This window comes from Cucumis melo, chromosome 11 (genome assembly GCF_025177605.1).
Source record: "Cucumis melo cultivar AY chromosome 11, USDA_Cmelo_AY_1.0, whole genome shotgun sequence".
Classification (NCBI taxonomy): Eukaryota; Viridiplantae; Streptophyta; class Magnoliopsida; order Cucurbitales; family Cucurbitaceae; genus Cucumis; species Cucumis melo.
The window spans coordinates 16541581-16613669 of NC_066867.1; the positions used below are offsets into that span (position 1 = coordinate 16541581).

General features: G+C 33.4%; 1 protein-coding gene and 1 long non-coding RNA gene across 2 annotated transcripts; both read right to left on the reverse strand.

Annotated features, from left to right (window-relative positions):
- Positions 1 to 36115: 36115 nt before the first annotated feature.
- On the reverse strand, positions 36116 to 36840 carry LOC127143861 (uncharacterized). Its single transcript, XR_007815421.1, has 2 exons — positions 36650 to 36840; positions 36116 to 36545 (listed from the first exon to the last, which is right to left on the reverse strand). It is a non-coding gene; the product is annotated as an uncharacterized LOC127143861 (long non-coding RNA).
- A 17166-nt stretch (positions 36841 to 54006) lies between these two features.
- Positions 54007 to 56994, reverse strand: LOC103490476 (vesicle-associated protein 4-2-like). The gene is made up of 7 exons (XM_008449999.3): positions 56294 to 56994; positions 55550 to 55620; positions 55342 to 55423; positions 55109 to 55227; positions 54669 to 54746; positions 54454 to 54573; positions 54007 to 54341 (listed from the first exon to the last, which is right to left on the reverse strand). The coding sequence occupies exons 1-7, from the start codon at positions 56559 to 56561 to the stop codon at positions 54282 to 54284; spliced, it is 798 nt and encodes a 265-aa protein (XP_008448221.2). The 5' UTR covers positions 56562 to 56994; the 3' UTR covers positions 54007 to 54281.
- Between the last annotated feature and the right edge of the window lie 15095 nt (positions 56995 to 72089).

The following is a 72089-nucleotide window of genomic DNA, read 5'->3' on the forward strand; positions in this document are numbered from 1 at the left end:
TTCTTCACACAATTTTCTTGAAATAATTTTCACGTCGTTAATTAATGACATAATTTTTGTGTCATTAAAAATTTTCACAAATAAAAAAAAAACCTAATTCCAAAATTAAAAAAAAAAAAATCCCTTTTCTTCGTACACACGCTCATCCCTCGAAAAACCATTGGTAAGCTCGCATCAGTCATCTCCAAGGCTCTCGAAAAAACCCTCGCATCATCTCGCACTGCCGTCATCTTCGTTCGCCATCTTCCGACGTTCAAATTGTGATAGTTCCGTTCGCGTCAGTCATCTCCACCATCATCTCCACCATCATCTCCATTTGCGTCAGTCATCTCGCACCACCATCCGAATTGTGATAGCTCCTCTATATGGTTCTTCAACTATGCTTCTCTCTTCTTTTTTTTTTCAGATTTGTCTCCTCTCTTTCTTTTTACCTATTTTCTTTGTTCTGGGGTTTACTGATTTCTGTTGAAATCAGATTCTCGTTTTACTGTTCAGATGGATCGGTACGACATAATGGATTGGCCAAGAGCTGAGACTTTTTGTGTGAGTGGTGGAAAAACTCAGACTTTTTATCTTCTTATTCTTTCTTGTTCTTTTCGTCTTAGATTTGATCTTGGTTTTCGACCAACCTATTATATTTTTAACTTCTTCCACTACTATACTCTTGTTGCTATTTACATCGTGCTGTGGATTGTGTTTTCAATTTCTTATGTTGAATGTTAAGTGGGTTTTCATGTGGGTGTCTTACCCATTTGTATTTTACTCTGAACCTTGCTAAATTGGTTTGTTAATGTGAGATTGACATTCGTGTTTTGATGTAATTTTGAGGTGAATTTCATTTCCTACTATTGATTTGAAATATGATCTATATTGTTGATAGCTAATTGCTTCTTTGCGTGAGGTGCTTTGATGAGAGCTATGAATACCGTTTTTCTTTTTTCAGATTTTTTTTTCCAATTGGATGGTTTCCTTTATATTTGTTGGCAGCATTGGCTTGGTAGATTATTGAATTACACTATGGTTCTTTATACATCTGGTACTTCTTTTTAAGGATTTTCTTTTTCCTATATTATACAGTATCATAGTGAGCTTCATCTCTGTATAACATACAGAATAACTACCTAAGCTAAGATAAACATTCTTTAATTTTTTTTCATGATCTCAATTTTTTCTTTATCTCAAAGTTCATGGTCTCAAACATTATGAGACTTACAATACAATTAACTTTGAAGTTCCTTTCTTTTCCCTTAAGGTTCTGTGTACAAAAGATGGTTCCTAACAATTATTGCTTTCTTTCTTAATTAAAAAAAAAAAACTCGTTAAGGCTTATGTCCATATATCTACATTTTGATAGTCTTGAAGTGCTAGATATTTTGTTGTTCAAAATTGCTTTATGATTCATTTATAAATTTAGGTAGAGAAGTTCATCACTTGTCAAAATATTTCATTTCATTATGAAAATATAGGAAGGGTACAAAGAAGCCTAAGGAACAATACTTCACTCTTGCAAGATAAAAGAATAAAAGAATAATTCGCATGTATAATCTCAGGATTTTTGTTATTCTCATAACTTATGTGAATAATGTGGTTCTTTTTATAGGACAAGGTATTATGGGAGGAGACATTTTAATGTAGTAATGCAAAAGTTCAATGGGGCAAGTTAATTTTATGGTGCTATGTTATGTGACACGACATGAATTTCAAGTATTTCTATCTGCTAACTTGAATCGAAATCAACAATAAGTGCAGAAGCCAAAGAACAGGACTCAATTTGTTGATAACAAACTATAGTTATTGTTGTTTTTTATCTTCAAAGTTGATATTTATTAGTTTTATTTTCTCTTTTTTGTGTTTTTCTAGGTATCGATACTAGTCTTTATTGAGTTCTTTTGTTTTTTGGGACAGGTAATAGTTTTTCAATTTATAAATTTGGTATAAAGTTTACTAAGTTTTCTTAATTTTAAGTTTATTTTCGATTTGGATCCTATCTATGTGGTTATGTTGTGAATTATATTGATTTTGTGTTGTAAAGTTTTATTTAGAGCTTAGTTGTATTAATGCAAGTGACACATTTGACAAATTGTGTTTTTTCTTTTGTTTTTATTTATGAGGGCTTGAAAAACTTCGAGGTATGTTCTCTTATATCACATTTCAATCCACGTGGCTCTTATATGATGTTGAGTTTTATTTTCTTCCTGCTTTGGATTTCTTCTTAATTTTGAGTATGAAATCATATGTTTGTGATTGTACTTTTGTAATGATGGCTTCAAATGTAAGTCTACTTGAAGGAGAAGTTTGATATATAAAGTACTTTATATTGTTTTGTCTCATCATTTTCTTTTGGAATTTTCCCTAAATTGCTTTACTCTAATTCTGTTTGTCTTGGATCCTATGAAAGATATTCTCTCATCAATGTCCTTTTTGAATCTAGAACTCAACATTCTTATCAGATTCTTAGAAAGCTTTGATCCAGATAATAGAAACGAGGTTTAGGATTAATGCAAATATTAGTCATCCAGAGGTTTAGGATAATTGACTTATCTACTGAGTTATGCTTTAATTGATATCATTCTTCACTAGCTTGGCAAAATAATTCACTACATTTCATATTGCAACACTCAGGCTTCGCTTGCCTCGGTAATTTGTTCCAAAGGCAAATCATTTGTCTTGGAGATTGATAATAAGCTGTGTAATATTCTTCTATGCATCCAAATTGACAATACTTAAAACTATGCACATCTCACTGCTTTTGAGGTGTTGAATTGCTCCACCCACATCCCCGTACTCACATCTTCCATCTTAAAGAACTGTAAAAAAACATGATAGTTCCCTCTTTTAAGCCAAAATCATTTGAATTTTAACTAATGTTTGAAGTGAATGTATATGTACCCTTAATTTACGTCTCTCGAAGTTTGATATGACAAACTGAGCAATATCGAATGACACTATGTACCTCGATCCATTTGGGTAAGGTGGATAATCTTCTTCTAGCCATTCCCATTTAGTTCTTGTACTTCATTTTTTCTCTCTCTATTTCTAAAACACCATGTGCAGTTTAGATAGATTTTTTAGAATAACATTTTACTTGCTAAAAGTATATGCAAGGTTATCCTAATCCATTAGCATTCACATATGAAAGATGTCTTTTTTATCCTTTCGAATATGCTCTTCAACCTTCACCTTGGTATAAAGCAGACCATATAGCAATGAAGAAGCCTGAATTACCTTATTGGATGTCCGAACTAAAGCCATATGATGGACCTCGATGTTATGTAATTCCTGGAAATCATGGTTGTTGCCTTACTCAATCTGAGCTATTCCAATTCATAGAATACTTGGAAGTACCCATCATCTAAATGAGCTAATGCATTCTTTTGGTTTTATAGATTGGTTTGATAAACTTCATACCTATATGAGATACATATGTCATAAGAGCTGGTTGGGTGGTTGGTTTATGCATGGGTATGCCATCTTCATTGTATTCTACAAATTTCCTCTCACCTTCACTTCGAACATGTATCACATCAAAAATAATCGTAGGTCCCCGCTTTCTTTGTTGTTTAGGCTTTTCTACATGTTGTTCATCAACTCCAACAACTAATCCATGAATCTTAGCTCCACCAACCTCCTTGTCTTGATCGTCTCTTACTATCGTTGGCTCCATGTGTAAGGAGAATATCCTGTCGAAGAAAGATTAAAAATTAATTTTAGAATGTAGATTATATTAGGCATATAAAATCAAACATAGCATATATCTACATAATAAGTAGAAATCAACCCACAATGTGTTATTTAGGAATTCATGTATCTTCACAGTCTGATCGTACATATGTTGAGATACTCTCATCCAAATCATTACCTCCATCGATATTTGGCATATCACTAGGTACTCCTTGACAATGTAAAATGATATCTCTAAGTTCATCGTTATTTGATTGATCTTCACAATCTCTCTGTGGTGGAGTAAGCATAATTGATCATCTAGCATTACTTGGATCTTCAACGTAAAAAACTTGTCTTGCTTGGGTTGCCATTATAAATGAATCAGACTTATGATCTATTCTTTTTAAATCAACTAAGATAAAACCAAGGTCATCGATCTTCATACCACTATTGTTCTCAATCCAATTGCATCTAAACACTGCAACATTAAACGTACTGCAATTAAGTTTCCATATGTCTTGAATCACTCCATAAAAGACATATTTTCAATGATGGGATTTTTATCTTTTGAACTAGACACTTGTATCGTTTTGGCCATTAAATTAACTCCACTATTTTGAACACTTCAATTCTTATCATAAGACTCTGTGTGATAGTAATATTCAATAATGACATAACTGTTATACTTAATGACAAAAGGATGAGAACCATGAGCAATCCATCTCGAGTTATCTGAAATTTCAACATTTCCTATCCAAATCTCATATGCAACCTACCATGATAAGTACCTTAACGTAATTACAAAGTCCATCATAAAAAATATCAGTAAGTAAGTTTAAAATTTCACCTCCTCTCTTAACCAAGATATGAAAGTTCGATTGTGTTCTTCTTGAATCCATTTTTTATGAAGAACCTTTTTTGGATATTTCAATTGCAATATCTCCACATGTTTACTTGAACATTGAAACATTGTAAAATATAGTTAAGTTTATGTCATAATTAAATAAAAAACAGAAAACAAGATAATTGAAACTTTAAATTACTCTATATATGGTTGTACATTATTTTTATTAGCCAAAACATATCAATGAGCTTGGCATAAAAGATCTTATTCAAGTCCGAAGGAAACTCCTACAGACAATGGTCTACCAAAGCTTGATTTGTCTAAAGATGCATCTAATCTGACAATGTCTAGCCCAACATGATCAACCTCAGATAAGAAGTCTGAACAAAACTCAATAGCTTCTTCTACTACATAACTTTCTCCAATACAACCCTCTAGATGATGTCTATTTCTCACATAGTTTTTTAGAACTTTCATGTATCTTTCGAAGAGATACACCCATCTAAGATATACAGGCCCATAAAGTTTGACTTCTCTTACAATGTGTACAGTGAGATGAATCATAATGGTGAAAAATGAAGGAGTAAAGTATTTTTCTAGCAAACACATGGTCACCACAATATCTTCTTCCAACTTTTCCAATTGTTGCACATCAACGACTTTATTACATATCAGATTGAAAAATATACGCAACCAAGTAATGACATACCGAACATGTTTTGAGAGCATAAATCTTATTGCAATAGGAAATAATTGTTGTATGAGCACGTGATAGTCATGAGATTTTAAACCATTAAGTTTTAAATTAGTCATCCACACAAGATTTTTAACATTGGAAGAATAACATTCTGGTACCTTTACTCCTGATAATATCTTTAGAACACAACATTTTTCTTTCTTTGTAAGAGTATAACAAGCAGGCAGAATGAAGATTTTTTTTTTCACCGTTGATAGGTGCAAGCTCTGGTCGAATTTTCAAATGGACTAAATCATGTCTAGCATTCAAGTCGTCCTTACTTGTTTCAGGAATATCAAGAAGCGTATCCAATATATTTATACAAACATATTTTTCAATGTGCATCATATTTAGACAATGTCTAACATGAAGATCTTTCCAATATGTTAGCTCAAAAAACGAAGACACTCTGTTCCAACAACTCCTTGCACTTCTTTTCTCTTGGAAATTTAAGGTCTTTTATTCTTGAATATATAGCCTCTCCATACAAAGGTTCTAAAATTATTTTAAGCTCCTTTTCACTATTAAATGACTTCTTTTGATGCCGGTATGGATGGTTGCGTGCTAGAAATCTTCGATGTCCAAGGTATGTCATTTTCTTCCCATATTTTAGTCTTATAGAGGATGTATTATCTTCCTAAATTGGGCATGCTTTATATCCTTTCACACTAAATCCATTAAAATTTTCATATGCAATAAAATTATTTATTGTACATAACAGAACAACACTTAAATTGAATATTTCTTCTTGATTAACATCATAACATCCAACATCACTTTCCTATAAGATTTTTAAATCCTCAATAAGTGGTGCTAAGTACATGCCCATGTCATCCCTTAGTTTCTATGGACCCAATATCAACATTGATAACATCATAAACTTTCTTTTTATGCACAACCATGGTGGAAGATTGTAAATAACTATCACTACGGGCCAACAACTATATTTAGAACTCATTTCACCATGTGAGTTGATTCCATTCGCTAACAATGCTAAACGAATATTCCTAGGTTTAGAACCAAAGTTTGACCACTTCAAATCTACTAATTTCCAAGCTGGAGAGTCTGCAGGATGTCGTAATTTTCCATCAACTACTCGCTCATTAGCATGCCATATCAAATTTTTAGCACTACCAATACTTCAAAACAATCTTTTGAAACATGGAATCGGTGGAAATTACCATACAACTTTACCAAGAATCTGTTTTTTCTCTCCGTTTGCATTATTAGCATACTTCCACCTTGATTCACCACATTCAAGACATTCAGTTGCATTAGCGTATTCTTTTCTATACAAACAATAATCATTAGGGTATGCATGAATCTTTTCATAATTCATTCCTAGTACACCTAAAGTTTTCTTCACTTCATAAATGGATGTTGGGACCTCATTGGCAGTAAGCAAAATTTCCTTTAAAGTTTTTAGTAGTTCTGAAAAGCTAATAAAACTCCATCCATACATAACTTTTAAATTATACAACTTGACTAATGTGGATACCTTGGTGAATTTTTTACATTCTTCATATAGTGATTTTTCGATGTCATTAAGCAATTTCTCAAATTCATTTGGATCTTTTGAATACTCCACGTGAACAAATTCAATCATTTCATTTATATTTCCAGCATCATTCTCTTCATACATATGGGTGTTAAACTTAGAAGATTTCTCATATAAGGATGACTTAGGTAATGTTCACCACGCCAAAACTAAATTTTATAACTTTTATCAATCTCATTGACATATAAGCGGTCTCTAATAATAGTGCGACTTTCTTTTCACAATTCCCATATTTCAAACAAGGACACGAATAAAGGCATCTTTTGTATTAGAAAATCCAAAATTGATGTAGTTTTCTACATCCAATTCATAATCTTTGGATAACCTACTCTTGTGCATCCATGATATATCCATAAGTGTAAATCCTAAGAGAATTTATGGAGTAATGGTTATCAGTTTCAATTATAATATGAAAAAAATACAAGAAATACAAAATTTTAGCAACTCCTATGACAGTGTACTCTCTCATGATGAAACATCATAAAAATAAAATTGCATGTGGAACACAAACAACAACTAAGTTAAAAAGTGGTTTTCTCTTCATAATTTAAAAACAAGCTTGCTTAACCAAAACACAAATAGCGGTTGAAATTCTTACGTTATCACTTTTAATTCATCGAAGATCAATCTATTTGAGTATTGTTAGACAACCCTTTCAAATTTTACATCATATTCAATTCTTAGATATATACTTATTGGCATTAAAAGTTTTGGAAAAAAATAAATTGACCTTAAAAGGAAAAAGAGAGAGCAACGGTTAAATATGATGGGATACATAAGAATAAAGGATAATTTGATCCTCACCGTTTCGGCACCCAAGTTAAAGATAACATTATATTAGTGCTGGAGTTCTAGAATACAAGAGGTAGTGGTACATTGCAGCTAGTTGGACATGTAGGTCTCATACCTAAAAGTTGTAATTCATACCATCATAAAAGTCAATTACATTAAGTCTTGAAAGATTACAAATATGATATTTTAAATTCTTAAAGTTTTCAAAGTATTTTTTACTGTTCCCACTACAGTTTCATCCCCTTCTTCCTTTTAGTTCAAATTTGCTCAAGAAGCATTGAAGTCATAATAACCATCTTGGAAAGCAAACATAACTAGTTTGGGCTAGTAGTAAATTATTAGCATGCATTAAGTTTAACTTGAAATTCCTCTCTTTGAATTGTTATTCTAGACCAGTTTCTTTTAAAACTAAAACAATATGATATATATGAACATTACTAGAATGATTTTAAAAATAATTTATGTTAAACGTGTAGATAAAACAATAATGAGAAAACAAACAATAATGAGAAATCAAACATTATAAATACTAAGATATATATGACCATTACTGGAATGATTTTAAAACTAATTTATGAATTTTCCAACAAAAAAATTGCAGATTATGTTAAATGTGTAGACTAAAACAATAAATAAATAAATAATGAGCTAAGAAATCGATGATGGTGGCAGACGCAACGAGCAGAAACGCAAGGTGGCGAATGAACTTGAGAAGAACTCAAAGCGACAGTTTAAGGAGAACTCATGGCAGCTGACGAACTTGAGGAGAGCAGATAGCGGCAACAGACAAATTGGAGGAGAGCAAACGACGATGGTGGACACAAAGAGTAGAAACACACTTGAGGAGATCGAGAAGAGGAGCGACGGCAGCTTGAGGAGAATGGACAACGGCTTGACAAGATCGATCGAAATGGACAAGCGACGGCCTGAAGAGGAACGTTAAGGAGAAACCATATAGTGGAAATGGTCGGGCAGATGAGGAAGAAGGAAATGGTTGGACACACGGTGTGAGGAGATCGAGAAGAGAAATATGAGGGGGAAAAGTTAGGGTTTTTTTACAATCCGGGGGAAAAGGGGAAATTTGGGAAAGTTAAATTAAAAAGAGGAAAATTTTTAATTAAAAGAGGAAAATTTTTAATTAAAATTGTGAAAATATATATTACTTGACTTTTAAAAAATGTCAAGTAATTAAAATTAATCTTGACGCTTTTAACCTATCAAGTATTTAAAACAAAAAAACAAAAATTATGGGTTTTTTTCACTATTTGTTATTCTTGACTTTTTTTCGTGTTACTTGATAGTTTTTATTAGAACTGTCAAGTATATCAATTCTACAAGTGTTAAGTATTGCCAGTTTTCTAGTAGTATCGTCGTGAGCTATACCCCGACTGTTCGAAATTTTCACCCCTAAACTTTTTGCTTACGTTGATGTATGTCAGGGTTCTTAATGGTTGGAGTAACAAATTGTTCGACATGTTATTACAACTGTTAAAACGTGCATTTTCAATGTGTAGTGATAATATCCCTAGTTCTTTCTAGAAGCAAAACGAAAGTTGCGTGACTTCGAATACGATACTATTCATGCATGTAAGTATGATTGTGTGTTGTATTAAAAGGAGTTCGTCGATTTGGCACATTGTCCAACTTGTGGTGAGTCTCGGTACAAGGTTGTCCTAGCAAAGGGAAAAAAATCTCGCACAAGGTATTGCGGCAGTTTCCATTAATACCAAGATTATAGAGATTGTTTGTATCACAAGAGGACTCATCCGAAATGAGATAACATTAGGATAAACGAGTTGAAACAGATGATGTGTTGAGACATCCAGCCGATGCAAAGGGATGGAAGCATTTTGATTCTGAATTTTTTGAGTTCGCTTCAGATCCATGAAATATTCGTTTGGGATTAGCTTCTGATGGGTTCAATCCTTTTAGGCATATGAGCATCACCTATAGTATGTGGCATGTGGTGTTAATTCCTTATCCAACTTCTTCATGTTATTGCTAATACCCAGTACAAGATCTCTTGGTAGAAAAATTGATGTTTACCTACAACCATTGATTAAGGAAATGAAACAGGTATAGAGTCTTGGTGTTCGTACGTATGATTCTCTTACCGGTTAGTTTTTTCAATTGTACGCTGCTTTGTTATGGACTATTAATGACTTTCTAGCGTATGGTGACTTATCCAGATGGAGTACAAAAGGGTATCATGCATGTCCCATCTGCATGGGAGATAAATTGTAATTTAAAATAAGAGGCAAAATAGCTTTCATGGAACTCCGACGTTATCTTCTTGATAATCATGTTTGGCGTAGAAACAAGTTACATGATGGAAGTGTAGAACGTAGGCCTCCCCCGATTGTTCTAAATGGGCATGATATCTTGGGACAAGTAGATTTCCTTGAGTTTCAGGTGATGAGTAAACATCTATCACTGAAAGATAAAAAAAGAAAGAAACCTCTGAATTGGATGAAAAGAAGTATCTTCTTTGATCTGCTCTATCTCACTGGCCAAGTCTACAATACGTCACAAATTGGATGCAATACATATTGAAAAGAACATTTATGATAACTTGGTAGGTACACTGTTGAATATTGAAGGAAAAACAAAGGATACTATGAATGCTCGGTTGGTCCTTCAGGATTTGAAAATAAGAAAAGATCTACACCTGATAGAAGTCGGTAACAGATTGGTGAAGTCTCATACAAGTTACATTTTGACTAGCAACGAAGGAGTTGCATTTTGTAACTTCTTGAAATCAGTTAAGTTTTTGGATGGGGTTGTTTCTAATATTTCACGGTGTGTGAATGAGGGAGATGAGAAAGTATCAAGTCTTAAGACTCACGACTATCATATTTTGCTTCATCAGCTTCTACCTATTGGTATTCGAGCACACTTATCGAAAAATTTGTACATCGCCGTTACTAAGCTTTGTAGTTTTTTTTTTGCGACCTATGCGTGAGGATGATAAGAGTAAGTAATTTGGATTGGTTGCAAGCAGATATCATTATCATACTCTGTAAATTGGAAAAATTAAAATATTTCACCTGCTTTTTTCAGCATAATGGTACATCTTACTGTCCACTTATCGTATGAAGCAAAGGTTACTGGTCTGGTTAATTATAGTTGGATGTATCCCATTGAGAGAAGCCTATGCATGCTAAAGCAATACATCCAAAACAAAGCACATTGCAAAGGGCCCATTGACGAAGCATATGTCATGAATGAATCAAGTACCTTTTGTTCGAGATATTTAAGTGGGATTGAAACTTAGTTTTCTCTGGATGAATGAAATGATGATATCATTCCCGAGGACGAGATAGTTGGTGAGTTTGAAGTGTTTATGCATAAGGTACGACCATTAGGTGCGACAAGTTCAAGATCTCTATCACAGGAAGAGAAGCGCCAGACCCATTGGTGCATCTTGAGCAATGTAGATGAAATTGTTGAGTACTGCAAGTACGTACCTCCAACTCTAAATACTTCACTTGCGCTTTATGTTGTTATAATCGTCATAAACTCACAACAATGATCTTTATGAAACAGTTGAGGCTGTTACATCGTCAGGCAAGCAGTGTTGTCGACTTATTCAAAAGATATCAACGAGCACTTCCTGATTAGTTTAAAGATTAGGTATGTATATGGAGTACATAAATCCATTCAAAATTTCCTTAGGCTTATTTCACATATGTATATAGGTGTTAACAAAATAATTTCAGGTCATCGAAACGTGTAAAAGAGATAACCTTTTGCATGATTTCTTCTCACTTGCGATGGGACCTTCACTTGACGTTCGATCCTACACTTGATGCATCATGGGTGGGGTATGATTTCACCGATAGAACGTAATTTCCGATACACAACACAAAATAATGGAGTCATGGTAGTCGGTGAAAGCAATGCAAGTTGAAGCGACGACAATAATTTTTACGGTGTATTATAAGAGGTTCTTTCCATGGCATATCTGATGAGCCACCATGTTTGGCTATTGAAGTATAGATTGTTTGACATGGACAAGAACAAAAGCCATAGAACGCATGTGGAATTGGGGTACAAATCTATCAACACATCCCGTTTTTGGTTTCCTGAAGAACTAATCATCCTTGTAATCTAGGCACATTAAGTTTTTTACATCGACGACCTAAAAAATGGTGCCAATTGGAAGGTCGTTCAGGTGGTCTAAAATAAACATATATGGGACGTACTCAAAGTGGATGATGTTGAGAATCAACAACTAAATGTATCCAAAATTGTTGTCGATCATCGTGTCGCTAATCACGTTGAGGATGACGCTCTGTGTAGATTCGACATTGATTCTAAAGTGGTAGAAAGACTGATTGTGCGTCGTGTTGTTGACGACTTTATAAACGATGATGATGAACAATTATATGTTCAAAACGGATCAAGCGATGATGAAGAACATTAATTGACGAATCACGAATTCATAGTTTTTTATTTTCTTTACATATTCAGTTTCACGTACTCTCATCTGTTTAATTAATTTTGGTTTATATGTCCACAGGTATTATGTCTCATTTCTCTGCTGATTTTGATGAGAGCGATGATTTATTTGATTTTAGTGTCAAGGAGTTTAATACCGTTCCAGATACGTCATCAGTTAGCAACACATCTAGTTAGTCACTGCTACATAAACTATTATTTATTAAATATTTTTGTTATGTCTATGAAATTATTCTGTTTTCTTAGTGCCTCTCAACCTATTGCACCCACTCTTAGGAGATGACAGCACTCCAGGAACCTAGAGTTGGATAGATATGTTGCACAAAATGGGAAGATCCTCATATCTATCGCTCCAGGCTAGGACACGCCTATCTCGCCACACGTTATTCACTTTTGCAATACAATCAGCGTGTTAACGCGAGACACTTTTCCAGTACGCTTTCTTAAGTGTGCTGATGTGACACTGGAGTACATCGGGATCATTAAAGACAGATTACAAGTAAGTTTTTAAATCACCCGTACATATATGTTACCTATCCTAATCTGTGTGTACTTTTCTTTTATAGCAATGGTTCGTGCTAGATTTCACTGATTCAGCACTTACTCAATTTGTTGAGCATCAAATCCTCACCATTTGTAAGGAGTTCAGACGATAGAAATACCACCATTTCAAGAAGTTTAATGATCCTGAATAGGCTCGTGCTAACTTACCCTCCAGATTGAGCAATCGGGTGCAAGATTAGCACTTCCTCTATGACCATTACCTGACTCAACTGTTTTAGATGATTTAGTACTTTTAATGTTCTCAAATGGTACTTCATTTGTTTTTTTATGTAACATTTTGATTGTTTGCATGTAAGAGTAATCGTTGATGAAAGGGTTGCTAGAGCAAAGCAGCCCTACATCCACAGCAGCGGTGTCAAATCGTTTCTACAATGACAACACGAGTTCACTGAACAATAAGGTCATCCAATCGACTGTGTGGACTTATTCAGAAAAACACACGCTCGGGGTGGCTAGTTCGTTTTACAGGCAGTTGCAGATGCACATGTAAAATTATAAGCTGTCATTTTTCTTGTTTCACACAACAGTTGATTTACACATTTTACTTAATTAACAAAAAAATTATTTGCAGAATCAAATACTAGAATTCCAATTTCAGCCTACCTCAGAGGATTCTCAACCACTCTCTAGGGACAAGATATGCAAGACCGTTTTGGATAGACGATTGGGCTACTCAAAAGGTCTTGGTTGGTGTCCCAAGCTAAAGTCCTGACATGCTGCTAGCAGTTTTTCATCTATATCTGTCGAGCGAGAGCTAGCCCACGTCAAAGAAGTTAACGAGCTAAAAACTCGTCTTGAGGTAGTAAAAGAAGAAAGTAACAATAAGCAAAAAGAAAGTGCTTGCCCGATAGAAGCACAGGCTAGCCATGTGGAAGCATAGGCTAGCCATGTGGAAGAACAGTCTCGACAGATGGAAGAAATGAGGAAGATGATTGAAGACCTCTCTTGGGCATCGAGTGGACCTTGATTTCATTGAGGTATGTAATTTTCAACTTTTAAATTCTTTAATTTCATATTATTCATGATATATATTTAAAAATAATTTTGTGTCATTGTAGGTTCAAAGGTTTGGGAACTTTCATGGGACACATGCGCTTAAATTGTGTTTAGTTTTCTGTTTTTAGTTTAAGTTTTTTATTTTTCATTATTTATGTAATTTTTGAACTATAAACGTGTATTTTAAAATTATTTTTAATATAAATTTCATTTGGTATTTTATTATATTTACTTTTATTTTTTTTATTATTTGAATCAATTTAAATTGAATTTGATTTCAATTTGAAAAAAACTAAAAGAAAATTAAAAAATATTATAATAAGGATTTCATGATGCACATTATGTGTCGCAAATAGTCGTTCTGACGACGTGACATCGTTAGAAGGTCTGTTGACACCGTGTCGGTGGTTTATTTATGCTGATGTACTTGACGATGTTGACAGTAACTTGTTTGCGACGTCGCTTCTAGACGTCAGCAGTTCCTCAATGTCGACGTGTTGACAATGTCGGAGAACACTGCGTCGGCAATAACCCTTTTCTGACGCTGTCCTATTCACACGTCGAGAGTGCCTTTCACGACGTTCTTATCGATGTTCATTTCTACGTTGGCGTAGCCTTTCCCGACGTATTTCTGGCTTCTACCGATGTATCTCAGCATCAACAGACCTTTTTCTTCTTGTAGTGATGATTTCCTACGCGATCATGTATGATTTTCTACACAATTGCATATCATAATCGCTTAGAAGAAGAATTATACACGTGTATGTGGCCGATTAATCGCGTGTTGACTAGGGCATTTTTAGTATTTTTCATTGTGGGTTTGTGAGCATTTTTCATTTTCGAAATTGTTCTATACAATGTAAATCTTTTGTCAGTTTGTTATATTTTTTAAAATCCCCTTAATAAATTGTAATATCTAGATCTAATAGTATATTGTGATTCCAATTAATTTTGAAATAGGTTTATTTTTATTTATTTTTAATTACTCCATCATTGGTTATGGTTAATATATATATATAGGGTGTTTTTTGGAATTCCAACTTTTATTGTGTTGAACAACTTATAGTCCTAAAATAGAGGTTTAAGAATAATCTAAACAACCCAACAATCGGAACTACCCAACCCATATTATATGGGTTGGCTTGAGTTAGTTTAAAATGTGAGTTGGGTTGGGTTGAAAATTTTGGTTTTCTTTCAGGTTGGGTTGGGTCTCGGGTTGGAGGTTGAAAAATTCGGATGAACCCAACTCAACCTAAATTAATAATATATATATATATATATATTATAGATATTTTATTATTTATTTAATATTTATGGATAATGTTTGGAACTTTTATGTATGTTTAAAATTTTGAATTTATAGATGTTTGAATTTTTGGATGTGAGTGTTTATCGACGTCTTACAACAATTTTAAACTATACAAACATTAAGAATGAAAAAAATAATAATACAATTCGACAACCCAACCCAACCTAACCCATATTTTAAGGGTTGGGTTGGGAATATAATTCGGGTTATTCGGGTTGTCAACCCAACCAACCCGAAAATATGGATTGAGTTGAAAATATCTCTCAATCCAACCTAACCCGTTTACATCCCTACTCCTAAATATGCAGTGAGAGGAAAAACAAGATCCCTAATCCTTTTTGCACCGTGATATGTTCAACCAAACAGCTCCTAACATTTGCATCCCTCGTAAGTCTCTCGCATTTTCTTATTTTTGTCGTATTTGATTTAGTTTTTTCTAATCAATATTAAGTATTTTGTTAGTTAAAAATTGTCAGGATGATAGTATTCTTTGTTTGTTAGCATTAAATTTTTTTTTATTTAATCAACTTGGTATTTTTAAAATCTAAAATCTGTTTGTCATATTTTTAAATGAAAATTTATAATTTGCCGATGGATTATCTTGTTAATCTAGATAATCTTTTTTTCTTAAGCTCATTTTAATCTCTTCATCCAATTGTTTGCCCTACCTTTTACCCCACTCCACATTTGGTGCACGTTTGGTCCACAGACTTGCTTAATTCGGAATTAGGGTTGTTATAATGCCCAACACTATTTCACTCCTCCCCAAACGCCACGTCGTACACCACCTGTCTCCTTCTCATACTCCTCCTTTAACATTCAGCCCACTCCTCCAATTCATAGTGTCCCACCCTCACCATCCATCCCACTCCTCTCGCCATCAAAATCGCATCTCCTTCCTCCCATTCTGCATTCCTTCTCTACCGTCGCCTTCACTTCTTGCTTCGGCATTACAACTTTCACTTTCTACCGCTTTCTCTTCTTTTCTAGGGTTTCCATTTCCACTTCTCTTATTCATCTCCTCTCAATTTTCCCCAACAGTGTCGGTCATCAAAAATCGCTTAAGAACCCCTAGGTTGAGAAGAATCCACATAACTCTTCGCAATTTCAAGCTCACTATCATTTGTCTCTTTCTCATCGTCGCCATTCTTCCCGACACTATTGGTCCCGATAAGTTCAAAACTGCCGACCTGCGTAACCATCTTCTCGCCGAGCATCAAACCAAGTCGTTCAGTGATTGAATGGAAAAACCCTACCGACTTTATCTGAGGGTTCTCGATTGGGATGAACGAAGGAGGAAATCGCTTAAAAACAATTGCGGTTTCTCTAAATGTATCTGCCCAATGGAAATAATTGTAGTTTTCCTAATCCGTTCAACTTTCTTTTAGTTATGGCAAATCAATGGAAACACAGTGCTCTTCTTCTTATCAACATGCATATTTTTTCCCTTTTATTTTCTTCTTAAGTATATCCTCGTTTGTACTCTTATAATTGTTGAATAAGAAATTTTGACCAATTAAATCACGTCACGTCAGCACAGCAAAATTGTGATGATTATAATTTGATTGGATTTGAGTAGTCAAGTTTTCTCATATCCAACCTAGTTCAAGCTCCGAAAAAAATTGAGCCAAAAAAATAATGGGCCCGAGCCTGTGCAAATAAATGGGTTGGAGCCTGAACCCACAAAGCAAATAGGCCTAAGCCCAAACCCGCTAAGAAAATGGGCTCAAGCCCAAGCCTGCCAAGAAAATAGGCTCAAGCTTAAGCCCAAAGGCAGATGGGCCCAAGTCTAACAAGCAAATGGGCCCAAGCCCACTTAAAGTCCATGAAGGTGCTCTATAAATAGAGACCTTCCCATTCATTTTAAAGATCTTTGGTGCAATCGAGAATCGAAGCTTTGAAGAATTGAAGACAAAAACTTCTGAAGGCTCTCAAGACGTGCAAGTTATAATTATTATCAACATCGAGATCATCCTTCTGAAAGATCGAAGACTTGGAAGATCAAACTTTCCTTGAATTCTAGAAGATTGAAGCTTGAATTGACTTGCAACTACGACTTCCTGAAGATCGACGATAAAAAAGTTCCAAGTTTAAATTGTATGTAAGAGAAAGAATCAAAGGAGTAAATATTAGAGATTGTATCCACTATATCAATCAATATACAAAATTTAATTCCACGAATTAAATTTCTTCTGAAATCTGATGTGAACAGTTTGGCACGCCCAGTGGGACTGTCTCTACATTTCATCTCTTTCTCTTTTTGAAGAACATCCAAAGAAAATCATGACATCTCAAGGAAACACTTCCAAAGCTCTCAACGACATCGACAAGCGACCAAATATTAGTAGCCGCTAAGAGAGATTCAATCATTTGAAGATACTCCACCTTTTGAAGTCGCAAAGAATATTTGGAAGAAAATCTCCAAGCCCAAAAAGTGGAATTGTAATCAAAGAAAATTCTGCCATTGACAAACACTACTCGTCCTCTGAACACTCAAGTGAGGAGATGTCTCACCCAAATATAATGTCAATTATGGTAACTGACGCGGATACAAGTTAAAATAGAATGACAGAGCTTGAAAAGAAGGTGAACATGCTCATGAAGGTGGTTGAAGAAAGAGATTATGAGATTGCATCTCTGAATAATCACATTCAAAGTCGTGATGCTGCTGAATCAAGTTACAAACATATTGTCAAGAATACTAACAAAAGGAAGGCAGTTAGACAAGAAAGTCAACCACAAAATTCGACCTCAATTGCATCATTGTCTGTTCAGCAGTTACAAGAGATGATTGAAAACTTCATCAAAACTCAATATGGTGGACCTGCTCAAACTTTTTCTTTGTATTCTAAAACATATACGAAGAGGATCGACAATCTTAGAATGCCGAATGGATACCAGTCGCCCAAATTCCAACAATTTGATGGAAAGGGAATCCCAAAACAACACGTTGCTCATTTCGTTGAGACATGTGAAACTGCTGATACACGAGGAAATTTATTGATCAAATAGTTTATCCGAACCCTCAAAGGAAATGCCTTTGATTGGTACACCGATCTTGAACCCAAATTCATTGACAGTTGGGAGCAGCTTGAAAGGGACTTTTTCAACTGCTTCTACAGTACTTGACGTATCGTCAGCATGATGGAGCTTACAAACACAAGACAACGAAAAGAAGAGCCAGTCATCAACTACAGTAACCGATGGAGAGCTTTGAGTCTTGACTACAAGGATCGACTCACCGAACTATCTGCAGTAGAGATGTGCACTCAAGGCATGTATTGGGGACTTCTTTATATTTTGCAGGGAATAAAACTTGGTACGTTTGAAGAGTTGGCGCCTCGTGCCCATGATATGAAATTGAGTATCGCCAACAGAGGAGCAAAAGATTTCTTGGTTCCAAAAATGGGAAGTGATAAGAATGAAATTGATAACATTGAAAAGATCACAAATAGTATCATAAAAGAGTCTATGGTTGTTCATGCTACTCCCTTGAAATCTTTCTCTAAAAGAAAAGAGACAAAAATTGAAAGAAAGCATGATGGTGATGAAAAGCAATGCCCAACTCTTAAAGAAAGGTAGGAAAAAGTTTATCCATTTTCCGACTCTAATGTTGCAAACATGTTAGAGCAGCTGCTACAGAACCAACTTACTCAGCTGCCAGAATGCAAACGACCAAAACAAGTAGGAAAAGTAGATGATCCTAACTACTGCAAGTATCATCATGTCATTAGTCACCCTGTTGAAAAGTGTTTCATATTGAAAGAGCTGATTCTAAAGTTGGCTCATGAAAAGAAAATCGAGCTAGATATTGATGAAGTAGCTCAAACGAATCATGTTGCGATCGAGATAACTTCAAGTGTTCCACCATCAACACAGTTTTATGATCAAAGGAAAAGCTTAATTCAATTTGGGACTTTCGAACCTATACTTTTTCAATTCCAAAAAAAGATCGTGACGATAGACTTCCAAAATAAAGAAGCGCAGGGTAAGGATGATGATGAAGGATGGATAGCCATCATTCGTCAAAACGAGAGAAAACCAAATTTCATTCCAAAGGAGTCGTTATTTCATCAAAAGTATGCAAAAGGAAGCATCTCCCATAAAAAGAAAGGAAGAAGGAACAAGAAGATATGGAAGCCTAAGCCTACCAAAGGAAAACACGAGGACTTCCTCCAAACTCGATGGTCGATAACTTTGACAGAGTTTCTCCTAATAAGCTTCCTTGAGGATAATCTGGAAGAAATATTAGAAGTCACTGCATGTAATGCTGCCAACATCGTAAAGTCGGCAACAATTATGGATCTTCTGAAGAAGTCGACAATTCAAATGAAATTAAGAAAATGAATTCTGTCTTTGATCATATCAAGCCTTCAACTACTCGATCTTCAGTCTTTCAAAGATTGAGTATGGCCACGAAAGAAGAAGAAAACCAATGTCCAACGTCTACTTACACTCAAACTTCAGCTTTCAAAAGGCTAGGTATCTCCGCATCGAAGAAAGATCGACCTTCAACATCTGCTTTTGATCATCTAAAGATGACAAACGATCAACAACAAGGAAAGATGAAATCTTTGAAGGCAAAATCGTTTCATGAAGAAAACAACGACGATGAGATTCACAGTCATGTTCCATCACGCATGGAAAGGAACTTGTTTGTTGACGTAAATACAGAAGGTTCCTTAACTGCGAAATCAAGACTTATTGTATTCACCAATCCTACAAATGAAGTAGATGAGAAAAATCATGATGAAAATAAAAGTTGCTAAATATGTGAAGCTCCTTATCGCAAGAGCCTAAACTGCATGGTGCTCCTAGCCCACAAGAGATAAAAGGTGAATGGCAACAAAAAAAAAAAAAAAAGTTGAACTACGTTATGACTTGATCCCTATCTTATAAAAAGGGTACGTAGGCAGCTTAAAGATCACTTTAAGTTCAGTCGCATGCAAATAAAAAAATATTATGATTTATCGTGATATCATAGTAAAGAATATGGAAGCAATACAAAATGAAATTCAAGAGTAGTCATACAAGGAAAAGAACATTTCCATTACCATCCAACAAAAATCTCTCATTTACAAGAATACAAAAGAAAAAAAAAAGGAATGGGGGCAAAGGGGGAAAAGTCAAAGCTTCCCCTTGAAGTTCTTAAATTTATCGCACGAGGCCTCCAGACTCTTATGAATCGTAGCTAGGGCCTTGGTGGCTTCTTTGGTGACAAAAGAGATGTTTAATTGTCTCCCTTCTTAAGATAGCTAGCTTCATCTTCCTCAAGAAACTTCATCGTTGCTTCTTCAAGTTCAAGTTCAAAGGCTAACTTCATTGTTGCAGGTGCGACTTTGTCTCATCTCCAAAATGTTGACCAATGAACTCTACTCCTCTCTGATATGTTGTAGACGAGTGTTGCAGCTAAGAGCTAAGAGGATCATCATCTTCATCTTCTCACATGTGTTGCAGCTGAGAGGATCATCATCTTCATCTTCTCACATATGTTACAGCCGAGAGGATCATCATCTTCATCTTCTCACATGTGTTGCAGCCGAGAGATTTATCATTTTCATCTTCTCACATGTGTTGCAGGTGAGAGATTCATCTTCATCTTCTCACATGTGTTGTAGCTGAGAGATTCATCATCTTCATTTTTTCACATGTGTTGCAGTTCAGAGGATCATCATCTTCTTCTTTTCACATATGTTACAGCCGAGAGAATCTTCATCTTCATCTTTTCACATATGTTACAATCGAGAGAATTGTCATCTTCATCTTCTCACATATGTTGTAGTTGAGAGATTCATCATCTTCATCTTCTCATATATATTGCAGTCGAAAGGATCTCCATCTTCATTTTCTCTCATGTGTTGCAGCCAAAAGGATCTTCATCTTCGTTTCAGTCAAGAGGATCATCATTTACATCTTCTCACATGTGCTGCAGCCAAGAGGATCATCATCTTAATCTTTAATCTGTTGCAACAGAGAGGATCATCATCTTCATCTTCTCACTTTAATTGCAATCGAGAGAATCTTCATCTTCATTTTCATCTTCTCACCTGTGTTTCAGTCGAGAGGATCATCATCTTCATCTTCTCACATGTGTTGCAGCCGGGAGGATCTTCATCTTCTCACATGTGTTGCAGTCGAAAGGATCTTCATCTTCATCTTCATCTTCTCACATGTGTTGCAGTCGAAAGGATCTTCATCTTCATCTTCATCTTCTCACATGTGTTGCAGCCGAGAGGATCATCATCTTCATCTTCATCTTCTCACATGTGTTGCAGCCGAGAGGATAATCATCTTTATCTTCTCACATGTGTTGTAGCCGAGAGAATCATCATCTTTATCTTCATCTTCTTACATGTGTTGTAGTCGATAAATCATCGTCATCATCTTTATCCTCAATGAGGTGCACTCGATAAATCGTCATCATCTCCATCTTCAATGTGGCGCACTCGATAAATCATCATCATCTCCTTCTTCAATGCGACGCAATCGATCAACCATCATCTCCATCTCAATGCGGCGCAGTCGATCAATCATTATCATCTCTATCTCAATGCGGCGCAGTCAAAGAATCATCATCATCTCCACTCAATGCGACGTAGTCGAAGAATCATCATCATCATCCCCATCTTCAATGCAGCGCAGTCGACAGAATCATCATCATCTCCATCTTCAATGCAGGCACTTCTTCATCTTCAATGCGGGCGCTCCCAAATTTGTTCATGCGGTGCTCTATCTCCAAATTTGTCCAAGCTCATGTTTGCTTTTGAAAAGTAAGATCACTCCTATGTAAAGAAAAAAAAAAAAGATAAGATAGTAAAAAAACATTTGTAAAAAAATTACTTGAAAAAAATGTTAGAACAAAATAGTTTTAAAAAAAAGGAGAAAAGAAAACTTTTTTTACAAAAAATAAACTAAAAAAGTGAAATGAAAAAAAGAAAGGAAGTAATTAAAAAAAAAAAGAAAACGAAAAAGAAAACGAAAAAGAAAAGAAAAAAAATAAAAGAAAAACAAAAAAAAGAACAAAAAAACGAAAAGAACAAAAAAAAGAAAGCACAAAAAAAAGAAAAAAAAAAAGAGAAATGAAAAGCTAAAGAGAAAAGAAAAATTAAAAAAAAAAAAAAAAAAGGAAACAAAGGGAAACAAAGAAAGGAAATAATGTTTTTTTTTAAGATCTTTCTTTGTTCTCTGTCGCCGACACCGATCCAAAAAAAGAAAAAAAAAAAGTTCAGCCGCCCCTTTCTTTCTCTCTCCTTCATTTGTTTTTTTTTTTTCTTCCTTGTGTGATTTTGTGTTTTTTTCTTCCTTGTGTGTTTTTGTGTTTTGCGTTTTCCTTACTCGTAGATGGTCGGAAAAAAAAAATTCTCAAAGCATTTAGGCAGTTCTCTTTCCCTCTATCCCAACAACTATTCTCCCAAATTGTGAAAAAGAAAAACTAATGAAGCAAATCAAATTTTCTTTTCTCCTAAATATGAAGAAAAAAAAAACAAAAGGAAAAGATTAGAAAACCAAAACACATAAACAATGACGAAAAAAATAGAGGAGATGAGAATTCTTGATGTGATTTTTTTTCAACAAATTACCTATTTATATATTGAAGGTAGTAAATCAAATCAACAAATCAGTCTAGATTGGTGAGATTCTAGGGAAGAATACGTAACCCTCCTCTATTTCTTTATTAAAAAAATCTCTTATATTCTATTTCTTTATTAAAAAAATAATTAGTTAACGAAAAAAAATAATGACATTCTTTTTTTTAAAAGCCTTAAAAAAGTTTTCAAGTCATATCCCACCCATATCCTCCTCATAATTAAACCTAAAATTGAAAAAAAAAAAACCTTAAACCTTGAAAAAAAACTTCCCCAACTTTTTTTCTCATCTATTGAAAAAAAGGTTTAAATTTTACTCCAAATTATAAATGAATTTTAAATGAAGTAAAAAACAATTGCAAACTTTACAAATTTTAAGTTTGGGGGAAATTCAAATTAAGAGAATATGCAAAAAAAAAAAAAAAAAAATTGTATCCAAACTTCATTTTAATCAAACTTATGTCCAAACGCATAGTGTGATTAACTTGACATATTAACTGGAGCAAAAGTAAAAAACAAGATCACTTGTATTTTTTGTTTCAGCTTATCATTTTCGAGATTCATCTACCCATATACGTGCACAAATCTGGAAAAAGCGCATTTGTTGAATAAAAAATTTTGGCCAATTAAATCGCGTCAGGTCAGCACATCAAAATTTGTGATGATTATAATTTGATTGGATTTGGGTAGTCAAGTTTTCTCATATCCAACCTAGTTCAAGCCCCGAAAAAAGTTGAGCCAAAGAAATAATGGGCTCGAGCCCGAACCCACAAAGCAAATGGGCCCAAGTCCAAACCTGCCAAGAAAATGGGCCCGAGCCAAAGCCTAAACCTGCCAAGAAAATGAGCCTCAGCTCAAGCCTGCCAAGAAAATAGATCCAAACCTATCAAGCAAATGGGCTCAAGCCCATGAAGATGTTAAATAGAGACCTTCTCATTCATTTTGGTGAAAGGAAAAGTCGAAGCTTTAAAGAACTGAAGACAAAAACTTGCAAATTATTATCAACCTCGAGATCATCCTTCTAAAAGATTAAAGATTTTGAAAATTAGACTTTCCTTGAATTCTAAAATATTGATCCCAAGCATATCTAATGCTGTCGAAATCGCAAGGAATCACTGGTTTTTCATCATTTAGGTCCGTTAATTTTGAAAAGGAAAAAAAATATTCCTAATCCTCTGTTTGGACGGATTTTAAACCGTGAATTTAATTACTATTTGTTTTCCCCTAGGTTGTTCGAGAACATGATAGTGAAGGACGAGATGTTGAACGGTTTTGCCGCAATTACTATGGGAATGGAAAGCCGAATCCTGATGTGAAAGGAAGCAAATGGGAAGCAAAAGGGCAGAGGTAGTACAAGGAATTGAATTAAAAAAGAGAATATAAATTTGGTTAAACTAGGTTAGGTTCAGTGCCTTTTTTAATACTGATTTACATTGTCTTCTTCAGGAGGAGTATCACTGATTTGGTTTTCTCTAGTAACACTCTTTATATATACATATTTCCTGTTAATTCTATTCCAATATGAATTTATAGATTGAATGGTTAATGAATTAATATAATGGTAGGTGCTCAAACCCCAAACTGTATCAGATAGAGTGTTTTTTATGTTGTAGATTTGGATTACCATTCTATCACTCTTCTTTATGATGCTACTACAGCTTCTACTCCCAAAATTCATCATGGTATCTCTAATTTCCTCATTTATAGCTTTTGAGTTCAGTAATCAGTAGCGATTTGTAATGTTGTGGTTGTTTACTCCTAAATTGATATTGATATTCACTTGTTAGGTTGATTAAGTATTGGTATGATGTTAGTGGGGTTTGTGGAACAAATTGGCTAAGTTTTGGAATCATTGCATCTTCAGAAGGAGGATTTGGTTTACAAGGTTGTGAGGGTTCTTGAGAATTATAGATTGGTTGAGAGGGAGATTTGGGTACGCGTTAAAGAAATCGAAGAGAAAGTTGAGAGATAATTGAGTTTGGACGAGTTGATGGAGTTGGTGGGAAAATTGCAGATGGAAATTGAGTGTGTTGTTTGTGAACAGAGGGAAGAACGAGGAATTTTGGGAATTAGTGAAAATTACGAAAGGAAAACTGGCGGAGAAGTAGTGGAAAGAGGAGAAGAGGTTGATATTGGTGTCGGACAAGGTCGGTTTTTATCTTCCTTCTTTTTAAATAATTCTTTACCATTGCTTTTGAGTTTCGTTGTAAAGTGGATTTTTGATTCTATTGCTATCGTTTTTCATGGAGGTTTGTGCATAAATGAAATGAAAATGGGCGTTTTAACCATCATCTAATTGATAGTAATTTTGGTTTTAGGGGTTAATAATTATTAGATCCTTTTGTGTGGTATTTGCGTGAAAGTTTCCATATTATTACAATAGAAAATCGAGTAAGGTTTCATTTATTCTTTTTATTTTTGAAAAAAGTAACTATAAAACTAGAAGAGAAACAACAATATAATGGATGAAGTGATTAGCTATTATTATCATACAAGTGTTTTTGCTTATTTAAAAAATTATATTTAAATATCCGGGTATTAATAAACCTAAGATTAAGACACAAATAGAAATATAAGTTTAAAATAGGGGTCTTTTCAAAAATATAAAAATGCGACAAAATATTTACACTCTATAGAACAATTCCAAAAACGGAAAAGGCCCAAAAACCCACTGTGTAAAATACAAAAATGTCTCCCGTCAACCACGTCGTCAATAACATGCGCGTAATATATTTACGATTTATAAGGCGATCGTTTAGATATGGCTATAAGGCGATCGTTTAGATATGATTCAATATATACGCAATCGTTTAGATATGGTTTAATATATACACGATCGTCTAGATAGGTTCAATGTATACACGATCGTTTAAATATGACTATAATTTATACGCGATCGTTTAGATATGGCTACAATTTATACACAATCGTTTAGATATGGCTACAATTTATATGCGATCGTTTAGATATAGCTACAATTTATCTTTTCAATTTCATCGTTTAATTTTGTTCACGATCGTTAAAATTTGGGGACCCAAATCTAAATGATTTTTTTTTTAAAATTTGGTACACGATTTTTTTAATTCTTTTGCTATACAATCGTTTAGACTTCTTTACACGATCTTTTACTTTTTTTGCATGATCGTTTAGTTTGTTTTACACAACCATTTACATTTGGCTACTCCAATTCAAATGAATTTTTTTCAAATTTTTTTCAAATTTTTTTCAAGATTTTTTATACACACGATTGTTTACTTTTTTCATTTGGCTACTCCAATCTAAATGATTTTTTTCAAGATTCTTTATACACAATCTTTTATTTTTTTTTACACAATCAATTACTTTTTTTTACACGATCGTTTACATTTGGCTACTCCAATCTAAATGATTTTTTTTTCAAGATTCTTTATACACGATCTTTTAGATTTTGTTATTTTTTTGTACACAGTCTTATACACAGTAAATTTTGCTATTTTTTGTACACAGCCTTATACAAATTAAAGTCGTTTAGATTTGGTTATCCAAATACAAAAGCGTAAAAAAGAAAAAAAAAAAGAAAGACGATGGAAAGAAATCGCAGTGAAAAAAAATAGGAAAAGTAGAAAAGACGATGGAAAGTCGAAGCGGAAAAAAAAAGAAGAGGAAAAGAAGAAAAATGATGGAAAGATTAAACGACGTAAATAAAGAATTGAAAAATAAGAAAGATGATGGAAAGAAATCGCATAAAAGAAAAAGAGGAAAGAAGAAAGACTAAATCGCAGGGGAAGAACGAAGAAGACGAAATAGAGGAGGAAGACGAATCGCGAGGAAGAAAGAAAGATGATAGGAAAAATCTGAAATATTTAAAAAATGGCTAATTTTATTGGCTTTGTTACACGGGCCATAAATAGTTTGGTGTTTCGTTACATTTACAATAGTTTCTCTTAAAAATATTGAGTTCAATTTTTAGCATGAGACATTTGAAGTTTTAAAAAAGAGAATAAAATTAAAGCATGCAGAAGCCGACATCTTGTACAAAAGAAATGGGAAAATCTTGTGAGGAGGATGAATTTTAAGGGTCGAAGAAAATTTTAAGGGGTCTTTTCAAAAATATAAAAAAGCGGCAAAATATTTACATTGTATAGAACAATTCTGAAAAATGGAAAAAACCCAGAGGCCCATCATGTAAAATACCAAAAATGTTCCGTCAACAATGCGCGTAATATATTTGGTAAAACGATTTGGTACACGATCGTTTAATTAATTGGGTACACGATCGTTTAGATTTGTCTACACGATCGTTTAGATTTGTCTACACGATCATTTAGATTTGGGGTTCCAATCTAAATTTGGTATATGATCGTTTAGATTTGGCTACACGACCGTTTAGATTTGGGGTTCCAAATCTATTTTTTTTTTCAAAATTTGGTATATAATTGTTTAGATTTGGCTACACGACCGTTTAGATTTGGGGTTCCAAATCTAATTTTTTTTTTTCAAAATTTGGTATACGATCATTTAGATTTACTACACGATCGTTTAGATTTGGCTACCCCAAATCTAAACGATTTTTTTTTCAAAATTTGATATAAATGATTTTTTTAATATTCTTTATACACGATTTTTTAATTTTTGTTACTCTAATTTAAATCCCTAACCAATTTTTTCAAGATTTTTTATACACCATATGCATAAAAAAGAAAAGAAGGAAAACGATTTTTTTCAATATTCTTTATACACAATCTTTTAGTTTTTGGTTACTCTAGTTTAAATGTCTAACCAATTTTTTCACGATTCTTTATACACCATCTGTTTAAAAAAGAAAAGAAGAAAGACGATAAGAAAAAGAAGATACAGAGGAAGAATACGATAAAAAATTGCAGATAGGAGAAAATGATGGAAGTGCAAATCTGGAATATTTAAAAAATGGCTAAATTGATGGGATTTGTTACAAGGGCCGTGATTTATTATATTTAGAAAAGTTTCCCAAATTTTAAATTATGTTTTAATAATAATTGGTCTGAAGTCTTATTTTCATATTTAGTTTACGTGTTTAACTTAATTAAAGAATATAATCTTCTCGTTTTGGTATAATATTTTTTGGAGTCTTAAAAAATATGGCAAAATATTTACAGTATAGAACAACTTTGAAAATGGAAAAAAAAACCCATAATAGAAAATTATGAAAATGTTAATGGCCTACAATGGAAAATACTAAAAATGTTAATTGGCACGCCTAATATATGATCGTTTAGATTTTGCTATTATTTTCTTTTCTATATGATTGTTTAGATTTGGCTACCGAAATGTTAACGGTTTTTTTCCAAGATTCTTTGCTACGTAGTCATTTAGATTTTACTGTTATTTGGTGCACAATCGTTTATATTATATTTAATTGTTTAAATTTGGGTAACCAAATCAGATTTTTTGATACCCGATCTTTAGATTTGGTACATGATCGTTTAGAAATAGTAGATCGTTTAGATTTGATAGTTTAAATTTGGCTACCCAAATCTAACCGATTGATTTTTAAAAAAAATTATTTACATTAATTTGGCTATTTTTTGTGATTTTTTAATATTCTTTGATCACATTTGGCTATCTTTGGTACATGATCGTTTAAATTTGACTATCAAATATATCCAACGATTTTTTTCACGATCTTTTATATTGGCATATGATCTTTCAAAAAATATAAAAGAAACAATTACAGAAGAACAGAAAAAGACGATGGAAAGGAAAAGAAAATTGCAGAAAAAAGAAGATAGAAAGAAGGGGAAATGAAAATATTTTTTAAAAAAAATTGTAGAAGAAGAGAAAAAGAACGATGGAAAGAAAAAAATCGCAAAAAGTAAGAGAAGAAAGACGATAAAAAGGAAGGGCAAACTTGAAATATTTAAAAAAAAATGACCAATTTCATGGGTTTTTTCATTTTGTTACACAGACTGTAAATATTTTGCCGGTTTGTTATATTTATGAAAATTAATCATATTTTTTCTATACTATTTTAAGAGAAAACTTGTGGTCAATGAAAAGAAATGGAAAATTTCATCAGATGACAAAAAAATGTAGAAAAAAAAACAGCTCATACCACTTCTCTTTTGTATATTACAATTATGACAAATATGATAAGTAATTAGATATATCAGATGGCTATCAGAAGGCTATCAAAGGGCTATCCGCTTTTAAATTTGCTACCTTTGCAATTTAGAAAATGTAGTGACATGGACCCTATTATCATAAACTTTTTTGTTATTTTTGCTATTATCATAAACTTTTTTTTTATGTATGTATGTATGTACATTTATGTATACATGTATGTATTTTAGAATATTAATTAATTTATATGTGAAACAATGAAAATGTGTATTTGTCGTTCTCTTAAAAAGAATTACAGGGTTGCTTGCTTCTATTGAACGACATTTGGGGAAAATGTAATTATTTGAGAATCGTACTTCAATAAATAATTAGAAAATGAGATGTTAGTCCAAAGTGATTAAGCTAATGGCAAAAAATAGTAAAAAAAATGGTAACTTAACAATTTTTGAAAAAAGGAAAAAAATCTACAAGCCCATAACGTGAAATAACAAAAATACCCCTCGGTCACATACTCTTGAAAATATGATTAAAAACGATTTTGTACCCAGTCTAAACGATCTTGTACCCTTGTACTGAATCTAAACGATCTTATACCCTCGTACCTAGTCTAAACGATCTTAGTACACTACACTACAAGAAATCAGGGTTCTTCCGATGCAGAGAAAGATGTCGAGAGAACATTCGTCGACAATGAAAGGCTCTTTCGACACCCAGTGTAAAATGTCTGGAATTACATGTTTTCCCGACGCCATGCACCATGCATCGGGGTAGGCGTCGAAACTTACATGTTATCCTGACGTGTCATGTATGAGTTGGGAAAGATCCGTCAGAAATTAGGCCACATTAATTATGGTAGACATGTATTCCCAACGCCATGTATCATGTGTCGGGTACGGCGTCGGGAATAAGGAGCATTCCCGTCGCTGTTGTTGTGTGTCGGGAATGGAGGAGCATTCTCGACGCCATTAGTGGGATCTTCCAACATTTTCGGGTTGTGTCGAGAGAGCCCCTATAAATTCATTTCAATTATGTATAACACAGAATCGAAACGCCAAGGAAAAAAAAAAGAGAAGCAAAAGGAAGAAGAATCGTCGACGTGCCCCTCACCCGCCGTTTCCCTCGCTGTCGTTGCCTTCGTCGCCATCGTTCGTTGTCATCATCTACTGCCGTACATTGAGGTAAGTTTAAAATCGTTAGTTTTTAGGTTTATTTAGATAGTTTAGGGTTTTTTATTTTTAAAAAAATGTTTTAGGATTTTGTTTTGAATAGATTTTTGTTTATGAAATGTATTGTTGTATTGAATGTGTGTTGAATTGAAACTTTGAATGTTTTTGAATTGAAATTTGAAGTGGGTTGAATAAAAATTTTAGGGGGGGGCGGTTTCAATGGAAAATTTGAAGTGGATGGGGGTTGGTTTAATTTAAAATTTGACATGGTGGAGGATGAATTGAAAATTTGAAGCGGGTTTAGTTGAATTTAAATTTTGAAAGGGAAGTTTAGAGTTGAATTGAAAATTTGAGGGGTGGGGGGTTAATTTAAATTTTGAAGGGGGGTTTAGGGTTGAATTTAAATTTTGAAGTGTGGGGAGGGGGGTTTAATTGAAATTTTGAAAGGGGTGGAGGGATGAATTGAAAATTTGAAATGGGGGAGGGAGGGTTGAATAGAAATTTTGAAGGGGGTGGGGGGTTTGAATTGAAAATTTGAGAGGGGCAATCCAATTTGTTTTCGATAAAAATTCTATAATATTTGTTAAGATTTGTTTTGGTTATCCTATAGTTATGGTAGCTTGTTTGTGTTAAACAACTTTGTTGTTGATTTTGGATGGCTATTCTGCAGTTATGGTAGCCTTTTTTGTTTTTAATTTGTTTCTATTTGGGATGGTTTCAAGGGTGGTAGTACGATAACTTGTAAGGTAGCATTATTGGAAGGGGTGAATAGGTTCGTTGAGCATCAGATGCTCGACACCTTTAAAGAGTTTTGAGACGACTGTCACAGGCACTTCAAAAAGTACAGTGACCCTAAGGAGGCTCGTGCCAACTCACCAAACATATTGGTGGGACACGATGATGATTGACACTTCCTCTGTGACCATTACATGAGTCGTGCATTCCAGGTGAACAATTGAACCATTTATCATGGTTAATTATGATTTCAACTTTTAATATGTATAAGAATAAACAACATAATTGTTTTTATGCATGAGCAATCACGAACGAACAAGGTTGCTAGACAGAAACAGTCTTACAATCATAGCAGCGAGTCAAAGTCGTTTCTACAACGACAGCACAAGCTCACTGAGCAAAGAGGGGAGTCGATCGACCGTGTAGTGTTTTTTCGACAAACACACATTTGATCTAGGACGTTCGTGTTGCAGGCTGCAGAGGATGCGTATATAAGTTATGAAAGGAACACTTATGCCCTTATTTGTCCTTTTTTATAATATATTTTTGACTTACTAACTTAGTTTTTAAATTTGTTGCATAATCAAATGCTAGAACTCCAATCCCAACCTACCCCAAAGGGTAGTCAGCCACTCTCTGAGGATGAGATATGCGATCAGGTGTTGGGTAGACGACCAGGCTACTCAAAAGGCCTTGGTTGGAGACCCAAACCGAAAACCCGCAAGACGACAAGTACAAGCAGTTCCTCAATGTCATGTTTGTAGTCCACAAAAAGAGAGATTCAATTACAAGCTAAGCTTGATAAAGCATTGGAACGAATTGAACGGATTGAAGAGCATACAAGAAATCACCAAGCGTAAGCTTCAGAAGTGGAACAAATGCGGAAGCTGATACAAGACATGACTTGGGTACAGCAAGGACCACCACATGATCCCTAGCTTTGTGGTACGCATATATGTTTCCATTATTCTTAAGCTTTTGAAATACAGTAATGATATGGATATATATGTACTAAATTTAGCCACTTTTGTATCATTGTAGGACCTGCAGTGTAGAATGGCGTACGAGGCTCGTTAGAAGACGTACGACTTTCTTTGCACTTTTTTCTATTATGAACATTATATTTTTTGTATTATAAACGCTATTATATTTTTTGAACTTCTTTGTATCATCTAAATTATCAATATTTCATAATTTACTGATTTATTTTGAATTTCCTTTAATTTAATCTAAAACGAATGTAAATATTTCACAAAATAGAGACTTGATTTATTAAAGTTTATTTTAGGGAAAACAAATAAAAATTACATATTTAAAAAAATACATATAAAAGGAATTTCCAATGCATAAAATGTCGGGAATAAGGTTTTTTTTGACGCACAAGTGACGTCAGCAATGAGGACATCAGGAATTACCTATTGCCAATGCAACGTCGACATCGAAAAGGGTACGTCAAGAGAAGGTTATTCCCGATGCCTTGTTCATGAAGCGTCGGAAAATGTTCTCTCAACGCATTTCTTTTGACGATGTTCCCGACGTCACCTTCTGCGTCGGAAAATCATATCCTGACATTTTTAGCACTTCCATCAACGTGTGTGTGCATCGGGACCCCCCAATTCTTGTAGTGCTATCTTGTATCCTTGTACTCAGTTTAAACAATCTTATACCCTTGTAACTAACCTAAACGATCTTGACCACAATCTAAACAATCTTGTACCCTTGTATACAGTCTAAACGATCTTATACCCTCTAACCAGTCTAAACAATTTTGTACCAAATCTAAACGACCTTGTACCAAATCTATACATCTTACTACACGATCTTATACCCTTGTACCTAGTCTAAACGATCTATTAGTGATAGTGACCTATCTCTCGATCTATCTGAGATAGATAACTGATTGTTTAGATATTAGTACACGATTATCGTTTAGATCCTATACCAAGAAGAAAAAAAGAAGATGAAAGATGAAGAAGAAGGAAGAAATTCTAGAAGAAATAAAGAAATCACAAATTAAAAGAAGTAAGAATATGAACAAGAAGAAATAATAATATGAAGAAACTAATAATACGAAGAAGAGAATAATAAATTGCAAAGAAAAAAAGAACTGAAGTAAAGAATGGTTCCACAATATTCAAAACCAACAAAAAGCACATTTGGAATTTAAGAAAAAACAATGGTGACTTTATGGGCTTTAATTTTTTGTTATACGAACCGTAAATAATTTGGATTTTGTTATATTTATGTAAATTAACCTTATAAAAATTAATAATTTAACTTATGATGATGTGATATATGATTGGTCGAAACACGAACTGAAATTAGGTAAAAAATTGGAAACCCAATTACGTGTATGAGATGCATGTCTAATTTTGATAGTTTCTTGATCATATTTATTAAGCTACGACGAAATAAAATGATCATTCATATTTTTTTATTCGTAGTGAAAAAACCAAATTAAAACTAAATTTATTAAATGAAAATAAAAACCTAGATTATAATAATCTTCATATAATCTGCACCTTAAACACAATTATAATAATACATACTGATACTAGAATACTCTGTACTCAAACACAAACTATAATATTTTGCACTCTAAATGTAAGTTATAATAACCGGCATACTATTATTATATTCATATTATTATAACCACATACAACTATAACACTAAAATGAAACTAAATGCACGAGGGAGTGACTGCAAGGCAGATGATTTCTTACTCGTTAAATACCAATCTGGTTATCAAATTTCACTTTTCAATTCAACCCACAAAGTTGACTTAGGCCCGGAGGAACAATAAAACCTCACAACACAACACAAGTTAGATATATGTATAATTTCCCAACATTATAGTATATTGTACGTATATTTTATTTTACAATATATTGGATCTAATACTTTGAAGCATATTGCAAAATACTACCCAAATCTATCAAATTCTCTGTACTTTATAAGTTCTTTCTTTTCTTTATTTTTCTATATTATTTATGAATAGTTTCTATAAGAATTTCTCCAATCCTTCTTTCTGTGTAAAAAAAATTGAATCGGTCCAAATACGGATGGAAAAAACAAGTAAATATCGCCTTAATTAAAATTTCTTAAAGAAATTTTCATAAATATAACAAACTACTACAATAAGTATGATTAGTGTAACAAAATCCATTAAGTTTGTAATCTTTTAAATATTCCAGATTTTATCTCTTCGTCTATTCAATCGTTTTTCTTTCTTTCTTTTTCTTCTTCCGCTCTTCGCTTGTCTAGTTTGTTCCATCGTCTTTTTTCTCTTTATAAAAAGAACTGTTATTTGATTTAAAATATAAAATATCTATTTTTTAATTTTTTTTTTATTTGGTTGTTCAAGATTGTGTACTACTACTACATATTTGGCCTTCTTCGATGTGCAAAGCACGTCAAAAAATATCTACCTTGATAGTCTTTGCCCATCATGTAGGCAGACATCAAGAAAGCCCGACCATCAAGAAAACTAATTTTCTTGATGGTTAAAACATGTCATCAAAAGTTCTTTCTTGATGGTATTGGCCATCAAGAAAGGAAACTTCGATATTTTTTGCCTATCAAGGAAATTGAAAAGCCTATCAAGAAAATCATTTCTTGATGGCCAAAACATGCCATAAAAAACTATTTCTTGATGGTATTGACCATAAAGAAAGAAGACTTTGATGTGTTTTGTCCATCAAGAAAACTAAAAAGTTCATCAAGAAAACCAGTTTACTTGATGGTCAAAACATGTCATCAAAAACCTATTCTTGATGGGATTGGTCATTAAGAAATGTGACATTGACGTCTTTTGCCCATCAAGAAAGTGGATCAATCCATCAAGATAGCCCTTCTATTGATGGGTTTTACTCGTCAATAAAACTTTATTATTGACGTTTTTAGCCCGTCAACTATAACAACTTTAGAAAAAAAATGGGTCATTACCACCCGCCCATATATGTGACCTGATCGACCTCAAACAATATAAAAAACTGAAAACACCAAAAACTTAAAATATGCAAAATTCATTACATACAACTACAAACTAATTCAAACAACTCCTGCAAATTCATGTAAACTACATAACCCTCCACCACAACTCCAAAATTACATAACCCACACAACTCCAGAACTCCAACAACTTGAAACTTCCAACTTGACAACTTATGTAAAATCCATTACATACAAATACAAACCTAGTTCAAACAACTCCTTCAAATCTGCATGTCAACTACATAACCTGCATAACTCAAAACTCACACAAATCCAGAACTCCAAAAATTCGAAATTTCTAACTTCCCAACTTCAAACAACTAAGGAAAAATATCAACAATCACAAATATGAAATTCATACCATCATACCATATATAATTGAAACAAACAAGTAACATATATTTCATAAAATGAACTAATTAATTTTCATTAATCAACTGTAAACCAATGTTGTTCTACAAAAAACAATATCTAACAAATATGATCAAGACATAATCCTACAGAAATTGACATCGAATCAAGATATACCTAAACTATAAATATAAAAACTACTCGTTCATTGCAATAAAAACATGTATCATATGTAGCGTCCTAGAAAGTCACAGTATTCCACTCTCACCATATCCAATTCAGATTGAGTATAAGGTACTTGTCTCGTCAATTGTAAATGAAATAAATGTAATTTAATTACTAGATTGTACTAAGCTTAAGAATAATAGCTATAAGAGATATGGTGCAATAAAATGCATACCACATTTGTAATTGTAATGCTCTTTTGCCTTACTATGTCTTGCATGAACTTCATCACGTAATACCTACATTTTATATTGTCCGGCTGTTGAGCACACTATACGCACACATATATTCAAAACACATGTTAAAATAAAAATAAATATTTAAGCTGAACGCACATTATCATTTATTTATAATATAAGTACTCATACCTTAACAGAAACCCAAGTAAGAGGTCGAGCTCTTGTGTTTATTTCAGCATACAACATTCTTAAGCCTCTGAATTAAAAAGAATAAAAAAAATAACAAATTGCAATTTACATAATAAATATATACTTAATGTGAACTTACGGTTAAATACTTACGTGTTGACCATAGATTTCAATTCGTCTCGAACACTACCATGTCTTAACGAATAGAGTGCATACACCGTATTTGCCCGTAATGAGATGTCTAATCTTTGTTTACTAGGGCAATTTATGCTTGGAGAAAAAAAGTATTTTTGGAATTGTATAGTTCTAAATTTGTGCTTTGCTATTTGACTGGAAGAGAACAAAGCTAATTTTTTCAAGAAAAAAGGTGATGTATGTTGCAAACGTTCAGAATAGGCTCAAAATTCTAACTTGTAATTGGTTTGAAAAAATTAATCCATTATATTCATGTAAATGTTGTCTGGCTACTATTATTTTTATAACAACTTCATTGATGTATGAAATTACAGAGCCAAATGAGTTATAAAAGACATCTCCAATTGGACAAAAGAGAATCAAAACCATATGACAATTTATACCAAGAAATATTGATAAAGAAAACATGCTCTAAGGATAGGTTGAAAACAAAAGAAGAAAATTGATGACATACCAGTTGATAGATCATTAAAAGAAGAGCCTTCTCGAGCATAAGGTTGAACTGATTGTTCATCAATATCCAAACTTAATCTTTTTAATAGTGAGCAAACGCCTCCCTGTTGTCAAAAATCAATCAAATGAAAACCAAAGAAACGCTGAATCAAACAATACCGAAACTAACCTGCCAAAACGAATAGCATCCATCAACCAACTTATTTGTTCTTCCCTGAAATCCACACTCTAAACTAGCTTGACAAAACACCACCCAGTCCTAATGAATTGAAATAGATTCCAATATTATCCATAACATGTCAAAATAACATGTAGCATTGAAGCCAAATAGCATGGTCTTAATACAAATGAAGAGCAGTATTAGCAATGGTGATTAATTTTCCTCAGCAAAGTATTACAAGTAAACTCCGCAAGTCCAACTGGTGAACCTCATTGATCAGAATCAAAGTAGCCAAACCACAAAAGGTATACCTGATCAGGTCGATATATTAATTAGGTACAAAAAGAAAAAAGTTCCACTAGGAACGTGAAAAGATATTCATAGCGTTGAGCATTAAAAAATTGGTATCCATTACTTCCATGATATTGTGAACCTTCAAATTATATAGAGATTGAACAATCATATCTTTTATCATCCCACCAATAAAAGTTGGAGAACACAACATCCAACAAGATAAAATGAATAAAGGCAGAGAAAAATACCCACCATGAGCCTCGGATCCAGGTTCTCCCGCAATACCACCTTCAAATGAACACTGGAAAAGAAACATAATTAAAATATTCCGCAAGGAGCCATTGACCATGAATTCAGTCACCGTAGCCAATGTCCCACCCGGTCCATTCTGCACCACACCATAAAAGGCCACCACATTTGGATGGTGAAGCTTTTAAAGAATCTCAGCTTCACGCCAAAACTCTATCGTCTGAAATTTTCAAATTCAATATGTGAAATTAGAGAAACATGATCATTCTGAAATTAATTATGACATAAATAGTAAAACGAAAAATGATAATCTTATTTGTTCTAAGTTTAAAGAAAAAAGAAAGAAATGAAGGAAGGAAGAAAGAAGAAAAGAAATTATCAGTAAGTTTCCTGCCACTACTCCAACACACATAAATTCCTCATAATGCCAGTGAAGGGAATTGTTCATTGGTTCAACAGTTAGTAATGAAATTTTGAAACTGTGTAACTCAGTTTTCCCATCCCACTTATCAGGAAATATTAAACCATCAAAGCATTGTCCAATTTATTACTAGAGATTAGAGAGATCAAATAACCTGTGAGAGATCATTCAAATTAACTCACCAATCTTTCTTGCTCCGAGGATCTACAAGTGAAAAAACTTTTCTTTATCTGTTGCGGCTTCAACGACGGCGACGGGTTACGGTAGTCGGCGTCTAGCGGCAGCGGTGAGATTGGATGGAGGCTTGAGATATTGAGATGAAGGTTTGAGATATTGAGATGGAGGCTTGAGATGGATTTGGAAGAGAAAGGGGGAAAATGAAAATTAGGGTTAGGAGGAAAATTTTATAAATTAATTTATTTTAATAAATTGTTTTATTAAAATAATTTTTAACAAATAAATTTTAATAAATTAGTTATTACTACCAATGGCTTCACTTTTTATTTTTATTTTAATTGATTAAATAACTCATAAATATAACAATAAATTAAATAATTTTAAATTTAATTAATGACTACACCCTTTGGTCTTTTGTATTAAATAGATTTTCTTAAATAAATTTTAAATGTAAATAGATTTATTAATTTAATATTAGAAAAAAATTTGTTCAAGTTATGTACCTATCCATTTGACTTTACTTAAAAAAAATTAGAAATTAATAAGAAAAATGATAAAATTAGAGTAATGTTAATTTAATTTGGGAATAGAGTGAGAGATAAAAATGATGAATATCGTGTTTAGTCCGTTAATGAGGGCCCGAATTTTGTGGTTAGTGGAAAATATTTTTTCTTGATGGACATTATCAATCAATCTATCGTTTTCTTGATGGGCCTTGCCCATGATCTTATCTCAAACCCAAAATTATAATTCTTTTTCTTGATGGTCATTGCCCGTCAAGATATCATGTTTCTTGATGGACCTTGCCCATCGTTTTTTTTATGTCTATTAAGAAACCTAACCCATCAAGAAAATTCTAAACCCATGAAGAAATCCAAAACAAATATATTAATTTTTTTTCGATGATGGGCATTGCCCGTCAACTATAATATATTATCCATGATATTTATTGTCCATCGAGAAATAGTTTTCTTGACGTTTGCAGACCATCAATGAAACTAAGGGAACTTTGCCCATCAAGGAAATTAATAATCCACATTTTTTTTTACGAATTTTCGTATTTCTTTAACAAAATATGGGAATTTTTCTTGACGTACATGACCATCAAGATAAACATTGTATCAAGAAAAATATTTTTCTTGATGGTCCTTTGCCATGACCCTCCAGAAATCAAATTTTACGTGCATCATTATAAAAAACTGACAAAAAAAACATCTTTAACTCAAATCTAAAGGATCCTATAAAAAAAAATAGACAAATCTAAATAAATGTGTTAAAAAAAAATAAATAATCGTGTAAACAAATCTAAATAATCGTTTACCAAAATAATTTTTAATCTAAATGATTGTGTACCAAATCTAAACTATCATATAAATATCTTGGTGTTATATTTTTAAAACTACCCCTTTCATTATTTTATTAATAAAGAAAAAGAACAAAAAAGAAATAGAACCAGATAAAACATAAAAAATCTGTCAATTTCCATTTTAACGATAAAAATTTTGTTTTATTTTGTGATTATTTCTAAATAGTTTTGAATTTAGAATAATTTCCCTTAATGAATTTCAATACTTTCAAAATAGAAGAAAAGAAATCTGAAAACTGTATACTACGAAGATCATCAAATACTTCTTTTCATTCCATAATAGTTTGGTATCCATTTTAGATATCAACATAGAAAAGGATCCGAGAATGGATCATAAACGAGGTGAAGATGAAAAAAATCACACAATTTTTTTTTTATTTTTAAAAAGGAAGTTTACTTCCTATGTACACATTTGATTTTGATTAAATTGGATAACAAACAACCCTTGTTCAGGGAATTAAAAATATATATATATATATATATATATATATATATATATATATATATGATCACTCTGGCTTCTCAGTTCCAGTAGTAATCTACAATCAACGATGAGATCGTTCCGTAAAAATAGCTGAACAATTCCGGAGCCAATCCTCATTTCCGATCAGGACATAAAAACCCCAAAACTCAGGGCAAAAACTGATCTCCAAGAGACTCATATCTCCCAATTTTGGCGTCCCTATCTCATAGTTCTCACCCCTGCCCCCAGCAGTTCAAGTACATTACTCGTCGAAGAGACTCTTCACCATTCGCTTCCCTCTTGATGTCCTCTCCCTCCTGATTCCACGCACTTGAAATTGGCCGCAGATTTACGGCGGTTGTTTCCGCAGACGAAACCCTAAGTTTTTGGGGCAGAGAAACTACTCCTTTCGTCGCCTCGTGGTGGCCTCCGTCCGATTGCCCGCTCTGTACTACCGCTACACTCGCCATCATCCACATCCGGCGACCGAGACCGAGATAGCTCATTTTTCTAAGTAACTTACGATCTGAAGAAGAGGTCCAGAGGATGAACTACGATCTGAAGAAGAGGTCCAGAGGATGAACAAAGTGATATGTCGACGTCGATTTCGTTTCGTCCTCCAGAAAACGAAGGAAAAGAGTATTTATAGACACACGCAGCGGGCTTCGAAATGGTATTTTCGAAAATTAGGAAACAGGTATTTGCGAAAGGCGGTTTTGGGTTTTGTGATTATCTCCCCAGTTTTTTTAGACTATATAAATTCTAAAAGACTCGGAAGGTACCGGATTAAAGTGACAAAAAAAAAGAAACCAAAAACTAAACAAGTACCAATATGTTAAGACAAAGAGTATATGGTAACACTAACTAGTTCTCCAAATATTAAATATAATATTTAAATTTCTATAATTATGTAAACTAAAACATAGAAATATCCTAGATTTTTAAGATAAAGAATTATAGCTAACTCTTCTAGATAAGGATAAGAAAAATATCTAGAATTACGTTGAAAGATGTAAATAAATATCTAGATAGAATTTTAGAGAAATCTTTTGCTTTGGACTTCGAGGAATTCATGCGAGGTGTGATCCTCATATGTGAACCAAGAAAACCAAACAATGTAAGCAAAGAGAGGAAGAGAGAAAGAGAGTTCGTAAGAAACTTTGAGTGAAAGTGAGTGAACTTATCTCCATGAGTGCCTATCATTTGTAAATTTTATTAATAAAACTTTCTTTCTTCCAAGTGAATGTCTCTTTCCTTTCTGCCAATTTCTTCAACATGTGGTATCAGAGCCAAGCTAGCTTAGAGCTCTTAAAGATCAAGTACAATCTAGGACTGTTAAGCTTGTTGGTCTGAGACACAGCAAATCCTGGAGTGCATTCATCATTACATGTGATGGGAGACCTTCATGTTATTGGAGGAATCAAGAAGCTTAACACTCAGAATTAGAAAACATAGTCCACATGCATGAAGTCATATCTTCAAGACCAAGACTTGTGGGATATTGTAGGAGGCACTGAAGTTAATCCACCAGAGGATATTGTTGCTTTGAAGAAATGGAATATCAAGCCAGGTAAGGCCATGTTTGCAACTAAAACTACAATTGATGAAGAAATGTTGGGACACGTTAGTATTATGGAGACACCAAAGAAAGTATGGGACTGTTCGCCTCACTTTTATCAAAGAAGAATAATGGAAGATTGCAATTTTTAGAGAACAAGCTCCTGTCAATTGCTCAAAGGGAGATGACTATCAACCAATTATATTTTACCAAGGTAAAAGCTCTAAGTGGTAAAATCTCTTAATTAGATCGTACCTTAACTATTTTAGAGTCAAGAATGAGAAGAATTATTATTCATGGTCTTAAACCAGAATATAGAAGTTTTATTAGTTCTATTCAAGGTTGTAAAATCGAACCTTCTTTGATTGACCTAGAAAACATGCTTACCAATCAAGAAGCATTGACTAAGCAAATGTCAGAGATCACAATAAAGAGCAACAATGAAGAAGCGCTCTTTAGTGGCCAAAGAAAAGGTCATTCAAAATTTATAAAGAAAGTAAGGTAGAAAAGAGTTGAAGAGACTCCAAAGAGCTCTCAAGTAAAAAGAGCTAGTAAAAATAATCGTCTACACGACCATAGAAAGAAGGGTGAGTGCTACAAGTGTGGAAAGATAGGTCACTATGCCAGAGAATGTCATTCAAAGAAGAAGACAACAAAAAGCAACACAGTCACCTCCGAGGGTCAGAGCATTAGTGAAGAATGGGATGCAGAAGCATGTTGTACCACAATAGATCCTAAACCCCGCCCAACATCTAATGCGATGGAGAACGAAGTGTTAGCTCTCCATGTAGAAGAGGTAGATTATGAATATGATTGATTGTTAACTCGTAATGCTCTAACAATATGACATGAGATAAAAGAAGCTGCAAAATACAACATACTACAAAGGAAGCCGAGTTGTTGTAACCGCAAACAACTTGAAGTTGTCAGTGTCCCACGTTGGCAAAACTATAAGTGTCTCGTTCTAATTCCAATCAAGTGAAATTGGATAACGTATTGTATGTGTCTGGAATGAAGAAGAATTTGGTGTCAGTATCTCAATTGACTTCAATAGGTAAAACTTCATCGTGTTTGGACCTGATGACGTCAAGGTGTATCATAATCTCAAAATAAATGGTACATAGTTAATGGAAGGATGAAGAATGGACTCCATCTGTGTTATGTCAATAGAGACCACCTACGTGAACAAGACGCAGAATAATGAAACAATAGATTTGTGGCATGCAAGACTCGATCGTGTGAGCTACAACAAATTGAAGACAATAATAAACAAGTCCATGCTGAAAGGGTTGCCACAGCTTGATATCAGAGAAGATATGGTATGTGCTGATTACTAGTATAGGAAAGCACATCAACTACCATTCAAGGAGTACAAATTCAAAGCACCATTAGAGTTGGTGCAATCAGATGTATTTTGCTCTATTAAGCAAGCTTCAACTAGTAGAATGCACTATATGGTGACCTTTATTGATGATTTCTCCAGATATGTTTAGGTGTTTTTTATGAAAGAAAAGTCTGAAACAATTACAAAATTTAAAGAATTCAAAGAACAGGTTGAAAATGTGAGTTAGGAAAGAGAATTTGATGCTTGTGTTCAAATAAGAGAGGGAGGGAGGGGATATATCTCTAATGAATTCTCTTAATACTTGCAAAAGTATAAGATACGTCATCAATTAATAGACTTGCAAGTAATGTTTCAGGAAGATTTCGGACTGAGTGCATGAGAACAGCGACTCATGTGGTTAACAGACTTGCTCAACAAAGGCTTGGATTCAAGTCACCTTATGAAAAGTTGTTGAATATCAAGCCAACAATAGGAAACTTTCGAGCCTTTGGTTGTGTATGCTATTTATTCGTACCAGATCATCTAAGAAGCAAGTTCAACAAGAAAGCAATCAAATTCATCTTTGTTGGATATGACAACCAAAGAAAATGGTGGAGGTGCGGTAATCCTATTAGTGGACGGTACTATACATCAAGAAATATTATATTTGATTAAGCATCATCATGGTAAGCACCCGAATTAGAAAAGTAAAACAAGGATGAGAAGTCTTTCAAAGAAGGATCAAAGAAGAGATAAGTTAAGTAGAACATGCTCCAATGAGAGGTGAAGAAGAAAATGACGAAGATGAAGAAGAACAATTAAAGACACAAAGCCTTGGCAAAGTGGAATACATAATCAAGAACCACAATTACGGAGGTCGACTATAATAAGAAAACCAAATTCTAGGTATGTATAGATGCAAATATTAACAACATTTGAAGAGCCAACAACATATGAAGAAGCGTCATAAAGCATCCGATGGATAAAAGCTATGGAAGAAGAAGTGGATGCATTAAAAAAGAATCATACGTGGGACTTTGGTGTCGAAGCCTAAAGATATTAAACCCATATCACATAAATGGATTTATAAATTTAATGTTGAGTTTTATGTTATAAAACTCGTAGATAGTAAATGTAATTCGTTGACTGTTATTAATAAATTGTTAATATTATAATTTCAATAAAGTGTTATTGCTTATACTATGAGTTTTTTCTTAATAAACTAAATCCAATAAACTAGCATCCTAAGCTATTTGATGAGTCTTGAGCATGTAGAGACATACAAGGATCAATGTTCGAGATACAACTTAAAAGGTCTATAGTATATGGATAAGACTAGATATCTTATCCTGGTAATACTATGGATACGATTCACTTTAGATTTGATACAAGCGCAATGATCCAACAAGTTCGTGTAGATGACATGCGAGTGAGGATATCCTATATAATGAGTTTGCATAAGACTGGACCACGAAATAGTATCTACTAGATGTAACTCCGTTAAACTAGTTAGGTTTTTATTTCATTAGGATGACTTAGGTAACTTAGTCTTAATCCTAAGTGTATTATGAAATCTTGTTCACGAGGGATTGTCCTTTGGTTTGTACGAGCGAGAGTAGCCAGATTATTGACTTAATATACTCATCATTTTGAGGACAAGACCGAGTGGGAAGCTAGGAACATAATCACACAAAATAGAATTCACTCATTTTCGACTTTAGGATAAGTAGATGAGTGTTTCCTTAAATGGTGTCTCTAAGACTTGAACAAATGGCCCCATCCTCTTTATGGCACGAGAGACATTTTTGTTTATAGGTTGGACCATAAATAGGTTGTTCATTAGAGGAGCACTAGTATTTAAGGACTAGAAGTAACTGAGCGGTAAAACGGTATTTGACCCTGCTGATGTTACGAACACTTGTGAAGGACGAACTTACTATTATTGATCTATATCAGTGGACACAGAAATATATCTATAGTGATAAAGGGTGCATATGTGAGTCTTTAGTGGAGTGTACACGTAGTTAACGAATATTGATTAATGTAGTTAGTGAGTTTAGTTAATTAATCTCATATTGTTGTAACTTTTGATATGTAGGTTCATTAGATCCCCTTCCTAGCTCGTAAAGGGTAATGAAATTAATATATATTGGTTGTAATTTGAAATATTCAAATTTACTTTAGGAATTAATATAATGTATGGTGATACATTATAATATAAAGTTTATATTTTAATTCAACTTTATTATATATAAATTTATTTTGGATATGATTCAAAATTAATTTATGAGAGAATAAAATATTTGAATAAGTTTAAATATTAATTTAATATGAAATAGATTCAAATTAAAACTGTATGTTAAAATTTAATGTGTATATGATAAACATTAAAACTATAGGTTGCCAGAGAAATTTCTATTTGAATATGATTCAAATTTAGATTAAATTAAATATAGGTTAATTTTCATAAATATAACAAACTGGCAAAATATTTACAGCTCGTGTAACAAAATCAAAAAGCCCATGAAGCTAGCCATTTTTTTAAATATTTTCGGTTTGTCCTTCCTTTTCACCGTCTTTCTCCTCTTCCTCTTCTGTGATATTTTTTCCTTACCATTGTCTTTCTTCTCTTCTTCTTCTGCTATTTTTCTTTTATATTTTTTTGAAATAATAATTTTTTTCCAATCAATAAATCTTGTATTATTTAGTTCAAGATCGTGTACCAAATATAAATATCGTTTAAATTTTGCATGAAGGTAAAAAGAAACGTTTAGATTTGAGTAACCAAATTTAAACGATTGTGTAGCAAAGACTAACAAAATCTAAACGATTGTTTACCAAAGGAATTTTGAAAAAAAAATCATTTAGATTTAGGTAGCTAAATCTAAATGATTGTGTAGCCAAAATCTAAACGATCTTGGTACAAGATCGTGTACTAAATATATTACGCTTGCAACTGCCAAATTAATCACGTGTTGACGGGAGCATTTTTGGTATTTTTTATTTTGGGTATGTGAGCTTTTTCTGTTTTTGAAATTGTTCTATATACAGTATAAATATTTTGTCGCTTTGTTATATTTTTTAAAAAACCTTTTAAATATAAGATATTTAATTTAGTAATTAATTAAATGGAGAATTAATTAATTAATTAATTAATTTTATTAAATTTAATTTCAAGAAATTAATTAAATTAAAGGTTAATTTTCATAAATATACAAACCGACAAAATATTTACGACTCGTGTAACAAAATCAAAAGGCCCATAAAGCTGACCATTTTTTTAAAACATTTCAGGTTTGCCCTTCTTTTTTGTTGTCTTTCTTCTCTTCCTCTTCTGCGATTTTTTCCCTTTCCATCACCTTTCTTCTCTTCTTCTTCTGCGACTTTTCTTCCTCTTGTCTGATTTTTTTTTCCTTTCCATTGTCTTTCTTCTCTTCTTCTTCCATTTTTTTTTATATTTTTTTGAAACAATAATCTCTTTTTTCAATCAATAAATCTTGTATTATTTGGTTCAAAATCGTGTTATTTGGTTCAAGATTGTGTACCAAATATAAAAGATCTTGAAAAAAATTGTTGGAAAAAAAATAGTTGGAGCTCAAAACACGATCGTTTAGGATCGTACTAAAGAATCTTGAAAAAAAATCGTCTAGTCAAATCTAAACGATTGTGTACCAAAGAATCTTGAAAAAAAATCGTCTAGAATTGGGTAACCAAATCTAAACGATCGTGTAGCCAAATCAAAACGATCGTGTACGAAAGAATCTTGAAAAACAATATTTAGATTTGGGTAGCCAAATCTAAATGATCATGTAAGAAAGAATAGTCAAATCTAAACGATCGTGTATAAAGAAATCTTGAAAAAAATTCGTTTAATCGTGTAGCAAAATCTAAACGATCTTGGTATAAGATCATATAAAAAATATATTACACGCGCAAGTCCCAGATTAATTGCATATTGATGGGGCATGTTTGGTATTTTTCAGTGTCAACTTGTGGGCTCTTTTTTCATTTTCGAAATTGTTCTATATAGTGTAAATATTTGGTCGCTTTGTTATATTTTTGAAAAACCCCTAAATTAAAACTATAGGTTATGTAAGAGATATTCATTTAAATATGATTTAAATGAAATATTAGTTAAATGTATTATTAATTTAATTTAAATTAATTGAATAACTCCCTTACGTGGGAGTTATTCAGGCATTTCTTTTAATAACTTCCTCTTCTTAAGGATGAAGAAAGGGGAAGTAGGTAATGTATACAAAGTGGGAGTAATTTTTTGGAAAGAACTCTACATGCTCTGCATGTTCTCTCAAGAAAAAAGATAATTCTCTCTGTAAAATATCCTTTTCAATTTTGATTCCCATAAACCAAAATCTCAAGCTAAAAGATATTTCTCTCGACAAAATTTTCTTTCCAATTTTAGTTCCTACAAACCAAAATGTCAAGCTCAGATATTAGGAAGGTCTCCAAGTGATGGTGCTCCAATCTTGGTGTTTTAGTAGATACAGAGACTTAAATGAGAGTCAATTCCTTTTTCTCTGTAATTTCTATATTTGTTTTGTAAAAGCATATTAGCTACAGTAAAATAGTTCCTGTATTCTTTTTCCAATGTACTGGTATTTTTAAGCTTCGAATTAAATTTAAGCTAAGGTTTCTGTTAAATCCTTTTGTTGAGTAGGGCTTTTATCCCTTCAGTTAAAGCTCGAGCAAATGGAACAATTAAGAGATAAAAAGCTCGATTGGTGGCTCGAGGGTTTTCTTAACTATATGTCTTAGACTATGATGAGACGTTTAACCCAATAGCAAAGCTCACCACTGTTTGAGTCTTATTGGCATTGGCTGCTCGTAAGGACTGGAAGTTATGACAATGGATGTTAAGAATGCTTTCTTAAATGGAGAGCTGGATCGAGAAATACATATGGAGCAACCAAAAGGATTTGAGGATCAAACTCACCATGACTATGCCTACAAGCTAAGAAAGGCTTTATATAGCTTGAAGCAAGAGCTAAGGGCTTGGTATGGAAATATCACAGAATTTCTTATTGAAAGTGACTATATAGTAGCTCCAACAAATTCCAATTTATTTATCAAAGCTTAAGAGTCAAAGGTCATAATCATATTAGTCTATGTGGATGATCTAATCATAATAGGAGACCACATAGAAGAAGTTTGACAAATAAAGCAGAATCTACTAGTCTGGTTTGAAATAAAAAAAAAACTTGGAGAACTAAAACACTTTCTTGAACTAGAGGTAGAGCACTCAGAAAAAGGATTGTTCCTTGGACAACAAAAATATGTGAAGGATCTTCTATAGAAGTATGGTATGAGTGACTGCAAGCCAATATCCACACCAATGGAGGTTAACAAAAAGTTTTGCATGCATGAAGGGAAAATATTGCAGACTCAACAATCTACCATCAGTTGGTAGGTAGTTTGATTTACCTTACATTTACAAGACTTGATATCTCATACTTTGTTGGAGTTGTAAGTCGTTACATGCAGAAACCAAAGAAGCCTCATCTTGAAGCAGTTCGGAGAATTTTAAGATATCTCAGAGGAATAAATGAATATGATCTTTTATATAAGAAAGGGCGATTGCAAGTTAGAAGGCTTCTATGATATTGATTTTGCAGGAGATCATGATACACGACGATCAACTATTGGTTACTTGTTTAAACTTGGTTGTGGAGCAATTTCTTGGTGTAGTAAGAAACAACCGACAATTGCATTATCTACCACAAAAGCAGAGTATAGAGCAACAACCATAACAACACAAGAGATTAAATGAATGGAATTCCTATAGCGGAAGCATATGAACGTTGTGCAAATAGAATTCAATTTGAAAAAAAATAAAAAATTAGAGAAAACAAAAGTAAAAAACTAAACATACTTCTAAGGTAGAAAAGGAAAAAAAAACTAACATTTGTACAATCTCCCAAGAACACGTCTTTGAATCTCCCAAAAATACCACGAAGTCTTCCTCGTTATTCTCAAGTGAAAATCACACATAGAGTTGTAGGCTTCTATGATTTGGTTTGGTGAAGGAAAAACTTTTGAGAGATTTTGTTTTTCAAAATAAAGAGATCGTGAAAACCAGAGAGTAGATGTTATCTATATCTCAACCATTTATTTAAAGAGAGATGGAGGGGGAAGTTATTAAATAACTCACTTCCTTTCTCTCACATGGGAGTTATTCTATTAATTAAATATATTAATTAAAATAAAATAAAATAAATATAAATTAAACCATATTATATCTCATATAATATAAACTTTATATTATATCATATATAATATAACCAATAGTTTAGATCTCTTATATGACTTTTAGTTATAATATGAATCGAATCCATGCTAATTTTAACCTATAGTTTATTTATAAATCTTATTCATATTATTATTATTATTAGTTGAATCGTATTCAAATATTAACTTCTCTCATAAAAACTTAATATTATAATATATCAAATATATTATATTAAGGAAAACTTTCATAAATGTAACAAACAATTAAAATATTTATGGCTCATGTAATAAAGCCCATAAAGTTAGTTATTTTTTAAATATCCCAGGTTTGCTCTTCCATATTTCTTCTCCTCTGTGAATCCTCTTTCTTCTTTTACTGTTCTTTTTTTTTCCACTACGAATCGTCTTTCTTCTTTTCCTCTTCTTTTTTTACGTCCCAATTCTGATTTCTTTCTATCATCTTTCTTCTTTTTCTTTTTTTTCCCTACGTGCATTGTCTTTCTTTTTTTCCTTCTCCTTTTTTATGTTGTTTATATTTGGATAACCAAATCTGATTTCTTTCTATCGTCTTTCTTCTTTTTCTTTTTTTTTTCCACTACGTGCATCATTTTTCTTCTTTTCCTCCTATTTTTTAGGTCATTTAAATTTGGGGTAACAAAATCTAAAAGATCGTGTATTAAAAAAATATTGAAAAAATCGTTCCAAAAGAATTTAAAAATATCGTTTAGCAAAATCTAAACAATTGTGTACCAAAGAATCTTGAAAAAAATGAATGATCATGTAAACAAATCTAAACAATCGTGTACCTTGAAAAAAAACTCTTTTAGGCAAATCTAAATGATCGTGTACCAAATTTTGAAGAAAAAAATCGTTTAGATCATGTAACGAAATCTAAACGATCTTGTAATCTAATTAAACGATCGTGCAACCTTATTAAATAATAGAATTGAAAAAATAAATCGTTTAGATTTGGCTATCCAAATCTAAACGACCAAATCTAAACGATTGTGTACCTTAAAATTTTTTTTAACCAAATCTAAATGATTGTATATCAAGTTTTGAAAAAAAAATTGTTTAGATTAATCTAAACGATCGTGTAATCCAATTAAACGATCGTGTAACTAAATTAAAGAATTAAAAAAATAAATCGTTTAGATTTGGCTATCCAAATCTAAACGACCATATCTAAACGGTAGTGTACCAAACAATAGCAAAATCTAAACGATTGTGTACCAAATATATTACGCGCATTGTTGACGGGGCATTTTTGGTATTTTCCATGGTAGGCCTGTGGGCTTTTTCCGTTTTTAGAATTGTTCTATACAGTGTAAATATTTTGCCTTTTTTTTTTATATCTTTGAAAAGACCTCTTATATTAATTGTATCATATACAATTTATTCGTTTTAATCATTTTGAACAATTCAAATTAAACCAAAATAAATTTAATTATCATTTATCTTTATTGAACTAACAAGGGAACATTATGAACCTACAGATTGAAGCTCCAATGATATGAGATTAATTAATTAAACTCTTTAACTAAATTAATCTTCATTCATTAACTACCAATCATTTCACTAAAGACAAACAATTGCACTCTTCTTACTGTAAATATATTTTTATGTCCATTAGATATAACCAATCAATAGAGCAATGACCATTCACAAATTGCTCGTAAGTACAGCTATGCCAAAAATTACCATTTTGTCCATATAGTTACATCTAACTCCTAAAGTACTAAACTCTTCTCGGCCAAGAGAGGGTGTGGTATCACATTATTCAAGCCTTTGAGTCATCTCTTAAGAGAGCAATTTATCTTTTTACTCTATGTATAGAGAATGAGTGAATTCCTTTTTGTGCAATTGTGTTTCTAGCTCCCCAATCAGACGAATCCCTAAAATGGTAGGCATATTGAGTCTGCGACATAGGCCACTCTCATCCATGCAAATCAAAAGGCCGTCTTCATAGGCATGAGTTCACAACTCATTCAGGATTCAAGTCAAGTCATCTATCTTGGTGAAATGTGGTCTCCACTAGTAATGGTGTTAATAAGAGAGACTATTTATTTCATAGTCTGGTCTGATACAAACTCTTTGTATAAAATACTCCTGCTCTAATGTCTTGACATGAATGATTATGATCAAATCATTTGTAGCACTTTAAAACAAATTTTAACAACTAAAAAGCAGGCCATATTTGTAGTGTTCTACAGACCATTTAGGTTATCACTTAAACATGATCCACTTGTATGTCTCATTGAATGTTAGTTTATTGGTTTTGTGGGTTAATGTAACTAAATGTCAAATAAAATAAAACACCTAGTTTATTAGATAAATAAAATGCTTGTATAATACAATTACAAATTACAAGATCACGAGATTTAGGGCATCAACCCCAATAGAGAATATATGGATAAAGCAACTAATGAATGATTTGCACTAAGAGATTAATCATGCAACAACTTTATATTGTGACACCCTATCTACAGTTCGCTTAGCCATGAATCTAGTCTTCCATGCAAGGACCAAACATGTGGAGGTACATTATCACTTCATTAGAGAAAAGGTACTTCAAGAGGAAATTGAAATGAAGCCAATAAAGATAGAATATCAAATTGCAGATATATTCATGAAAGGTCTGCCTGTAATCAAGCATATAAAGTTTTCTGCAGCAACTGGGATGATTGAAAGACCAAGGATAATTAGTGTTGAGGGGGAGTGTTAAAGTATATTTGCAACACTAACTAGAATGTTCTTGAAATATTAAATGTGTAGATTAAATTTCTAGAATTATGTAAACTAAAAAAAATCTAGAAATATCCTAGGTTTTTAGGATAAAGAATTTAAATAAGGATTAGAAATATCTGGCATTATGTTGAAAGATGTAAATAAATATATAAAATATGTAAAATTCTAGAGAGATCTTTTAGCTTGAGCTCCAAGGAATTCATACCTATAAATAGGAGGTGTGGTCCTCATTTGTGAACCAAGACAACCAAGCATAGAGAGAAAGAGAGAAAGAGAATTAGTGTAAAAAACTTTGAGTGAAAGTGAGTGAATGTTCTCCATTATTTATAAATTTTCTCAATAAAAATTTCTTTTTTTCAAGTGTAACTTTTTTTTGTGTGAATTTCTTCGACACAATATAGGATAAAACTTAAACTATACAAAAATATATTTTAGGTTCAAGATAATTTGACCATGGATGGTCCATGTGTGCCTACCAACAAAATTCCAAAGTGAATATGATACTTATTCCAACACAATTTGATAACAAGATGGTACTCAACAAGAATAATATTAAGTCAAGTTGATGATCTTATATTATCCCTCGTGACTCAATGCTAGGTGATAATACACTGATTAACATACATGCATAAACTATGTTTATCCATCAAAAGGATTGTTTAGCGATCTCATTTTGGAGACTCGGGTTTGTGAACCCTTGTAAACTACAACAAATAAAATATACAACAGGTCCACTCATAAATAGGTTAAATATAAATTTTAAATTTAATATAGTTTTTTTAATATCAAATTCGTAATTGTTAAAAAGTTTTCAATATATTTTAATTAATGGAGTGTTTAATCTAAATGCAATATTATTAAATAGAGGAGAGAAATGTATTTTCAACTATGGACTGAAGATAGATTTTCTAATTTCAGTGTAAAGAAGTAAAAGATTTATATATATATATATATATATATATATATATTTCATAAGTCAAAAGTGTAATACCGGTTAAAATTGAGAGAAAGAGGAGAGGAAGGGGGAGAAGTGTGATGACTGTTGAGTTAAGGGGAATAAGGATGTCAGAGGCAGCCAGGTGGCATGGCTTGGCTCATCCACCATGGAACATTTCTCGCCATCTCAACATAATTTATATATAAAGAGAGAAAGGAAAAAAATCATTAATTTAAAATAGGAATGGGAAGTGGGTCCCGTACGGTATTTAAGATTTGTCGTGTTGTGATGACGAGGCAGGAAGATGAGACACGTGGTTGTAATTTAGATGATTGCCCAGATACGTTGTTAACTACAGTATCACGTGGTACACAATGGGGTCACGTGCAAGGTACAGTATTGTATTCTATTGCAATGATGTTATGAAATATCTTGATTAACTCTGACGCCCAACCAACATTGAATACGACATAATTTGTTTTCTTGTTTTTTCTTTCTGAAAAACATATGACACATTTTGTTTTGTTTTTTTAATTCTTGTTTAGTTTTCTTACTGCCAACCAGGAAGATGAGAACATAAAAGACAATGTTTTGAAATTTGTGCCATTTCCAACTTAGCTGCCCCTCGGCATGGCCTGACAGTTTAATTACAAGCCTCACCTTATGATTACCTTTTCATTTCATTATATTCTACATACAAATTTTACTATTACTCTTATAAAATTTTACATGCTCCTTCAATTCATTCCCTTTTATGCTACTAATATTTAGGATAATGTGACCTCTAAAACTAATGTAAATTTAAGTATTATTTTTGTTAAGATATTTGATTCCTTCCTACATTTTTTATATATTCATTTTAATTCCTCTATATAGTTTTAATTTTGATTTATTTTGATTCATGTGATTGTATATTTTGGTTCTTGTATATTTAAAATTATATCTTTTAAAGTTTAAAGATATAAAAATAAACAATATTTGAAGTATAAGGAATCAAATGAATATTTTAAAAAGAATAATTAAAATGAACTAAAATTTCAAGTATAAAAACCAAAATAAATATTTTAGAAATATATGAACTAAAATGAACAAACACAAATATATTATGAACAAGAGTTTCAAGTAATAGGCATTACCCTAATTTTGTAGGAATTTGAACTATGGTCTTAAACATACATAAAATGTTTATATAAAAGCGGTTTGCTACGAGAATGAGTTAATTTGCTTGTATTTATTTATTTATTTAGTTTTGTTAATTGATCTTTAATATCTTATCAAAGTCCTACAAGAAGAAAGTGGAGGAGGACCCATCAATCAAAACGACAACTGCCTCTTTTCAAACCCACTTATGATACAAAATCATTCCTGTTAGAATCATTAACTCTCTTTAATCTCCCATTATTAGCGATATCAACTCTCTTAGTTTAGTATTCGTTTTTGAAATGTTCTTATCTCATCTTGTTTTACATGTGCAGACACAGTAAGTTTAAATTTTCAATCCTTGTCTTTCAACCCCTTTTATGTTTACAACCTTACTTCTAAAGTAAGTAATGGATATGTAATTCAACATCATCCATTATCCACACACAAACATTTTAGCATGTAAGTTGAAGGTGGGGTTCATTGGAATTTATTCATAACATGATGGTGGAATAGCTATAATTGTTTTTATCCATTAAGCCTCCACTTTGAAGAAAATAAAACCAATTTTCAGAATTTCATATGGCTTTATAATTATATGATATGAAACCACCACTCAGGAAAACATGTCAAAGAAAGGGACAGAGCAAACAGATTCCACACACCAAGTGGACTAAAATGTTTCATTTAGATATGCTTCTGGGTAAGATTCACAAATAAGCATAAGGATATGTTCTATTTGAAGACTTGATAATTCTTTGGCTAATTTATCCTAGATCTTATCACAAACAGCAGAACCATCAAATAGGAAAAAGGCGTTTTTAAATTAAAATGTAGATGGGATGAGACTTGCCAAATTTTGTTTCAAACTAATTTAAAAGAAGCAACAGCACAGCCACTATTTACATCAAATGGTGATAGTGTTTCAAACCAACTGAAATACCTTCGAGTTTGAGAAATAGCAACCCAATCAAACTACTAACACAAGATCATGAAACTCCATCACAAACCTAGTTGTTAAGCGATTCGCCTTTTGTTGCTAATGTCGATGAGCAATCCTTCGACAAATAGAAAAGTTCACACATCAATGTGATTTCAACTTCCCTAACACAAGCCACTGAATTTTACACCAAATCTACACCTCCAACCTGTTGCTTAGCCAGATATCTTTCCCTCCTTTCTTTCTACAAATGAAGAACCATAGCATCATGTATGTCAGAGAATGAAAATGTTTCAAATGATTTTAAAACTTAGTAAGGTTTGAAGAAGATGTGGACAACAGATCAATTATCTCACCCATTCATCGAGGACCAGTCCTCCACCAACAATTTTCGGGTCTGTTTCTTCAGCAGGCTTGTGGCGCATCTCAGCTGCAGCCTCAGCCTCGGCTAGTTGTCGACAGACTTTCTCCAGTGCCTGGAAAAAACATAAAGAAGAACAATCTGAACCGATAAGGAGATTGATGCGAGAAGCAATCATTGGATAAAGTGTTTATCTATGTTAATACTTACAGGATTAGAATGGTCCGGGTCAAGAAAAACAGCTTGCAGTATTTGCTCAACTGCTACACGATCTTTTTGCTCGTCAAACTGTGAAATCTCATTATTTAAAATTATCATAAGAAAGTTCATCCTATAATGAATTATAATTAGTGTTCAAATAAAAAAACTAGAAGATCATAAAACCACTTGATAAATGGAAAATTTGCATCACGGATTGATAGTATGCTACTATAAGAATTTAATTAGCCCAACATTCATTTTTGTCATTGTGAATGCAACAAAACTATACATCAAGAAGTTATCATGAAATGTCAGCAGACATTAAACTTCATAGATCAATGAAATAGTAAATGCTTCTCTTGGGATAATAATGATACAAACATTGGTCACAAACTCTAAGCATGGAAAAAAAAGTGAACCAATTGCAAAATTGAGAATGCAAAACATACCAGTTCAGGCACGTAATCCATGTCGCTCTTCACTTTCAAGCTCACAATCTTGAACTTAACCCTTCTCTTATGATCTACATGCTTGTCATTGTTATCTAGTGGCTCCACAAACTTGAATACTGAAGTCAAGTCACAGAGATAAGAACCTCAGTAAAATTTCAGATGATTAAATTACATTGTTTCTACTTGCCATGTTGAATTCTAGGGATACGGATCAAACCCAAGTGTCTTACCGGTTGCAATAGTACTTTCATCAGGAGCAAGTATACCACCAGGAGGACGCATGTAACAGCTCTTTGGTGCGGTCGTTTGGAACTACAACAATTTAAGGGGTCACAGGTAAGATAGCAGCATTGAGTAGATCAAAACAACAGAGGTACTTCGGCATCTATAGTTAAACTATTCATACTGATAAAAGTTCAAGCGGGAAATGTTCCATACTTTGAAAGCCACATGAGTCTTGCTTGTATTCTTTATCTCAATAGCACTCTTGACCTGCTTCCCAGGCTCAACTTTAAGGGGAAAGAAGATAAGAAAGAATGACATTAGACCACAATTACGAGGAAAAGCAAGCCTAGTCAACAACTAAAATGATGCAACAAGCAATATATGCAATTCAAGGGCCCCATTCTTGTTAGAGGACGAAACAATCGATCCTATATAACTACATAGAGGAAGCGATCTGAAGAAATGAACAAAAAGAAAGAAAAGAAACAACATTCTATAAACCGAAACAAGAACAGATCGTTTTTTAGTGGATTAGTTTAAAATTTAGACAACGTATTTTAGAGAGTAACTAAGTAGTCATCAATTATATCATCCTTTGCAAGCTTCACCAAGAAACAGGGGAGGATGACAAAATGAACACATTAAACTTCCTTTTTAGCTCAATCTATTGCCGGATCCGAAAAGCAAGAAACCAAAACATGAGCTTCCACAATGAGAAAGGGGAAAAGAGCAAAAAACACACAGGCTTTTCTATCCTTAAGAAACCAAACAGGAGAACAGAACGAAAAGGCAACAAAATTTCATTATGAACACAGGCAGAAACATGACGACCCAGATGAAGCAAACAACTAGACAAATCAAGGAAACACCGAAACCTTAGAAATAAACCAAAAACCAAGTAACCCATGACACAGGAAATTAACCAAGCACAAGAGAAAAGAGCCACCAGAGACATACATGGAAAGTAGAGCTTGTTGGAAGGATCGAGACGAAGCCTTCGTTTAGTAGGACGTAGAGATTTTGCAATTGCCGAAACCACTCCAGGCTGAGAACTCGAATGCTCTGCTGGTTTATGCCCATTAATTTGCAGATGAACTCTATGAATAACAGACGACGACGAAGAGGAAGAAGAAGACGACGGAGCATTGTTGTTTTGCCAAAAGGGAATACTACAAAGGGTCCAAACCTTCCCATCGGGGCCTGATTTCTCATCGGCGACAGCCATTGAAGCCGGCAAATCAGACCCTTCAATTTCTTCCCCAAGTGTTCGGTCGTTCTACTTGAGGTAGATAGATTCCTTAATTGCGAAGAGAAGGAATGAAATGTTTCTTAAACAGGGGATTTATTTAAGTACACATCTCTCCGTTACTCGCTTCTCTTCGAATTTACCGTAAGCGAAAACAAACCCTTCCGACTTCGGTTTGATATTCTATTTTTGAAAAGTAAATGGGAAAATTGTATAGTTGAGAAAAATGTTGATGGGTTGAAGCAGAAGATGCCGTTAAGTATAGTTGAAATACTGGAATTTTATTTCTTATCCCACCACGAATACGGTTCCCTTGGTTGCAATAATCTTCGAATCATCGTCGCATTTGTGTTGGCAATGCCTGGCTTAACAGTTTGCCTTTTTTCTTTTTCTTTTTTTTTCTTGATAAGTTCATTCACCCTTTTTTAACAAATCACAAAAATAAAAATTTGTTAAGTATAAATGTTTCGTTAGATTAAACAAACCATTACATCAGAAACCACACCTTAATATAAACAAATAATATATAGTGTCTTTAAACCCAAAGAACCGTAATTGTTCTTTACTGCTGTTTTATATTCTTCTTTTAAAAAAGTTGAATTGCCATCAAAATTTAAATAGGTTAATGTTCTAAAGAAGATAGACACAAGAGATAGTAGGAATAGAGAAGATGAGAAAAGGCGCAAATAACAAGTTGGTTGGGGAAGATCAATTCAAAATATTCTGAAATTTAATAGTGGGGGCCAAAAGATATGATTTTCACCACCATCTTTCCCACTTTTTTTTCCCCTCATTTCCAATTGTTGTTCCAAACTCATGGAGATCTACTTTTGGTTGAAAGGAAATTGATAAAGCTATCTTTACAAAGACAGCATTAGTGCATGCAGTGTAGGTTGTATGATGATTATGATAAGTAGCAATGTTGTAAACAGATTAGTATGTTCCTGAGGTGTTTCTCTAAGTGTTCATGTAACATAAGAAAATCCCTCACCAACTAATCTTCCCATGTGCCTGTGACCCCTCCCAAAATTTTTCCCTTTCCTTCGATATCCTCATTAATAGTGCGCTACTTTTCTTTTCTTTTATCAAGTTCAATGTAGAAATTTGAAGCACAAACTTTGTCATATTTCCTCTCAATTCACCTACTTAAACCAAGAGAGACCGTAATGGACAAGAGAACTGTCATCATCCTTGGTGGATTGACACTTGATGCTTCAGACACTACCTCAACATTCAACACAACTTCCCACTTTAATGCCTTATACCCTATACTTTCTAGCTCACTGTAGAACTTAAATTAAACTCCTAACATGATCAATACAATAAATAACATTGAAACAAAGAACTCAATTTTTATTAACTTCAAATGTCTATTACAACTTAACGAATTATCTCTAGTTACAACTGAAAACAATGTAACCACTACACTTTTTACAGATTGACTATGATATCCAATGTACAATGCAAAGGACTATGCAAACGAGTGAGCAAGAACTTCACATAACAAAGGTAGACCATAGCTTTCGTTGGGCAACTGGAACTTAGTTACCTAGGGGGAAGAAAAATAAAACATTTGAAAAGTGTCAGCTGAGAAGCTTAGTGAGTGACAATTCATAACAACTTTTTCAAATTTGTAAAATATTTAAAACTAATTTCTTAAACATATTCAATATAAATTGTGTTCAACATGTATGCGTTCATATTACAATCAACTTTTCATACAATGTCACAAGTCAAACCCTTATCAAACCTATACTTGAGCACTCTCCTAGAGCGAACACATCTCAATGCACCCAAGTACTGAATGTGTACTACAACTTAACACACTTAACCACTACAATGGGGAACACTCAACACATTCAGTTTGCAATTGCGAACAGATCTCACACCATCAATCCTGCTAAGGCAGATACAACTCAATGCCTATTGGGCTGTTGTTTGCAAAGCAAATCCATGATTATGCACTTATATGATCATAATTATATATATGAGTTATGTGATGTAAAGGTTCTACGCGATCTGATTACTCATAGATTTATCGATTTGGTTCTAAGTGCATTATGCATAATTCTAACACGATGCTTAACCTTAAGATATGTCTATTGCATAGAAGTTTCTCTCTCTCTTGTCCAAGTGTAAACAAGAAGAGAAGTTTCATGGGTAAGTTGGAGCCAAACACATGGGTTTTATAATAATTGAATTATAACACTTATATTTTGTCATATGAGGTGTGTCACACCCCATCCTACCAGCACTCACAAGATGTGGTATGACCTTGAGCATTTTGATGTCCCATCCTACTGAGATATGGTTTGTTTAATCTAACGAAACATTTAAACACCAAAACGCTCAGCTTGAGATTCTTTAACATAACTTAGAGAATATGCTTTAGGCGATATGAATACTTAAAACATCAGAGTAAGATTGAAAACATCTCTTTTATTAACTTTAACCAAGCGTTCTACATCACTTTACAAGACTACAAAAATACAACACTTAAACTTTAAAAGCAAAATGCCTAGCACACTTAAGCTTGAGGTCAAAAGACTTAGTGACATTTTAAAGAAACCTTTCGTGAAGTACCTTCCGTAAACACCACTTGTTCACATCAAAATGCTAAATCACATCTTTTACATAAACATATCATATCGCAGAAACATACATTTCACATAAACACACATTAGTCATAAACACATTCCTTTTCCAAGAACCTGAATCATTCGCTACGCAAATACTCATTGCGTTTAGACTACTGAGATGACCTTTTCATTAACAACATATGAGAATATTATGGTTCGTTCCTTCTTGCTCAAGCGAAGTGCAATACACACCTTTTATGCGTTGTCCCGCCTAATTCTACCATGCACACCTTTCTATACATGGCTGCCTTTCTCTTTATGTGCACATAACAATTAGCTCATTGATAGGAAGACGACTAATGGTTTGACCACCATTTTACAATCATTGAAAACACATGAATCATTCTTTTATCATAGCATAAACTTTTGATTTGAAACACCATTTGAAAATATTCATAAATCAAACATTATTTCAAATCAGTGGAAACTTAAAAAGAAAGCTTTTAAACAAACTGTTTTAAGAAAAACATTCACAATCATAGAAACTTAATAGCTTTAGCCTCCACTCACTTCTGATCTTCTTCCTCTCGCGTAGTCCTTCCACAACAATTCAAACACTTAGCTTTTCTTTTCAATTTTTTCAGAGTAACATCCTTGAATAATCTGACCTCAACCTCTATTTATACTAGTCCATAAATGGATTAGTCATCCCAAAACTCTTAATAATTTGCTAACTCCTATTCTTAGTGGTGCATGTGAAAGGTTAGTGTTTAATTTGAGCATGGTTTGCTTAAAACTCTCCATGTGGCCCATTAAGTATCTTTAGGAAATAGAAATTTCCTTGCCCCTTATTGCTTAGTCTTTAGCCTCTGGGAGAAACTCAGCCGCGTTCTGAGGTTTCCTCGCCTAACTCTTCATCTCGTTGTAAACTTTAAAGCCTACTTCTTATTGCATAGCCCATGTTAAAAACCTTCTCTTTAATACTTAGTTAAATTTTAGTCTTTTTAGGTACGGGTCTCGCACGATGTCTGTACATTATCAAATTATATTCATATTAACTTTTTAGTTTTTATCCAAATTTAAACTACTATGCGCATTAGGGTGGAGTGGAATGAGTGACATGGTGGTGAGTGAACATTGATGACGTTGCACTAACTTTAACTTAATGAAAACTTGAGAATAAGTGAAGGAAAAACATTCTACAAGATAACACGGAATAGAAAGTGGTAAGATTCCATTAAGGCGATATAATTTCTTATTTAATTTCAAATTAAGGTAAGTAACATGTCAGTGCTTTCGCCACATGTATTTTGCCTTTCGAGATATAAATGTTGAAGTTAGAACATGTTACTTTTATCTAAGTAACTTTGGTCGCTTTAATAATATTTAAACATTTATTTAAGGTAAGCAACCACTCGGCGTTTAAATGCAACATACACTTGCATTTCTAATATGTATGATAAGGTTCAAATCGCAGAACTTTGCTTGTATTGGGAGTTAGGATTTATTTGCTTGTTTGATGAGGTCTTAGTTACTTATTATCTTGAGTAGTTAACTGATAACTTGTAGAAATATAAGTTATTATAGCCTCTTAGGTAGAATAATGAGACCAAAATGTGTAGTAATTGTGTCAAAACGTGTAACTTCGATTTTAAATTCATAACTATGTGAAAATACACTACATAAGTCACCATGCCTATTTTACCCTGTTTCCAATGTCTTAATGAAGGATTATGAATAAAGAAAGACTAGTGAATCGCAGAGGAACTCATGCAAAGGCAATGCAAGAAGACTTTGCCTAACAAGTACAATTTCTAGGCGAGATCCACATCAGCATGCAAGAAAGGTTTACTAGAAGACAAGAATGTTAGCTAGAGTTGATGTGACTTGACGAAGAAGAGTTCATCACTTTTTCGATCAGTTAGCTAGAGTTGATGCTTCTTCTTTTTCGATCAGTTTGTGAGTGAGAGCCCAAGACAGAGTGGAGAAGAGTTCATCACTTCTTTTCCTCTAACTTGTAAAGTCATTCTCTTTACTTCCACTTTTATATTTCTTGATAATGTATATGTTCATATTGTACAATGGCTTAAGACCTATATTCTTTCATACATTATATATTTATACATGTTCAATCCATCATTTCTTCATCGTTCATCTGTCAATGTGTTATGCATAGTGTAGTTTTGTGATAAGTTCTTGATAAGACGCTTAGCTTATAAAACTTATCACGTTAGTCGAGCTATAATCATCACTTGGCTAGTATATATTACCAACTACCCGAGAGAGTAAGTAGCAAGGATATGGTTAGCTCGCACAAAGAGGGATTTGGAGACAAACTCTACCTTGATGAGATAACTTCCATCATTTGTCTTCCGAAAGGAGAACAAGTGCAGGTGTTTGACACCGAGAGGTTGTCACCCTTAAAAGAGAAGTGTTATAAGTTTTGTAAGTAAATTCTTCTAGATAACTCTTGCTTAACCAAGCTTTATCGTTTGCATCCCGACAGGTGAGCAAGTGTGGCGTTGAAGGCACTAAGAGGTACTCACCTTAATCATAAGCTAGTTAACTGGTGTTATAAGTTTTGTAAGCTAGATCTTCCTTCACTCTTTCTTTAGTACAAGTTAGTTCACATTTCCATCTTGTCTCCATTCTAATTCACCTTTTTACAAATTCTTTAGTATATATAGTAGATATAATTTAAACTTACACTTTACCATACTATATAGATAGTGAGATATACCGCTTGAATGAAGAAGTAAGCATTGGAACTAAGTTTTAATATCAATTCCTTATGTTTGAACCTGGACTACCTAAGAAACTTATTGTCTCACTTATTCTTGGGAAAACAATAGAAAAACTTATACTAAAAGATGATTTAGTAAGTAGGCAATAAAAAGAGACATAGTGGGTATATTGCATGCAATGCTCATGACCAACGACTCACCGCATAGAACTAGATATAAACATACATAAAACTAAACACTAAGTCCGAACTGACCAACCAAGTTTTTGGCGCCCTTTCTAGGGAATTGATTTTAAAACTTAGAAATAGGATTTTACTTTGATTTTGGGTAAAACACTTGATTCTGGTGAATCACGTTTTCAGCTAAAAATCGCGTGAAGAGGTCCATGGTACCAAAGTAATCTGTGATAGCGTGGACTAGCCCCAAGATTGAGTACATCTTTCTGTAAATAATAATTAAGAGGAACCTCAGTGGATGCATTTAATCGTAAATGAAGTTGAGAACCTCTAACGCCTAAATTTTAGAATAACTAATCGGTCGAATTTAAGAACTCTTATGAAGGCGTCAAGAAAAGTGTCCATGTAGCAAGTTTAGTAAGACCTTTTGTCGTAACTGACTATGCGATAAAGGGACCGAAAAAGATCATTTGAACATTGCAGTGAACGGTTGGAGCAGAGATTTATTGTGGTGAATGATCGGAATGCAGAAAGTCATGCACCAAATGATTTAGGAAGTTCAAGAGAAAACAACGTGGATAGGATGGTTATGTGGAGCATTACGAGATGAAATCATAGATTTTCTCGCTAAGGAACCTGAATGCAGGATGCTTTTCTAGCGCATAAATTTTCCGTAACTTTAATGCAACTTGGATCCGTAAATTGTGTATATTAATTTTTGTATAGCATACTTATAATTATTTCATAGTTTTAATCAAGACAACCATTTAGAGTAGCATTTTTAGTAAGTTAAGGAATGTGAGTTGAATCGAGTAATCATTAGGAGAATTGAATGGGTTTTATGCAATGAAAATGCTTTACGAGTTGGATTTTGTAGCAAACCGCACTAGGCGTTTTGGCCTTCTCGCAGAGCATGTTAAGCAGCAGAAAAGTCATATCGGTTAGAGTTTCAGGGAATGCAAACTGTCAACATTTTGAAATACGAATTTAAGAGTAATGATTGTGTCGCTCATTAGAAACTTAAACGTCATGTTAGAATGGTCATCTCTCATTTATAATGTGTGACGTTAACCATGCGGCTAACCAAACCCTAGCCACAATTAAGTGGTTTTGAAAATCCTCCTTAAAACCTAATTCCTAACTTTCACAGCTTACACTCTTAGAAGAATTCCAGAACCTTCTACATCCTTCTGATCACCATCTCTAACGTACCAAGTAAACCTTCCTTTCCCTTCTCAATTCACTTCATTTCCTTTTATTCCCATCAATCATGTCTAGAAAGCAAGCCCTTACTAAAGCCCTCAAGAAAAATTAAACAAGTACATCTAAGACAAGCCAATCCGGTGAAGAAATTGAAGACAACCATTCTGATAGTCCTGTGCTGAAGCAAAGCAAGAGAAAGCAACAAAACAAAGCATTGAAGATTGTGGTCATCAATGGAGTCAAAAGTCAGTTCCCTAAGGATAAACTTGGCGAGTTGCTCAACATAATCTTTGGGGAGGCATCGAAAGAACGGGAAGGAAGAGAAAAGAAAGAAAAGTTGAGAAAGGAAGAGAAAGAGAAAGAAGAGAAGAAAAAGTTGAAAAAGAAAGAGGAAGAAGAAAAGAAGAAAAAGGAAAGAGAAGAGAAGAAGCAGAAAGAAGAAGCTAGGCGAGGAGAGGAAAAACCAAGGGACGAAAGCGAAAAAGGAAAAGAAGCCTCCTCGTCCATTGTGAAAACAGAATTCAAAAGGATGGCAAAGAAAGCCCAATAAAAGACGGAGAAAGTTAGAATTGGGCTTCTCAAAATTAAGGTAAAGGCACGAGATGTTAAAGCCTTAACTGAAAGAAAGAAGGAAATTAAGTTGACGGAGCAGGAAAAGCTCCTTAACAAGGTGGATAAATGGTCCTTTTCATGGAGAAGGGTAAGGAAAAAGAAAAGACCTTCAAGGAATTTTGCAGGGATTTTTAGAAGGAGATAGACGAATTGAGTATTTTGGAGGACAACAAGGCGGCAAGATCTACGAAAAAGTAAAAGGTTACAATGAAAAAGAAAGACTTGAGAGATCAATTTGCCAAGAGGCGAAAAGAAAAGGAACGAAGAGGTCCTTAGAAAGAAAGTGAAAAAGATGACGAGGAAAGAGAAAATGAAGGGTCCTCTCTGAGAGACACATTAACAGACTGTTCATGATAGAGAAGGGACTCTACCCTTACAAGGAAAACATGCCTAAATTTCTTGTAGCACCCATTAGGGCATCTAGATGGAAAAGATTTTTCCAAGGAGTGACTGCAATAAGACCCAACATAGTAAATTTATGCTACAAATGCTATATTAATACAGAGGAACACTACACGGAGATGAAAGGGAGAAGAGTGGACTTTAGCCCTAAAGCAATCAATGCGTTATACGGGTTGAATAATTATGAGATTGAACATGTTATATTTAAAAACCTGAAAGAACGTGATTTGCAAGAAGCACTAGAAAAGGTTGCTTGATTTAGGACCAAGTGGGACAGAATACCAATCGGGAAGTACCAGCTCTTCTTGCATAACCTTAACATTGCAGTCAGTGTGTGGTTAGTGTTTGTAAAGAAAAATATCGTGCCAACTCGCCATGATAGCACCATATTCTTGGAAAGGATTATGCTCTTATAATCCATAATGATGGAATTTCTAGTGAACGCGAGCGAGATAATATGCGAGCACCTAACAGCTTGGGTTAGGCATCCACCCGGAGCAAAGCCTTTTCCTCAGCTCATTGAGTATCTTTGCATCAAAGAATGCCTTGAATTAGAAAAATTCCCTTAAGTCGCAGTAAAGGACAGAGTTTGCTCTGCAACAACGCTCCGCCGCATTGTCGCACTCCATTAAAACAAAGCAAAGTTAAAATGCCTCAAGACCAAATAAGAGGGTCAAAAAGCGGTTACAGAAGTGGAGGTGAGTGAAGAAGAAAAGAGGAAAAAAGAAGAAATCCCCTTAAAACGTAAGAGGCGAGGCGAGGAAGAGGCCTAAAATTTAAAAAGAGCTAAATCTTCTAAGGCCAGGGGTTCTAAGAAAGCTTTGCCTCGGGCGTCGACAAGAAGAACAAGCCCACTAACACCTTTTCACCCACAAAATCTAAAACGCCAAAATCCTCCAATGCTCCAACATCCCATTCTCCCCTGCAAACCCAAAAATTTACTCCCTCTGAATCCAAAAAGAAATCACCTTCACCACCCGATGAGATCATATCCATCTCTTCCTCACCAAGGCAAGAAACCAATAAATGTCTTGCCATTGTTTTTTATAACTCAACAAGAATCTCCATTTCGCGGCAAGCAGAAACCCTTCAACCTCGTAACTTAAACCTGTCTGGCCAAACCAAGCCACATAGCCTTGAGGAGTCTAACCAAGAAGTGCTTGAAGGTTCATGCTCAAACCCATTAGCATTCACTGATGACGCGTTTAAAGGGTTTGAGGAGGTGACATTAAGTCCTGAGGTATCACCAAGAAAAGAACCCTCAACAAGGCGATTGATGACCCACTCCAAGAGGAAACAAAAATACACTTTAAGGAAGCTGGCGAGACAAGCCTACCTTCGCTACCAAAGGAAACTCCAAGTGCCTCAACGTCGAATGATTCGCAAAGGGAAGCAGTGAAGGAAGATGAAGAGGAGGTTGATGAAGACTATATTTTCAAATTAATTGACCATTAAGTATGTGGACCAATGAAGAGAGGATTTGAAGATGTAATTCAATGCCATAGCAACCTCCAGGAGATGCATTTGCAAGGTCAAAAGCAATTAAGCGATTTGGAACTCAAGGTTGAAAACGCAAATGTTCATCTTTAGTATTAAATTGAACAGCTCAAAATGCAGGATCAAGAGCTCCAGACACAACTATAAGCCATCAGGGAGCAAAATGAAACATTAATGGGTTTGGTTAAGCAGATCATTGTGCGGAATGATGTCCACTTTAGAGCTTCATTGAGATATCAACACTTAGTGATGTGCAACACCATTCCTGTGCTTGAGGTTCCACCAGAGGTAGTATGACTTCTTACGCGATATGACATTATAGTTCGTGATATAAGAAATCTACAAATAATTTTATCATTCATTTTTAGCAATGAGGATATTGCCACACTCTAAATTTGGAGTGTACGAGGTCCGAGCTAAAGCATTTGAAACTTTCAGAAAATCTATTAAGTTAAAGCAAAGCCAAAATTTGTGTAAAAAATTCAAAATTTCTTTCACTTTGTTATTCAATTGAAATAAAAACTCCATTGTTGCCTCTTCTCACCAAAAATAAGAAGCATATCTTCGAAGAAAAAGACTAGGAGTTGAGCAATAAGAGACAATAAGAGTTATAGTTGAAGAGAGGAACAGACTCATAGAGTGCCTATGATTTCCCACTTAATGCCAAATGCCAAATAAATAAGAAAATAAAAATTATTCTTCGCCAAAGAACTCATTAAAACTCTTAAAAAAATTTAGCCTTTCCTAAAATTTGCATATAAGATTTTTGTGGGGAATGAATAAGGGTATTTTGAGTATTAAGCTTGTTTCGTTTTAAACCTAGAAATGTTCTCATAGTGGTAAGTACGCGATGAAAGTAAACCCTGAATAACGAATAAAACTAGCTCGTATTTTGAGAAGTTTAGAAATGTAAAGAAGAAGGTGACTCTTTGAGGTGGAATGGTGCTTGGGGACAAGCAGTAATACAGAGTGAGGACCTTACCTAGCAAGTATAATTTCTAATCGAGATCTATATCAGCACACGAGGAAGGTTCACTAGAAGACAAGAATGGTAGTTAGAGTAGATGTGACTTGACGAATGTTGCATTCAGCGTTGACATGTTTAGAAGAATAGAAATTTCCCCTTGAAAGCTACCTATAAAAGCACTCCTTTACCACCAAGAGAAGAGGGCCGACTTCAAGAGAAGTCAGATATCTGAATGGATCGACCCAAACCCTAGAGAGTGGCAGAAAGAAGTAGCCTTCTCATCATCTGTAGAAGGTTTTCTTCTTTTTTTCTGGTCAGTTTGTGAGTGAGAGCCCATCACAGAGTGGAGAAGAGTCCATCACTTCTTTTCTCCTAACTTGTAAAGTCATTCTCTTTACTTCCACTTTTATATTTCTTTATAATGTATATGTTCAAATTGTATAGTGGCCTAAGTCCTATATTCTTTAATACATTACATGTTTATACCTTTTTAATCCATCATTTTTTCACTGTTCATTTGTCAATGTGTTGTGCATAATATAGTCTTGTGATAAGTTCTTGATAAGAAGCTTTAGCTTATAAAACTTATCGCGTTAGTCAAGCTATAATCATCACTTGGCCAATGTATATTGCCAACTAATCGAGAGAGTAAGTAGCAAGGATATCTTACACATGCAAGGAGGGTTTGGAGACAAACTCCACCTTGATGAGATAACTTCCATCATTTGTGTCCTGAAAGGAGAACAGGTGCAGGTGTTTGACACCGAGAGGTTGTCACCCTTCAAAACGAAGTGCTATAAGTTCTGTAAGTAAACTCTTCTAAATAAGTCTTGCTTAACCAAGCTTTATTATTTATCCCGACAGATGAGCAAGTGTGGCATTTAAGGCACAGAGAGGTGCTCACCTTAATCATAAGCTAGTTAACTGGTCTTTATCACATCAAGATTGCTGCTGGCTTAATTGCCTAAGTAACACATAGATCTTCCTTCACCATTTCATTAATACAAGTTGGTCCACATTTCCATCTCGTCACCATTATGATTCCCCCTTTTACAAATTCTCTAGCATAGATAGTAGATATAAATTAAACTTACACATTACCATACTGTATAGATAGTAAAATATATCGCCTAAATGAAGAAGTAAGCCTTGGAACTAAGTTTTACTATCAATTCCTATGTTCGACCCTGGACTGTCTAGGAAACCTATTTTTTTGCTTATACTTGGGCAACCAATGGAAAAACTTGTACTCAACAAGGACTTGGTAAGTACGCGATGAAGAGAGACAGCGTAAGTATATTGCATGCAATGATCATGACCAATGACTCACCTCGTAGAATTAGATATAGACATACATAAAAGTAAACACTAAATTCGAACTGACCAATCATTAACTACAAATACATAATTTATTCTCTTAAATAAAATTAGATGTTAAAGATAGCTCTACTAAACGTAATGAGTACTTCATTCATCAATACTTGTCAAAGAAAACATTTCCAAACTTCATTTTGGTCATATCATAAAAGGCTTAAAGATGAATAAGTTAAGAGATGAGAGAATGATAATGAAAGATAATTGCATACATAATAAAAACTTTAGGTCTCTAAACGATCAAATTCAAATAAAAATACAATAAAAGTAGAAAATACAAATAAAAAGAAATATAACAACTTTCTAAACTAATGAATCTTCTTAACTTGAAGGAAATTGAAAAAACGTACATAATACTCTCTGTACACATAACTGGAGTAACTATGCAACCCATATTATACTCACGACTGAATTTCAATAACTTAAAAGACATATTTACGAACCAACTCTCTCACAGAAAATACACCCAAAATGCATGTTGTTAAAACGTTATGTTTAAGTTAAGTTAACGCATTAGACGTTCTGGTACCTCGATAGACACATTGGAGCCACCTAAGTCGGATTCGCACCCAAAAACGCAAGGGAAGGACACGTTCTAGTGATGGAACACGTAAAGATGCACAACAAATTACGGATCAATTTTACCCTAAATACATTTACATCATTTTGAAATTAACATTCATCAATGCCCTAGTTAAATGAAATTAGGGTAGAAAACATACCTTTGTAGTTTTTGAATTCCTCATAATCTCCTTAAGAACATAGACCCGGGACCACCACTAGTATTGATCTGCTATTCTCTAGACTTAGAATCAAGTTGTGGGAACACGATAAATGAAGGAATTAAGCGAGCAAGATGAAAATTGGATTAGGATTAGGACTAGGAGAACTCACTACAAGAAATTGTGGCTCTCCCGACGCATCCAATCATCGGAATATACATATAAAAAAGCATCGGGAAAGGATCTCTTGATGCATAGAGGCCTGTTGGGCGACGAGTTGGAAGAAATGCATCAGGAGACGATTGCCTAACACAACCATGAAGCGGTGTCGGGTGTTCATAATTCTCAATGCAAAATTTAAAGGTGTCGGGATAGAGTTGTTGGTTTTTTATTGTGCTTTATAGTAATTTTATGGATAATTGGTTTATTGTTTAGTAAAAGTTATTATTTTCATTATAATTTAATTTCATTTTATTGTATAAGAATATCCATGAATATGTTATTATATTCTAAATGTCCCTAATCAATTATTATTGTGGGAACTATAATAAATTAAGATTAGTATGAGTTATATTTGATAATCATAAGATGATTATAGATGTAGAGACATAAATTATAATCATATTTTTTTATTAGAGAATGAGAATTGGACTGCCCCTTTTTGAGTTTATTACATGGACATGTGTCACAAATAATCTCAAATAATCGATTGTTTTGATCCTTAGGCCTGAGATTATAATAGTTTCAAACATAAGAAATAATCTATTATGATGCAATCAAACGTTACCTTTAACTGGATAATTATAAAGCTTGTACTCGAACACGTTATAAATTATGTAGTGGACAATGATTAATCAAGATGGAATCTGTTCCTCTTGTTATGAAGAGATATCTCTAGGCCTCTCGATTAAGCATGACTGTTGAAATGCATGGTCGTGCTATAAATGACAATAAATGAATTAATAAGAGCATTAATGTCATTTATTATTTCAGTATGCTTATTGATTGAGAAAACAATTAAATTAGATAAGGTGACTTTGTCTATGCTTTATATTCAATTATAGGTATCGTGTAAGGATTAAAGAAGTAATTATATTTGGTTATGTTAGATCACCAACCTAATTTAATATGGGTAGCCAGTAATGTCTTGCTAGAGATCAATGATGACTTATAGGTCATAAAACGAGTTATGGGTCCATTCCATATTAAATTAACCTAACAGGTTGCACACAAATGAACTGGATCAAATTTATCTTTGGGTTGGATAATTAATAAGCATAATTGGAGAATTGGAAGCTTGTTAGGAAATCCTAGAAAACATAAACTTATTAGGAAACCCTAGGAAGCCTATAAATAAGACCATAGGCGTCTTATTTTATACACAATGAAAAAAGATGTAAATTCGTTCAACACAGAGAGAAAAGTGAGAGCCAAAATTTCCACTCTGTGAGGTTCTAGCAGACTCGAATTCCCATATCGTGTGTGGATACTGTCAAAGAACGCTAATGATTTCACAATGTTTTGGTGATACGAATTTGAGGGTTGTTCTTATCAGAGCAGAGACAATTCGAATTTGGAGAGTTACTCACAACGACATAGAGGTATGTTTATTCGTGATTTAATTGTTTATGCATGGTCCATTTACTTTCTAGGGTTAGAAAATTGTTTTTTATGTTAATTCCCCTTCGTTTAGCTAGTTCGTTTTCCAACAAGAGTATCGACCTAAGCTCTCTTGTAGGCGTTGGATGTGCCTCTATTCTGACTCATGTTCAAAAGTGTCTGGAGATCCTCTATCCCGACGCCTACGAGAATCGTCGGTCGTGAGTAACAATTATTATCCTCATTTTTTTAAAACTTGTGATACCTTTTTTAGTTTCGATTTGATTTGAATTCAATAAAATTTTCCAACAAAACAAACACAAAATTAATAACTAGTTTAATTTACAAAATTTGAACGTATTTCATAAAAAATAAGAGTCTTATAATGTTTGTTTGAAACAAACACATAAAAAAGAAAAATACATCATCCCTCATCGTCAGCGTCATCTTTGAACAAGTCCACACCTACAATCACATGAAAGTAAACTACATTGTTTAAACTTCAAATAAACAAAAATGGATGCCAAAAACTAAAATTTTCCAACTAACAATAATCAGACTTAACTCCATGATCAACCTACTATTTCATAACAACTCATAAAACTCACTCCAACATCGATCAACCTACCCCGAAAACTTGACTCTTTATACAAATGTAACAATAGCAGAATACAAACTCCTTACCCAAAAACTAACTTTTTGTTTTAATATCAAAATTTTAAAAATGCCAAAAGTTTTTCAATTCTTGTAAAACTAGCCTTTAAATATGCAAAAGACATACAACTATTGCATGTGAAAATTTAACCTAAGTTCAACACCTCACATTCCATTAACAATTAGTGGAATTTAGTGGGCTAGTTGTTTACATCCCATATAGCCACTTATCCAACTAAATGTTAGTGGGATTATACAAAAAGATGTTGGATTTTCCAACTAACTTTAGTCAAAGGGGAAAATGGTTATTTGACGATTCAAGTCAAAGTCAAACTTTGACCTTTTCAAGTCAAAAGTCATCATTTTGACTTTTTACTATTTTGACCTCTTTGACTAATTCGAACCTCTCGACTATGAATCCACATTCATTTTTCTAAAAATTAAATAAGATTTAAATATAAAGCCAATCAAAGTTTGACTTTTCAATGTCAAAAGTCAACATTTTGAATTTGTTTTTCAACTTTAACTATTTCCATCATTTTCGAGCTTCTGAATATGAATCGGCATTCATATTTCTTATACTTAAATCACATTTAAACATAAAGCTCTATCTCTAACTGATAACCGACGACTATATCACATATATTTGTCGGGTTCTCTCTCTTTACCGAATTCGAATTATGCAATCATATTGTTATAAGTTTATTCCATATGAGCTAGTAGAGGAATCCAAAGGATCTATAGATCATGGGCTCCAACGATCCATGGTTAACTGGCTAAACTATTTTACACTGAAATAATCAACATTCGTTAACAAATAGGTCATTCCACTAAAGTCTCGTAGTTGCACTCACCTCACTATAGATATATTTGTGTCCATATATTATAACCATGATTAGTAAGTTAATTTTTCATAGGTTGTTTGTAACGTCGGGTATGTCAAAATACCGTTTTACTCTCAAGATTATATCTTCTTAA

Bases quoted from the DNA above. Each gene is read 5' to 3' on its own strand.
- LOC103490476 (XM_008449999.3), bottom strand. From the start codon at position 56,561: ATGGCTGTCGCCGATGAGAAATCAGGCCCCGATGGGAAGGTTTGGACC. The intron at 55,424-55,549 runs GTATGGAACATT...AAATTGTTGTAG, and splicing joins AGACTCATGTGGCTTTCAAA to TTCCAAACGACCGCACCAAA. The intron at 54,747-55,108 runs GTATGTTTTGCA...GAGATTTCACAG, and splicing joins TGGATTACGTGCCTGAACTG to TTTGACGAGCAAAAAGATCG.